At 40.8% G+C, this 72,089-nt stretch overlaps 1 protein-coding gene across 8 annotated transcripts; it reads left to right on the plus strand.

The window, feature by feature from the left end:
• Nucleotides 1–14,326: 14,326 nt before the first annotated feature.
• ets1 (v-ets avian erythroblastosis virus E26 oncogene homolog 1) lies at nt 14,327–53,602 on the plus strand. Of its 8 annotated transcripts, none has more exons than XM_079354410.1 (11): nt 14,414–14,497; nt 15,849–15,947; nt 21,544–21,691; nt 32,565–32,618; nt 42,067–42,186; nt 42,936–43,136; nt 43,424–43,501; nt 44,237–44,482; nt 45,754–46,014; nt 50,147–50,265; nt 50,455–53,602. In XM_079354410.1, exons 2-11 carry the CDS (start codon nt 15,879–15,881, stop codon nt 50,668–50,670), a joined length of 1,512 nt encoding a protein of 503 aa, XP_079210536.1. In that variant the 5' UTR covers nt 14,414–14,497; nt 15,849–15,878; the 3' UTR covers nt 50,671–53,602. The 8 variants fall into 8 exon arrangements, with proteins under 8 accessions (XP_079210539.1, XP_079210536.1, XP_079210535.1 ...); XM_079354409.1 differs by having other exon boundaries at nt 14,415–14,497; nt 15,846–15,947; XM_079354406.1 differs by lacking the exon at nt 14,414–14,497 and adding an exon at nt 14,683–14,756 and having other exon boundaries at nt 15,846–15,947.
• Nucleotides 53,603–72,089: the final 18,487 nt, after the last annotated feature.

Consider the following 72,089-nt stretch of genomic DNA (forward strand, 5'->3'; position numbering starts at 1 on the left):
TGAATTAATACAGTTTAATTAGCAAGTATCAACCTTCATGTGTTTAAAAAAATAACAGACATATCTGTTAAAAAGTGACGAATACACAAATTTAAACCTTTAGAATTGTAAAATTATATGAACTTTTCCTTTAAAAAAATCAACCTTAAAGCAGCATTGACGCTGTTTACTGTGCGTGTGTTTGTGTGTGCGTGTATTCATTTCATTCATGTTCCTGTGTCCTCATGGTGACAGTTCCCGGAGGAATACAGCCACAGCACGAGTTCCTCTGCAGCGGGTTTGTCTTTTCCTGCCCAGTTGACCCCACTCACTTCACTAACTTCATTTCCTTCACATTGCTGCCCTCATCTTCGACCGAGAGCCCCCCCAACCAAACCCAAAAGGATGTGGGGCAATTCACGGTGAGGAAAGTCGCCCAACCGTGGCATTTTATTGCACCATCAAGGTCGCTATTTCACGGAGAGCAACCAAAGTGAAAAAAGAGGCGAAACCTGCAACTTGTTGCTTTGGGGAGGCTTTAAGTGTGGTCAAAGGCAGGTAAATTTGGCTTGTTAAATGTGGACAAAGCACAAAGCATAGAGATGCTTGGTGCCATTAACTTGTTAATAATCCAGATCATGCAGCTACATCCCAGGGGAGTCGAGACCCAGATGTCGTTCATAAATTGTGAAGATTTGAGGACGCAATCAAATAAAAGACACTTAAAGTATACAAAAATAATCAGACAATTCGAGCCAATTAGACTAAATAATAATAATAATGATAATAAAAAGCCTCCAGTCCGCCGTCATGTTTTTTTTTTTTTTTACAGTGATGGGGTCATCTGGCAAAAAGGTCGTCTTTCATCACCGGCTAGACCTTCTGTTTGTTGCCCCGTTTCCTAATGCAATGATTAAAAACAACAACATTGATAATAGTGTTCCCAGCACGAAACAATGGACGGAAATCCCAACATCCGTTTTTCTGAAAAATGGCATTCATGCGCCTGCTGTGTTGCCTTCCTCAGGATACAGGAGAAGAAGTTTTCTAACACATTTGAACAGCAACTAATAATTCAAAAAGAGAGAAAGGAAAGAAAAAGCTATATACATAAAGCCCAGTGAACACATTCATTTTGTTATTATCTGCAATTACAAAGACCTTTAAATAAAGGAGCGTCTGGTGTCTTAATTGGACATCATGTAAAGAAGCTTTTGCTGTAAACCCTTAATGTCAAAAGTTACCTAGACTTTCATCCAGATTCACGTTTCAATAAGCTTTGAAAACCTTAATCATAATGTTACATCCCATACATTCAGTGGATCATTATAGAATATAACCATGAAGTGTCCCGGCTGTGGCTTGCATAATTTATTATAGCACTTGTGACAGCACCATCAGGTATCAGAGGTTGATGAAGTGATCTAATGTGGTTCTCTAAACTGTCTCCATGTGATTTCTTTATCATGCATTCTTTCTTGTGTTTTTTCAGAAGGAAAAAATAAATAAATAATGCAAAACAAGAACAAGCACTGACAAATGTTTCATTTCATGTCCTCTGCCTGTTTTTTCATCCATCCTTGCATCATCCAGGACTTCTCGTTTTTGTCATTGTACTTACAATAAATAGTGATAATGCCTTTTGTTTATGGCTCCTGACAGTCCTGTGTGTCTTTTCTGAAATATATTTTAGCAGATAAATATTACAATACAGTTGCTATAACAGAATCTCCTTCTTTACTTTTAAAAATCTGTCAAGCTTTTGCTGAAACAAAACGATCTGCCATTCACATGCAAGTCTTTCTTTTACTGGTATGTTAACATTTCAGAAGTTGTCCTCTTGGGATTCCTCTAAAAACACTTGTATTTGAGATGATGTGGGCAACCTACAGACATCTGCGATTACATCTCTTAGAGTAAATGAAGCTCCTTACTCTGAACTGTAATGACTTATTTATTTAGCTGAAGGGGCTACTGAGAGATGATCTGGAGATGGAGATCGGTTCCATTCCAGCCCCCTTTTCTTTCACTCCTCAGGGAGAGAGAAAATGGCAGTGTGGCACCAGGGAAGGCAGGGCAGAGTACCAAATCTTTTCACGCAAACCTACAGGCGGTCATGGGCCAGAGATTGAACAGTACTTGGCTCGTGTTTAAAAGAGTGCAGCTTTTCCGCATTAATACTTGTATCATACTAGAAATAGACCTTGGATGATTTATGAGAGGCCTTATTTACAGACATGAGGTGTATTTCCTGACACCCAACAGCACAATGCTAATATACAGCTGGTAGGAAGCCCTAACCATTATACTCTGTCGTCCATTACTGTACATGTCAAAATGACCCATCTTTACAAGACTAACACAGCATAACTCAGAGCTCTGAACAATACCATTTAGAAAACAAATTTTTATTCTGCTTGTTTGTCGAAACCAGCTCACACAGAGCACAGACAGCAGCCCGCTCCTGTGTGCAGTGATAATTAGCAAGGGGAAGTATTAAATTAAAGCAAGGCATTCTTTTTTATGAGGCAAGCATTTATGAAGGTAATAGCATCCCTATAAATTAACGACCTCCCTATGCCTCCTGATGTGTTGCCACTCACCAGGTCTGCAGCTATAACTGCTGATGCGTCCACTGTGTGACCTCATCTGTTCAGTCTTGGTATTCTTGCCCCAGGGGGAGGTTATGCTGAGACCAGAGCTTCGGAGAGTGGATGTTTGTGGAGCGACATATGGTGTCGAGACCAAACGCATGTTGTCATTACACACAATATGTTTTGGTATGCACTTAATCAAAAGGGAAGATAGTGGATATGGGGCTGGTGTCTAGTGTGTGTCCGCACTTTATACATCCACAATGTGTTTGCTTTAGCATCACTTTTCCATAGCACAAAATACTGGGGAGTTCTTCTTTTTCTGAGGGTAAATACATGGATTTCCCAGACCACTTATCTCATGTCAATTCAGCTGTTAGTGTGGACACACCCTGTCCTGAGTACAGGCTGGGCATGGGAAACTGGTTGCTCACTTTACATTTTAAATCAATCTTGGTTTCCAGGAGAGAGTCCTCTCTATATGAAAAACATTAGGCTGAAATAAAGACCCTGAAAATTAATGTTTCTGTGGAAAAAAATAGTACAAGCAAGAGCAGGGGGGAAGCAGTGCCATTTAGAAAGCCTAAATCATCCCCGGACTATAAATCCACTGACCGCTCATCATTCAGCAGCATTTTAAAAAGCCCTTAAAGAAAAACACTGAGTGAAATGAATATGCTGTCACCTCTCATTTGGGTCTGGCCTGCTGGCTCAATAAGAAAAGTGTTGTTCCCTGGAAGGCTGCTGGCCTGAGCTGAGCTCTCAGGTTTAGGGTTTACCCCTGTCCTGCATTCTCAAGGCTTTTACTTTGAGGCCCGCGCCTCTCTTTCCTCCCCCACGTCCCCCCAGACATGTCTGACAGGCTGAACTCGATGTGGGCTGCTCACCAGACTACAAAAATCATTCATCTGTGCCTTCAGACGGTCAAATCTGGATCTAATAAAGGGAGGTTGCCTATTGATCCTATTCATGGGGAAAGCTAGTGCTTTATGTTACCACTGGAGGGCTCTCTGGCTCAAACTACAAGTGCCTTATTGAGGACTCGGGTATCCTTTAGTTCAGCATTGAAGAGTCAATAAACAAGAACTCAATGTCTTTTCTTGTTGTTGATTAAGTGATTCATCATTTAAAAAAAGATGCTACAGATATATTTTTCCTTTGTATTTATTTGTATGTGCACATGCTGATCCATCTAAAGACAATATATACGCAAATATAACCTTAATAGGCAGAATCTGAAATCTAAGTGGTTTGTTTTTCAGGACCACTTGAGGTTTTAAAAATAGCCATACGCCAAAGCCATTCCCACCTGTGGCACAAACAGACAAGGGAAACATGAAACATACTCTCACAGACTTTGTTATTTTTTTCTTTACAAATCAAGTTAATCAAAATGAAACATCTTCATATGGGCTGACGAGGATAGGTATAGAGATGTAGGAATTTAAGAGTAGAAGGGTGCTTCAGCAGCAGAGTGAGTCACAGTCACTTTAAGGGTTGTGTTTATGTGTGGGTGAGGGCACTACCCCAAACGCCTTGGAAAACCACAGCATTCCACGTCGGTTCTTAAAGAGACATAGCAACGCTGTCATCATGCATATTTGGAGAGTAAAGTGTTAACATATGGCGAGGGCTATTTGAGACGGCTGGTGAGAAGCACAGAAGCCGGTAGGCGGCCATGCCAGCTCTCTGATTGCATTCTGATAGAAGGCCTCGTAAAGCTGCAATAGTGTTTACAAAAAAAAGGATTAAAATATTTCTATTTGAAGTGTCATAAAGTAATAAAAGGTAAAAAAAAAAACAACAACATTAAAGTTAGTATAATGCCATTCAAAGCCCAGCTGGCTTTGAGTTTTGTCATGCTACTCTAAAGATGACAGTTAAATAAGTTCTGCAACTGCATTACAAACATCTAGTGATAGAGGGCAGAGTTGAGCTGTGAAACAAGTGTGATGGCAGCAGAGTGTCATGTCAGGCAAGTGTTGGAAACTTTTCTCCTTGATGTTAGTTTCAAACACTTGACTGCGTAACTTCTGAAAAATGAACTTAAATCACAGCTTTTATGTTACTGAAGTTATTTTAAAGTTTTTTTTTTGTGTTTTTTTCCATGACTGGTACTTTTAAAAGTTACCCAATGTAGTGCATTCACTATGTGCAGGTCAGATGATTTTGACCTAAGTATCAAGACTTGTGCTCTATGTCTTTTATCAAAAGAGTAAAACTTGACAAGTAAAAAACAACATTTTCGTATCTTTCAGGAAGTCTTGACTTTTCTTTCACCGTTTGATTTCAATGTGTGTTTTCATAGTTTTTGGTCTGTGCGCCACAAAATCTACTCTACGAAAGATCTTGGAGATCAGCATTGTGTGGCTTAAAGCATCTTCCATCCAGGTAGACAGCAGATTGGATATGTAGTATGAATGATGACAAGCCAAGATTTCATGTAGTGTGGAATAAAAAAGCTGTGTGGTGTTAAAGAGATTAAAAACAAGGACAAGAAAGAATCAGAAGGTGTGAGGGGGTGTTGAGAGAATGTCAGATGAATTGTGTCAACAATTTTTGTGGTTAGAGAGTGACTGTTCCTGGTATTTCGAAGAAAGAGAAAGTGTATGGGTAAAGGGGTGTTTTGACGACCGGGCTCTGAGGAGGAAAGAGAGGATGCAGAGAAGGAAATGAAAAAGGAGTTAGGGGGCAAAAAAGAGAAGAAGCATGTTTCCTCCCTGAAAATCCATGGCACAATGTGAACTTAACATCCTTAAACCATCAAGCAAAGCTCTAAAAATAACCCCTGTTTCTGCTCAGTAAGAGGTGGGAGTGCAGTGTGTGTATGTGTGTGTGTGTATGTGTGTGTGTGTGTGTGTGTGGGGAGGGGGGGGTGGAAATGGGAATCAGAGCATTGGACTGAGGGTGAAAAGTTGGGGAGAAACAAAGAAAACACCAACCTGAGAGAGAGAGAGAGAGAGAGAGAGAGAGAGAGATAGAGAGAGAGAGAGAGAGAGAGAGAGAGAGAGAGAGAGAGAGAGAGAGAGAGAGAGAGAAAAGAGAGATGATAGTGTGAGTAATAAAGAGAGAGAGAAGCCCTTTCCAGACACATGAAACTCAGGAGATAGTTTTTGACATACAACTGCTAACTATGCAAAACAGCTGTATTTATTTAAAAAAATTTTTTGTTCATTTAGCCTATATTGCAGTTTATAGAACTTAATAGATGCTACAGAAGGCAATGTGTAAATAGTTAGTAGTAAATGGACTTGAGCTTGTAAATTTCTTTTCTAGTCTTCTGAATGTCACACCTACCCTACCCAAAGTTCAGCTCCTTCATTAGAGTCTTAAAATGACGCGTGATGAATTGGACTCACAACCAGATGGGAGCGACTCTTGAAGCTCAGATCTATTCTTGAAAAATGATACATGGCAAACGCCTTTGCAAGGTTTCTCAGTCGATGGACAGTGCCTGGACGTCTTCAGGAAATGTACCATTGGAATCAGACAAGAACAATTGGTATGTCACAAAGAACTTGTTATTGCCAGGGTTTACTATTGATTCATATCAGAGTGTGATTTTCTGTAATGATAAACAACCTTTGACAAATTACTTCAACTGTGAGACATGAACATTTCCCTCATTGCCAGGCGATGCCTGCTGTACTGTGTCTGTACTTGCACCCACAATGATTCCAAAGTGAAACCTTATTAATCAAAGCCTTTGTATCTGCAGCTGTACATTTTCTCCTGTGGATTTTCCAAACTGTGGTTACACATGCCCAACCCAAAACAGAATAGTATATTGGCACACTCTATCAGTAAAGTTCAAAATGATGCAACTTTTGCTCTTTGTCATACATCTCTCTCAGGTGAACACATCACCTGATGTTGTATAACCTAAAAACTGTCTACATCTACAAACAATGAGGAAACAAACTCGTCACCGCCACAAAGCGGAGGTTAAAGAAGGCCCATTTAAGAGCAAAAGGAATCGGAATGAGCAGCAGGACACACCAACACTACAGCAGCCTGATGTAATGGGATGATGTCCTGATTTATGTTCTGTCAACAAACAACTCCAGCGCGGGAAATTCCAGATTTCAGTCAAGTTCCTTCAAGTTCAATTTACGACAGCATTGTCTTGACAAGGAAAATGTGCCATAAAGTGATTCTTAAAGCTGCCTGACTCCGACTGCTATCATAAACATAATCAGGGCTCTTTTTTCAGTTGTCATAGTTTTTAATGTTAATATCAGACACATGGATAAGTCAGTTATCGTACTTCGTTGTTCCTGCTGCTCAGGAACGTGTAGAGAGTATGTTCAAAACATTTACATTTCCTGTGGATTTCAGAGAAACTTTGTGGCCGTGTTCCAGCTTAGCCAACAGGCTTCTAACTAGCTAACAGGCTAAATCCTATGATTTAGTTGGCAATATTGATTGTAATACACGTATAGAAATAACTTGTTTATCTAGCTTAAACACACTGTAAGTCTGAGTAATGCAAACCTGCTTAAATATGGTTCAACTTTATACAAAGGCTTTATCAGTTTAATATTGTACACAGTCCCATTCCTCAGCATTCACATGAAATACAGTTATCTTATGTTTTTTAAAAGGGACAAAAGGAGCCTCTCCCCCATGGCTTCAGGTAGCTTCTAGGTTTCCATTTTTCTGTAACGAGAGTACACCAGGGGAGACCGCCAGTGGCTCTCTACTGACAACAGTCTCGTACTTAAACAGAAACACGATGTTACTGGCATTGTTTCCAATAACATGCATATCTGTTGTTGTTCCTGTCTTTGCATCACACCTTTTTATTTTGTTGAAGACACACACTGATGATGTTTAAGTTCACTTATTCACTTGACGGAAAAACCTTAATAGAGACAAAAAACAATCCGTAGAAGATATACACCCCAGCCACAAAGATAATCAGTTCAGTGATATTTGATGTGATGCAACAACACTACGGTGCGCTTGTTTTGTGTGCCTTTAAAAGCTTTAAGCTTTTGTTGTTTTAGCTCTGTTTGTTTGAATCGTCCGTCTCTCTTCCTGCAAGCCAAATAGAATCAGAACAAGGTAAGAAAGCAAACAGTAGCAACTGTAATGGGCAGCTTGTGTGGTTTGCACATGCGCATTATATAATACAATCACAGAAAATGGCGTAACAGCACAAATCTGGTTCTGCACGAGGTTCCTCGGCCTGTTAAATGGAATATGTTCCTTGCTTGAACTTTTCCAAGTTCTTTTCTCATGTTGGATAGATGTTGTATTTGGTCACTTGGTGATTATTATTACAAAGATAGTTTAGATAGATAGACAGCAAACATAATGCAACATAATGAAGAAAGGATGAATAAACAAAACACAAAACATAACCTTACTAAAGGTTGCCCCTTGCCACTATGAACCTACCTACCTACCTACCTACCTACCTGTGTGTCGTACGCCTTGTCTTCCACATGCTGTAGACAAACATGGGTCACAATATTAATTTTTAAGGACAAGTGATCATGACAATGTTCTGCCCATGTTCAAATGGTTAAATGCTTGGATATTTCAATGTTTACATGGAATCATCTGCAACAATTACAATGGTTTCCTTATGGTAAGAGTTATCAGATGTAGGTTTTAAATTTAAGTTATGTAGTGTTTTTAATGGCATTTCGTAAAATGCAGAGACATGTTAACCTTGTACGTTAGCTAAAGAACCAGCTAGGAGAACCATCCATCCTGGAAAGAAATCTTTCCATGGTCATTTCAATCCTCTTTTGTGAGAAACTTCTCCAGACAAGTGGGAGAGGGTTAGCTGTTAATCTGTAATTGGACCAGACGTATCTACTAAAATATATATTCAGTTGGTTCAAACTTATTGAGACTCCTTTTGTAATAGTAGTGGTATAAGAAAAAAAAGTTCTGGAGTTAATTCAACCCAGGTTTGCTGGTAAGAGTAACAGACATGGGAGACAAGGCAGACCCTTGGAAAGAGTGAAGTCAATGACAGGCAGCTCCTTCTTCCCTTTCATCACCCTGATAAAGCCTATACAGCCTGTGCCCATCACCTCATCACAGGTAGGTTGATCTGAACAAAACAGACAGCCACTACAGATAGTGATGTAGTTATCTGTGGTAAGACAATTGGGATGAAGTGGAATCTAATGCTGACAAACAAGTAACAAACGAAGCACTGAAACACTACAAGCGCTAACATGGGATTAATTACGTGGGCTAAAGCCAGACACTTTTACGCCACACGTCTTGTTTAAAACAACTCATTCAACAACAATTGAATGAGTTAGCACTGAGGACAGAGAGCCACTCTAAGGTTGGAAAAATATTACCTGAAGAGCTACATTGAAATGAACGACAAAAATCATGTTGTTGAAAAGAAGTTCAAAAATCGTTATGTCCCATTTTAGGTAGTCAAGTCATCTTTATTATCATGGTTGGTAAATAGACTTACACTATAGCGTTTTCTCATCTTCTAACTATTTAAAGCGCTTTTATACAACATAGGACACATTTACCCGTTCACACACTGATGGCAGAAGCAGCTATGTAAAGTGTCCTTCTGTATTAAATCATATTTTTCATACACATTTAAATGAAGTCGACAAAGCTGCAGTGTCTGCAAGTGGACATGAACCCAACCTTCCAGTTGAGACACAATCGAGTCAACCACCGAGCTCCAGCCGCCCCAATGTAATTTTAAATTTATGTGTATATACACATTTAAGCCTGCCAAAAAATGAGTTACGGTTGACATAAATGCCAGCAGCTGTATTTAAACATGTTAATAAGAACACCGGCTGACTTCAGTAAGTAAAGGAGCAAGTACGTTTTGTCAGGAGTGAGACCAGGTCTACTTTGGGACAGTGTTATAGTTAAATATAACCCCCCTTAAGATATTACTTTCCATTTTTCTTACTGCAAGCAACATTTGTTTCTGGCCTGCTGTCCCTGTCGCCCAATATCTCCCTGTTTCCTAATCTGTCTCGCTGTTTGTGCTCCATGCCTGTGCCTCCCAGACCTGCCTCTCCACCTCTTGCACCAGCCTTCTCTCACTTCTCTAATGAGAGTGTGCTTTACGCAGGCATTCTGAAAACCTCCTCAGCTAATTACATGACAAGCATCTCGTTCTGGGACTCTAATGAGGAGGAATAGCGAGCGGCAGACGCCACACGGGTGCTGGTATACATGTGTGTGTTGGCAGTGGTTGGGGGGGGGGGGGGGGTCAAGCTAGCCACTGGGTGGGGTGTTTGTGTGTATGTTTTAGTGCATGTGTGTATTGTGGAGGAGATTTCTGGCGCCAGTCCAGCAGCTTATCAACCGGTGCATTTTGAACTCAGCATCTTGTTCACTCCCTACCTCCATGTCTTGCTTTTTTCCTTTCATCTTACTGCACTCATCTTTTTTTTATCTCATAGAAGGAAGGGAGTATGGGGGTTATTTAGCCAAGCAAGGTTAAGTTTACGCTTATTAAAGACGGTATAAGGTTTGGGAGGAGATAGTGTGACATAAAATCCATGGAAATCAATGATCTCTCACTGCACTCTGTGTTGTGTGATACACAGGCTTGTAAATTGAAAAATATACATTTGAATTATTTGGTTGTTCGGCATGCCATTAATTAAATATAACATTGACTGAGAAAAGCTTCAGCACGCACATAACCTTGAGATAAACTCACACACCAATAGCACAGAAAAGAAAAGGGAGAGAGAGCGACCTAGGCACAAATCCAACGACTCAGCATGAGGCTCGCAGGAACTCGTTCTGTCAAGAGGCGCACTCGGACAGAAGATCGCTGTCCAGTACCATCCCTTGTGAAACACTTGAGAAACACAAACCATCTGGAGGCTATAGTGCACACTCTCGACCCATCAAATATTGAGGATGTTTGTCTGATTTACAGGCCCTATTTAGGACTGTTTGGACAACTTGGCTGAGGGATTCATGCTTTAATTAAAGATAATATCAAGAGCTAATATTGCCCCCAGAACCTTTGCCCCCCCAGTCAATAGTGCAACAAAGTCACAGTTCTGTTGGTGAGGGTGAGATTTTTAACTACAAACACTTGTAAATGAATCAGGCTTGATACAAAGGCTTCTTCATGTCCTTTGTTTCACTCATGTTACTGCCCCATATTTCCCCACTTTCTCTTCTCCGTCTGCCAATAGCAATGAAGATATTTTAAGGCTCAAGCCCACCGCAGTGATGGCATATTGATACTGTCATAAAATATTACATCCTCACTTTATTCATTAGAATGGGCCTTTAATCTAAAAATATCATGGGCAGGGAATAAAACAGAGTTTTCAGCGAAAGAAAGATTAGGCCTGTGCTTCACTCGCTGAGCGCCACAGCTCGGAAACACTGAGGCCCAAAATAGATGTTCTTCTCATAAAGGGCTCCTTCTTTGTAGTCGGCATACAGCAACAACATCTGCAGGGCAGTTTCTATGGGGGGAACAGATTCGGGCAGGCTATCAAAGAGAGAGGCGATCTCCTGTGAGAAGCAGTGGGCGGAGGACTTCCAAATTCTCTTTTTCTGTTTCTTTTTTTCTTTTCCGCTGTCCTGCTCTTTACTTCTATCCCTCGCTTCCAAAATTCTGTAGCAATCAGGACGATGCTAATAAAAGACCATTAATATCACCTGTCAGCGCTATCTTTGGAAGATCCAAAATGAGAAAATGAGACAAAAGGATTCACAGTCTGGAGCTGCTCCAACAGACACAGAAAGTCAGCAGAGGACAGATTCCAGTCTGAGTTGCTGTGCCGGATTGAATAAATAATTTGCTGACAGATATGATCAATATTCCAAGCTAAAGCTGACAATACGGCCAAATCACTGTCCCCTCTTCTTGTTATCATAGTTTAACGTACAGAACATTTGTTTGTCTCAGTCCAAACATTACGTTTAACAAGTTCAGAGGTATTTAAAGAAGTAGTTGCGCAATTTGGACAGAATGAAAAAAAAAAAACAACCAAAAACTTTTAAACTAAGTGATTTCACTTCTGTATTTTCTTGATCTTCTTGTTAAATTCCCATGTGCAACATGGTAGGATGTCACTTCGAAACAGATGAAAGGTACCATAATGTGACCCCTCCATGACTCCAGATCCTGTATCTTTTTAGGAAGAGAATAAACTTGACACTGAAACCTTTCATTGCATATCACGATTGACTTAACTGAGGTAGAGATTTTAAATTCCTGATTTTAGGGTTTTAATTTGGAATTCAGCACAACCAGTCATGTGGTGTTTTCACACATGCACACATTTTGGTTAAACTGCATGTGGGAATGCATTAGTGTTGTTCAGACAGTTCATTTTCTGTATCTGTATCGCTACCTGTTCAAGCAAATAATTATGTGTTTCTGTATTCGAGCCGCTGTAGCTTTGAAGTGGAGTTGGTCGTCTCTCAACCAAAAGGTCGGGAGTTCGATTCTCAGCATACCACAAGTTAGATGTGACCCTGGACAAGACACATTACCCCAATATTCTCTTGCTGCTTTGTCAGCGGCATGTAAATGTGTATGCATGGGATAGGTAAATACTGATGAACAAGCCATCATTTTGTGAATGGGTAGGTGTGATCTGTGGTGTAAAAGCACTTTGATAATCAGAAGGTCAGTAAAGCACTATTCAATCTCAAATTAATTTGTATAGGTATGTAAGGCCAATGAACGAGCAGGGGCGCTGATAATGATTTTTACATCACACAATCGTGGCGCGACCATTGTGCATGAAATGAAGCTGCTTCAGACTTTCTTTCTGATTGCCAATTTCTTCTTTTCCACTCATGTTTTGATTCTGCAAACACATACAGTACATTAACATGTAGCATTCATGTAAAGGCAAAAAACCATATCAGTGTCTGACTCTGTTGATCCACCATCTTGGATTTCTGCAATGTATTTTTTATGACCCTCCTGTCTGACTGGGATACAAAAAAAGCACTATTACATGGGAATAGGTAACTCCGGAAATGTTTTGTTACCGGATGCGATTGCATGTGTTATAACAGCTATGGAAAATAATGCACTGCAAATTACGCCTTTTTTTTAGAATTATAATAGTAAAAATGGACCCATTTCACTGTATATCAACGCCGATATGTATGCACTGTAAGACTGTAGTGAGGAAGTGATGATGAAAGCCATAAAGCACTGCAGGTCTTTTGACTGATAGTTTTTATAGGTGATGGCAAGGCGTTCACTATCTGTTTAATGCAAAACATAAGCACAACCAGCCCAGAGATGGAGGCACTGATCGGAAAAAGGTGGCACCAAAATGGAGAGGTGTAAGGCGAGGGGGGGTGATGTGATGATAGCGGCTTCATGCGGAGCAGAGGTGTATCGAGGGCCTCGCCTTTGAACTGGCGAGCCGGCTAATTGAAACAGCATTGCCGGTGCATCAGCTGAAGATCTGGATCGCATTCATCCTTGCTCATATTCAATTTGGTTTCATCTGAGGGGCACGTCCCAGGCTTTTCTCTCCACATGGCAATAAGTCATACCCTCGCCTTTTGCCCTCGACGTGTTGCCCATCTGTGTCCCCTGAGGGCCCGGGTTGCTGAGGCCCACGAAAATGCAAAGGGCTTCAGAAGAGGTCTTGAGAAAATGCAGGCTCCCTGCCACTGAGCCCCTTATGGTACTTCTTCATGCCTCTCACCTTGGACTTGACCTCCCCCCCCACCCTCAGCTCTTCTCCTACATACACATGTGTACACACAGACACACACACACCTCTACGCCCCAAGACTTTTAAGATTTACTGTTAAGAGCAGCGGCTGTCAGAAGGTTTGAACCGTGCACTTTCTAATTTAAACAAATGCTGCAGCAGGGTCACGGAATTATCATGGAGTCACAAGGTGTTTCAGATGACTTGCAAGTGTTGAGTGTTAAGCTGATAGAGAGGGAGAGTTAGGCATAGAGAGAGAGACTACACTTTATGCTGTTCGGCAGTGGAAAGCTTGTGATCTCGAAGCATGGAAAAAAATAAACACATAAAGTTAATCGATAACGCTTCACACCCTTACCTGGTTATCAGGAACGCCAGTCAGGGCAGGAGGATTTACAGTAGATCTTGTAATGTACAGGGGGGAGACTTATCATTTCGCAGAAGAGCAGTCAACGTTTCGGTCATTGCTTTAATCAGTTCAACACATGCATCTGCTGTTGGCCGGGCTCAGGAGATGCCAGGTGAAGAATGATATGATAGTGATTTACTGTAAATAAATATTCAAGAAGAAAAAGCTTCTCAGGTTCAATGCTTCAAGATTGGGGAAAAGAAAAATTGATGACAGATATTTTCAGGATGTTAGATTTTGGAGGTTAATAATGCAGATACATTTAATATTTTGGTGCAAGTTTAAAACAGCAGGTTTGTTTGAAAATAAATCACTTTTTTTCATGAAAACATTATATTGATCATTGTCATCCTCACACCTTCTCTCCATGTGATGTTTCAAGACTTTACCTGCTATTTTCTACCTATAGTTTGCTGGGGGTGGGAATTAAAGGTTGGATTTTGCAATGAGTTCATGTTTACAATATTTTTTGAACTTCTCAAATTGATTTATTTTATGCTTAGAGTTAAGTGGAGTTAGATGGCTGTTAGACTGGGGAAATTAGGTCAACCAAGACCCACTATACTGACCATTTCAGACTCTCCACAGGCTAACACCTGCACTGAGTCTGCAAGTGGACCACCTCTCCATGTGAACTCCAAAGACTTAAGAGGGGAAAAACTGAATTTGGAGAGGATCACCGTATGATTGAGGGAGGGACTAAAAGTGTGCATATTATTCCTTCCTCTGTTGGGACTCGCTGCAGGCAGGTACAGCATCTCTGCAGTCCAGCACCGCTCAGCTGTCACAGTCAGCTGCCCAGCGCGTCTATACTTCACAGCAAACTTCCAACTCCACGGTCCGTAAGTGCAAAGTAATATTTATATCAGTTATAAATAACACGATAGAATGATAGATGTGTGATATTTGCGGTGCTATGAGTCTTTTAATGCACCAGAGAGAAAGTGTTGGCTCTAAAGTTGCATTTTTTCCCCGTTAGGAATTTTCATACAGCGTGCAGCTCGTTTTTTTTTTTTTTTAATTGAGATGCGCTGCTCAGACCTGCATTACGGCTTATTTTTAGCGACCATGCAGGAGCTTTTAAAACATCAACAAAGAACAGTAAAGTTCATTGAATATTTGTAATTCTTTTAGAAATTAACTTTGCTTCAGTATGTTTTATTTGGTTGTATGTGTTTTACTTTACTGGCTTGAAATTGCTTTTAAATTGAAATTATACTGTGTAATATATTTATTTAGAAGCGTAATTATAGGGCTTTAAGCTGTGCTCTTTTTCCCCACTTTCAACTATCTTATCGATGACATTTAGAGAAGTTGAAAGGTCGTGCATGTATTTGAAAGGCAGCACAGATTTGCTCGTTATTTACTTTGTGTGAGGGTATTTTTGCTGAAACAAGAGCTCCCGAATCTTTTTGAGGTGATGAACATCTGCACGCATTGATCGCAGGCGCGTCTCTCCTCGCTGTCAGCAGCTGCTACAAACCAGATATGCCAAATTGCTTATCACATGAATGTGAGGAGGATAGGATCTGTCACTGCCCATGCACAGCATTCCTCGTCTTATGTAACCCTTCAGTTAGTTCACAGTCTCTTTTTTTTTAACGCTGCCTAAAGTAAACAATGTTAAGTGATAAGCAAAGTGTGTAAGAGCGGAGGAAGGCTAGCAAGAGGAAGGATAAGTGGAAGAGGAGGAGGAGAAAGAGGAGGAGGAAGAGGAAAGGCAGATGAGAGGAGGAGGCTGTTCTGTATTAAAAAAAAAACGATAGTTGAGAGAGAAGTGATGGGAATGTTAGCTCGACATGCATGTGGATAGAGGGATTTCCTTCAGCTTCAGGTGAAATCTTCTTGTTCCGCATGAAAACCAGTTGTGTTAACATTCAATAAATACTCATGTAAGCTATTTAATGTAAACCAAACAAACACTACACATGATGACATGATATTGAGTGTTTTTTTAAAGAAGCCTCAAACCACAGTTTTCACTCTTCAAAACGGTGGTGCTGATTTTGCACATTATTGTAACCTTGCTCCCCCTCCCTCTCCTTCCCTCTCTCTCTTTTCTCAAACATCTAGATATAAACCTACACATATGCCCACACACATAGTGCATACCACACACTTGCACAGAAAGACTGTAAACAGCGAGTGATGGATACCCTGTCTCGTCTGTTTGTGTGTTGATCCCTTCAGCAGGCCCTGCTTCTCCTGTCCACAGCATCAGTGATGAGTTACTACATGGATCCAGTTTCTTCCTACCCGGCCCTTCACCCCTGTGACCGTCTGGGCGCAATGGTAAGACCTCCCTCATAAATTACTTCTATGCTAAGGCTGCCACAGCTACCTGCCAACACAGCCGTCCGAGAGTGTGAGGCAATGGAGGCTTGCGTGTTAGCCGCTCAGCCACATGGTGGTGCAGGAATGTACGAAGGAGCGTATATGAGCAGTGTGTTCACATGTGTGTTAGCAACCACTGGATCCCATCACCTCACAGGAAAAATGAAAAATGTTCCTGTTGAGTTGCATCCACCAAAGTTGAACTATCAGTGTAAGAATGTAACTGTACATGCTGTTCCTCATGGTTTCGTCAAAAGTTAAGAAACAGAGCTGTTGAACAAGATGATTTTTTTTCAAGGCTGTGAAATCGCCCTTTTGACCTCCCTGGTGTTGCAAAACCAACCAGCGCCAAGATGCACTTCTCTTTAGCCAGTAATGTAGTAAATATTGAGACCTGTAGGCCTCCAACCTCGCCACTAACCAATTAAATTGGAGTCAGATCATCCCTGCAGAATAACACTTTGTCAGCCAAGCCACTCACAGCACAGGGCTTTGCAGCAGGCTGTTTGCAAGAACACCATGGCTCTTAACGCTTTCCAAATGAGAGAACTGAATACAGAGTCAGAGACAGTACGAGCTGGGAACATTGGGATTCCTGTCAGATGAGCATTTGAAGGGTGAAGGCCAAGGAGCGGAAAAATAAATGCCTCCATTTGTATGCAGAGCGCCGGCACATTAGGATAAGAGACTGAGGTTATATGCAAATGGAAACCCCACCCCAGCCTGATAGAAAACATAGAAAGATACAGCTCCCTGGCTCCTAATTGAGTCAGGTGGTGGGGCTTGCCTTTGAAATTGAGACTACTGTATACCAGGGCAGACCTGGTCAAAAGGTGAATCTGGGTCACCTGGCTAGCTCAATTCTTTTGAATTTATGAATTATCAGCAAAAAGCAGGAGGGCCCTATCTATTCTGTTTGTATTTTGAGCTTCACTTTGGTGATTGTCACTGTTTCACGCTACACAAAGAACAGTAGAAATAAATGTTAGACTCAGTAGCAGTGAAAGAAAGAGTAACAACCAGAATCCCCCTCAGTGTAAAGATGTTTTTGTGTGGGCCCTCGATTGCAGTATATTAAACATAAACAAGTCATTTATTAGTTTTTTTGGCTTTTTTCTTGTGGCTTTTTATGCCTTTATTACAAAGATAGGACAGTTGATAGAGTCTGAATTCATGAGAGAGTGAAGAGTAACATGTAGCAAAGGAGCCATATGTTCGGATTCAAACCTGCTTTAAGGACTATACAGCCTCTGTACATGGGGCATGCAAACTGACCTCTAGGCTGCAAGAACCTCTTGGACAGGATTCTTCCTAATAAAGCTTGGTTTTATCAGCAGCTATGTTTTTATGCTTTTCTTCACTAAAAGGACAAATAATAAATAATCGAATGGAACTAAATGCCTCATGTCTTTGCAGTATTGCAGGGAGCAGCAGCTAATGTGAAGCTCTGTGTTGAAGAAGGCACTACTTTTTATGTGCATATGTATGGTGCATTGGCAATAGAGTGCTTTATCTGGTAGATCTGAAGTGATTTTTGACTCACTTTAGGACTTCTCTATTGCAGATATATGTGACCTCATCATTGCAAGAAAAGCACAGATAATTATTTAATAATGAATGTAAGCCAGTTTACACTCTCTGTAATATACCTTCTACTTTGAACCTCCAGGGGGACATCAAACTAGGTGATGAGATATACATTACTGAACACATTTTTATGGTTTGGTTTTTATAACCTTGAAATGTAAAGGGATTTTAATGACATTGTATGTATTAAGTAAATGTGCATACTGCAGATCTTTGGAAAAAAAACATGCATGTTTTCAATATAAAAGTTAATGCAATGTGGATTAAAAACACAATGGAAAATATGTTCAACCAGGGATGTTAACGTTTTGATCTGAGGCAACAGCAAAAACACAAACTGGATTAAATGTACTTTCTCATTGGGAAATCTACAGCAGTCCCTTACAGCATATTTCATTTAACCTACATATACATTTGAAATGACTGCATAATCAGACTTCTTTCATACACCGGAAAATTCATACTGAGTTCTTGGCCCTTGCAAATCAAGTCTCTATATACAATGTGCCATAGTTTAAGTGTAACTTAAAACAAAAAATTAAACCAACACAAAATATGACAGATCTATTAAAAGGTTGTCAGGAACATTTTTCATTGCAGATTGAAAACATAACATTCAAACTGGGCCCCTCCTCCAGGGCTCATCACCCATAGAAGTACATTGTCACTGCGGGACGTAGTGTGTACGTTTACTGCTTGTACCTATACTGCAAGCTAGTGCATGCTAGGACCAGATAACAGAAAGCAGTCAACACAAAGTTCACTTGCATTTTGGAAAGAGCAGGTGGCAAGACTTGGTGGCAGTCAAGGCAATCAATCAATCAATCAATCAATCAATCATATTTGCCGGTTTGAGTCACATCCTATTGCTCAGTTGTAAACCTCCCTGATTCACCTGCACACTGTCATTGGCTGAGGGAATCACACCAGTGCCCGATCCAGAAACTTCCTGTGTCAACCAAAACAAACCAACCCAACACTGCATTTATGATTCTTTATTTCATTTTTGAAGATTTTACTTTTTATATGAAAGTGTAGTATTATGATCAAAAAAGAAAGAGTGGCTCTAGTTTTTAAGTAAATTAGCTCTGTTTGATTACAATTTTCATTTTATTTACAGATAAAACAAATTAAACAATAACAATAAGAAGAAGAACATCACGGGAGAATGTGAGGGAGAATTACTTCAAAAAACCATCAGGTGTTTGTCAAGTTGAATTCCTAAATACAGAATAATTAAAGGAACAATTAGAGCAGTGAGTGCATCAGTTATACAAGGTATCAATACGTCTTCCAACACTATGACATATAAAATAAGGACAGTACAAACAAGAACAGTACAGGCAGCAAGGCATAAGTAAATAGTAAGAACTCTCTTTTAAGGCATGTGCCAAAAGAGTTGTGATTATAGTCTCAGAACATTCAGATGTATGGCTTTAAGCTTTTAAGCAATGTGTGGCAGAATGTAAAAGAGACTCATTTAAGTCTCTCACTGACAGTCTTTGTTCATTTCACAACTTGAAACTGACTTCTGAATTGAAAGTTATTCTACAGTTGAACTGATAAAAGCATATTCTGGTGTCGATGTTATCTCCACTTATCTATGTCAGTCTACCCGTCTATCCATAAATAATCCTCAGGGCTCTTCCATGCCTATCTAACTTTGCCCCCCCCCCTCTCAGACTGATAGGAGAAGTCAGCCTCCCATGCAACTTTCTTAAAAACCCTGGTAAATGGGCCTCTCTGATCCTCTGGTCATGTTTGCCATCCATAAAGCTGGCTGGCTACTGATAAATACGGCTTATCAGATGGCTCACTGTCAGCCTGTCCATCAGTTACATATATGACATTGAACATGTGACAGTCTATTATCAATCTTTTTGGCAGTTTGGTTGACAGACTTGATAAATGTCTCTTTTTAAGACATAATTGAATGTAAATACAGAAAATGAAATGTGTGGACCATATATTCTGAAAGCACATATCATGGTGTGAACTTAAATGACAACATTGCAAACGCTAAATATTTTTTTATATTCACAAAGTCAGAAAGAGGACATATGGAGTCAGACACTAGTGAGAAAATCCTCCATACCTTGTTCACATCACTTTCAAACATAATAGTCCAACCATATCTATTGAGGTTTTGTGTTTGTTGTCAAATTGATATGCTAAAAATGGCCAACCGCTATCTTCTTCCTTACTATATCGTATATCCACAAAGAATTCCCTATCTCTCTGTTCAACTGTCAAATGTTGACTGCAGACTTCCTCCGTTGCGCAACCTTTTACGAGTACATTTATGTGATAAGCAGGATAAAACAACATGCAAAAGATAAACTGAAAGAGTCAAATTTAGCAGCAAAGTTTATCTGTGAAGAAGACAATGAAAAATCGTTTTTCTTATCCAAGGTTACACTGAGCACATTCAAAGCCACTGGATCTTTTCAGTGGTTGTTTTTGGCTAAATTGTTTCCAGGCACAAAAACAGAAGTTTCCACAAGTTATATAAAACCGTGGGGTTAATGTATCCAATACATTCAAAAACATACTGATTTTTTTCTAGCCTGTCAGCATGGTCTTTTGCACTGCCACTTGGTATCTTAATATTCTCCAGCCATCCAGATTTTAGAAATTCCACCCAAAACTCAAATGTTGTATTCTGTAGTATTCTCGTTCATTTCGTGAGCTCCTAAATATAATTTTAAAAAATCTCTTTACTTTTTGTTCGAAGCTCTTATTCTGAAAAAAAACAAAATCCTAATTATTGTCTAAGTGTTATTATTTTTTCAACTTAATTTAGTTTGACATTAGTGATGGTGGGCCACATCGTGGCACAGTCATAAGCTCTATCGCCTCACAGTGAGGCATGAGGAGGTTCATGGTTTGAATCCCTCTCAGACATGAGCCTCTCTGTGTGGAGTTTGCATGCTCTGTGCATTTATGGGTTCTCTTTGGGTACTGCGGCTTTCAGCCACATCACCAAAGACATGCTCATGAGGTTAATTAGTGACTGAGTTGACTGGCGGACAGTCCAGGGTGAAACCCCTCCTCTTGCCCAACGACAGCTGAGAAGGAAAAAAAGTGTGACAGAAAATAGAAAGATGGATTAGTGATGGGATCAATGCCCCTTTGTCAGATCTTGTGGCTCAGTTTTGTTACAAAAAGCTGTTCAAATTGTAGATAGATCCTTGTTTGTTTTTTTTTACCAGGGCGGGTTTCACACCAAGACAATAATATGAAATGAATTCTGTTGGCCACTTTACTTTGTGTATAATACTTAAATGAGAGAAAACCATTTATGTCCAACACAGAAACAGCAACACAAGTTAACTAAAGTGCTTTCTATTCATGTATTTCTAATTCTTAGTTGAACAAAAAAATATATATATTTGCGCATAAATTATTTTTAATTTTAAACAAGACTGGTAAGAAAAATCATATTTGTAATATACCTGTTTTCTTTCAGGTTACACCATCAAATTATCCAATTTAAATTAAATGAAACAGAACACAATAGTTTAATTTCTCTGATTCACTTAGGTTATTTGTTATCGCTCTCTCTCTACATTCACTCTGGAGCTCACTCCACCACTGCACCCTTGAGTCCTCTCTCACTCTCTCTCTCTCTGTATCTAGATTGTCAGGAGGGAGGTAGGCTACAAAAAGTCTCTTTTCTATCCTTAACCTCGAAAACTGAGCTGCACAGAGGATTGACTGATTGTCTCTGCTCATGGGAAGGGGAGGGAATGGAATCGTTCATCCTAAAGAGCTGAATCGGATCGGTCAGGACAACACAAGGCAACACAATTCGAGATTATTTCCACATTTGTGTCATGTCTAAACTAGATTTTGAAAAGGGTCCTAAGACAAACACGATAAAGCATACAGAAGAAAAGCAACTTTACAGGCAGCTTTTAAATGCTTAGAGTGCTTTGTGATTAACTGTCTCTGATTTTGTGTTCAGAGACAGAGTGGAGGGGTGGCAGCAGGTCCTCACACCCAGTTTCCTGCTGTGGTTCACCCTCAGCAGCAGTATTACCCATCACAGCCCCTTTACATCCAGGACATACCCCTGCAGGAGGTCCCCAACGGACATGACCTGTGCCCTTCAGGTAAGAAATGAACAGCCCTTAATATTAGAGTTGTAGTTAAGATCACACTAACCAAGACCGAGACAAACCCGAGACCAGAGAGCTCCGAGACAAGACCAAGACATTTAGGGATTGAGGCCGAGTTGAGACGAGGACCAAGGCAGGACGAGACCAAGACGTTAAATATAACATTAATATATAATCATCATCTTGAGTGCAATTGACGAGTCATTAAGTTCGACCATAACACCGGGAAGGTTGCAAACGTAAACATGCAAACGGCACGGACCAAGTCCGGAAACTGGTCTGGTAGCTGGAGAGGTGCCAGTCCATTTTCCTGAGCACTGCCGAGGTGCCCCTGAGCAAGGCACCGAACCCCAATACTGCTCTGGAGCGCTCGCTGTGGGCAGCCCCCTCACTCTGAGACCTCTCCATTAATGCATGTCACTAGAACCCTGTTTGTGCATGAGTGTGTATCTCGGCCTATGTGTGTGTTAGACAGAGTGTAAACCGAATTTCCCCTCGTGGGATTAATAAAGTGTAAATTATTATTATGTAACCTGGGGATAAAAATCCTGTTTTGAATTGATGTAATTTGTTCTTTTATAACAGGGTGTTTTCATTATAACCACAGTAATGACGTAGAAAAAATAGCCTGTAAGTGGTGTTGACCAGACTCTCAAACAAGACTGAGTAAAACCAGCAAGACTGGTATAAAAAACACATTAGCAGACATTTATATAGACTAATGCAGTCAGTTATTGTACAATCACACAATGTATAATGCTTTGATACTTCGAAACATCAATGAGATTTGTCGTTGATATCAACCCTCTGGTTTTGTTTCATGGATTTTGAGTGACTGTCTTCTTCTGTTGGATAAATAATAGCTTTCATTACCTGTCAACAAACAACTTTGAGGAAGACAAGACCTTGTGTAAAGTGGAATGGTAAATGAGCAATCAGTCACACTCCAGCGTACATGTCTGCAATCTTGACACGCTCACATTAAACTCCGTCCGAGACAAACAGAGTCTCGACTTGACCTGTCGTTCAGCGTCTGCTGCTCGAGGGATGATGGCGATGTCGACCCTGAGGGCAATGCCTTTACCAGATACCCTTCTTTATTTATTTTTTCCTCCATGCCTTTTCCCATTTTTGTTCTCCAGACAAACACAGGCCCCAACATTTTTTGCCCTTCAATCCTATCTACATTCGTTGCTTTTCCTTTTGTTCAAATGACTATAACTTAAATGCGACATTCCTTGCAGTGCATTTGCCTGTGCTTGACACTTGCCTCTTCTCGTTCTTTAAAAAACTGATTAATGCTCGTGGACTGGGACGCACGCCACGGGAGTAGCGTAGGGGTGCTGGGGGGCACCGGCTTTCTTCCGTCACCTCCCTGAGCTGGATGCAGGGGGCAAGGCAGGGGGGCCAAAGGGCGGCTATCTTTTTCCCAAGCCCGCGGTACGGTCTCTGGAGAGTAAGAGGGGGTTTGTGTTGCGTTTGTGTGTGTGTGTGTATGTATGAGAGGGAGTCAGGATTTGATGGGATTTGCTGATGTTTGTTGCCAGAGACGCACTCCTTTGGAGGACTGACTTCATTGCTCCCAGCACTAAACCGTTGACATAAACATTGCCAAGTGGAAAAAAATGACCGAGTCTTGACCTTGTTTTTTTCTCATCCTTCTCCTAAATCCTACACTATGCACAGCACAGGGTTCAAGAGCATACGAGTCACCTGGAGTTGCTGTTACAGTCATTAAGCTTGAGTTAGTGGCGTCAGATAGACCTGCTAGAGGTCCTGTACTATACTAGCATAATGCTAACCTCAAGAGTATCTCACTGACCTCTGACACGGTCTCTGAACCCTGCAGCCGTTGCATTGACTCATTACTCTCAAACTGTAAACAGTTTCTACTTGAATATTTTCACTTGCAATTTGGCACAAGTGATTTTAAACTTGCTTCCTGCTCTATGAGCTAATGCTCTTTGGAAATGTGTACTCTGCGGCGACAGTATATGAAGTCCTTTTTTAACTATTGCATTTGTGGTAGTTTGTTTATGCTTTCTTCTTTTATTCAAAAAATACAAACACATCTCGTCCACCTGGGACACAAAACAAGTCCATCGTAAAAGGAAACAAATCATTGGCATACAAAGACTGTTTGTGGCCATAGTCGAGTGGTTAGAGTTCTCGTTTAAAAAAAAAAAAAAAAAAAAAGACTGTTTGCTTGGTCCTGCTAACTTGTTGCTTATTTAAAATCAAATCAAAAGTTAAAGAGAAACATAAGCCTTCATTCGGACTGTGTTTCAGGATTCCTCACAAATATTCACTCAGCTCGTTTTTTGGCATCTTCCAGCTCCTGAGGGAAATATTTGGTTCTTTAGCCACTGAATCCTCCACTATGCTCACTTGCTAAGTATTAACATTATGTTTGCCCTTTAGCCTTTTGAGTGTGCAGTTGTTTTTTAAAGCCTAATTTAGCTTAGTTTCACTTACTTCTGGAGTCTTACTTGAACCCCTGAAAGTTGTCAAAAATATCACATGATGTATGTGGGTCTCAGGAGGCAGGACATGCCGTACAAATACAGAGCAGGAATTGAGGAAGAAACAATGGAGTGTGATTGGACGTATTCAAGGTTTAACAAACAAGTTTAACAAAAGAGTTGCAAGCAGTAAAACATATAAAGCAGCTTAACGATGTGCATAACAGATACAGGCGTGAAGCTAAAGAGTAAAGTTGTGAGTCTGACAGCTAAACTTTATAGCAAACTACTTATTTTAAAACAGAAAATAAATGTAGCCATGACTGTAAGTGAGCTTGTTTACAAATGAATTGCCTTCTTCATTTGTAAAAATAAGAGGAAAAAGAAGACATTTCTTTGTTTTCAGGAAAATAAGTGCATGATGAAAATCTGCCTTTTTTAATGAAAAATATAATGAGGCAAAATAATTTCCAAGTCACTTGTTGATGTGAAACAAACACTCCTTAGTGGATTCCTTAACATTTACTTAGTGCCATGCTGAAATCTTTGTTGATCTATTCTATTTAACTTTCAGAGTGTTTGAATTCTGATGATTTTTGCAGTACTGCTCCGAGAATAGATTGGATGCTGTTAAATGACATATGCTAGTGTGAGAAGGAAAGAGTCCAGAGCAGATGTGAGAGGCGAGGATGTGCAATGTTAAAGGCCCATCGCATGTTTGGCCTTGAGCCCATGTCACACACACTGCTTCCTGACAACAGCCATGCCATGGTGATGTTTACACTAACCCAGCTCTACGAGTCACTATCCAGCACTCACCACAGAGCCTGTGAACTCCTATTGTGGAAATAGTGTGTGTGTGTGTGTGTGTGTGTCTGTGTGTGGGTGATACAGAGTGACTGTGTATTTCTGTTGGATCGCAATCATATCCAGGCACAGCTATCACACACACTCCACCAACATCCTGCAGTGATGCTCACTTCACATATTCATTCATTAAATTCACACCAAGCTCTCTGCTGTGTATTGTGTTACTGCATCCTCCCATTCAGTGAAGCCCACATGCACACACATGCACAAACACATCCACTCCTCTGCACTCATGAGTTCACTGTACAGTTAAACATGCCCTCCCATTTAGTACACACAGGCACAGCTGTGATCTGGCACTCAGGGACCATTGGCCTGTTTTATTTGATGTGATTTGACAGCTGGACAGTTGGACAAGGAGGGGAACAGGGTGGAAAGCAGAGGAGAGTGGGCGGGATACAGTTCGAGAAAAGAAGAAGGAAAAGGATAAGAAGAGGGAGAAGTCACAGGACTAGGACTGGTGGGAGGAGAGGAGGCAAGGGAAGGAGGATCTAAATGTTGAGCCTTGAGGGGGGGGTGATGGGGGGGGGGGGGGGGGTTCGCCTCTGATGAGGGGCACGTCCTCACGGGCGCAGGCCCATTTTTTATTTCTAAAAGTAAACAGGCGGCCTGCGGGGGTCTGGGGGTTATGGGAAAGGAGGAAACAGTGATGCTAATCAGACTGTTGCACACTTCCCCCTCCAACAATAAAACAAAACAAGAGTGGAAACACGGAAAAGCGACAGACAACTGAGGAGGAATGGGCTACACAACAACCACGGACCTAGATTTGAACTGTGTGTTGTAATTATCTTTCTGAAGCAAGAGGTGTTAGTCAATAAACAGAGGAAAGAAGCAACCTGTCTCCCTGTACCGCATATTTGTAGTTTGTGAAGTGTTTTTAGAAATCTGAGTTATTTTAGTTTCCACATTAGGCTTCTGAGAAGTGGTTGCATTGTCTCTTGAAATTGGACATTTACAAGCAGAGTCACTCTGGAAATTCCATCTGAGAACTCCAAGTACTTCTTTGCTGAACTAATCGGTGTCAAATGATGATTTGGGGTGAATATCTTCTTTTGACAAGCCATTTTTTGTATGTTTTTTGTAAATGAATAGTTTTCCTTTAAAAAAACAAAAAAAATCAAACTGCAGGTCACAGAAGACAAACCCCTGACTTGCTCTGATGCTCTGCTCTCAAGCGTTAGCCAAGTTTTATTTCTAGGAAGTGTAAGTGCTGTAAGTTCCTCTTGATAGCGCAGTGACTAATTACAAACCACTTCAGTTCGAGAACATGCAGTTCTGAAACACATGCAATCACTGACGGGTGATGATGCAACAGATGCCAGCTCATCAGGAAAGGTGGCGCTTTAATGAATCCTCAGAGGGACCTCCTATTGTTTTAATGTCTGTATCATGAGCTTAGCAATATCCACAGACTGTTAACTACAATGAGTGTTCACTGTAATGGGAATAGTTGATTTTTCTGACTGTGTCTCATAACATGTGTTCAGAGTTGAATAGAAACTGTAGGAAATAAAAGATTTCCCCCAAATCACAAAATATTAACAGTTAAAATCACAATAAACAAAATATAACAATAGCTATAAATCCAGATTATCTATCTCAACATCTACAATGCTGTTAAGGGTTTATTTTTACAGTTAAAAAACTTTATTTATGTTTTGAGAACTAAATTAAATTTTTTTCTCCTTCAGCTGAGGGTACAAGTGGAGCTTTATCTGAGAACATGGTGCTAACAGAGGAGGGAGGGCACGACGAGAGGAGGGAGGTCTGGGAGGCAAAGAGACTCAGAGGGGGGTGGGGATAATTGAATTATCTGCACAATGGAGTGATGGGGGGCACGTGGTGCTGCTAATGGAGGAAGAGATGTCCTTTTTAGCGAAGCTAATTGTCGAGAAAAGAGCTGAGCCTTTGTTCAGGGAGGCCCTGCTACTTTCCCAGTGCACTTACATGCACAGAACTGGGTAGTGCACGCACACTCACACACACACACTCACACACACACACACACACACACAGACAAACACATGCATTTAGGACAGCCTTTGGAATGTGAGAAAAAAGAGAAAGACTTACATGTACACAGAGTAAGCCTATCCCCCCCCCCCCCCCCCCCCCACACACACACACACACACACACACACACACACACACACTAGCACCACTACACACATACACACACGCACAGATACAATGCTCCTGTCCTAGCTAACTCTCTGATCTCAGCAGGAGTGCATCCAGCCTGTGGCACCGTCAGACAGCATCCGCCACAGATAGAGCTGAGACTGAGCTGCCAGACAGAGACCACAAGGTCCCTGTTGTTTTACTGTTTTACTGTCTGCTCTGTGTGTGTGTGTGTGTGTGTGTGTGTGTGTGTGTGTGTGGGTGTGCGCATGTGTGTGTGTGTATGTGTGACGGTCTCTCGGTGTCCATCTTCCATCTGCGTGTGTGCTTGAGTGTCCTATTGATTACTCGCTAAACGCTGTCTGTTCACACGACATAAAGCTGCCCAGCCATTACTTTTGTCTAAAACGTCTCCTACTTTGATTTCATCAGTGACTCATAATTTAGCATTTTACACTCGCAAACGTGAAAGAACGTGTAAGCATTGGATTCCAAATGCTTAAAGCAACCAAGACGTTTTTGTGACTCGCTGCAAGGGAAGAAAAATGAACATGAAAACATCACTTGACAGCTGTATGCGCTGCTCTAAATCGTATAACCTTTCAGTTAACTCTTTGAAAAGTAGCAGGTGCAATGGTTACATCGAAGGATTATAGACATGCACACAACACAGATGTGCCAGCGAGAGACAGACAGAAATCAGGAGAAGAGGAGGAAGGAGAGCGAAAGCTGCTTCAACATTGGTTTATACACTGGAAAGCAATTAAGTGAAAGTAGCTATCAAAACCATGGCAACAGCATATGAAGAAAAAAGATTTCAATCCAAAATGTGTCTGATGTTGGACATGTGTCCTCAAGTGTATACAGGTACAGCATGCACACCGGCTGTTTCATAAGACAATTAACAAACCCTCTCTCTTAATAGGAAATGACACAATAGCATTTGTTTAAACTTGTATTGTGCAAAACTCAAAAACATTTCCTACAGTTTGATATCGAGAGCTGTGTGGAGATATGGGAAATGTTGTTTATTTAGCTGATGATTTTTTTTTTAATGGACATTAAATTCCTTATGCTTTTGTATTAGTATATCTGTTTGTGTTCAAGGTCATTGAATACCAGGCTGTTTCAGGGGAAGAGAAATGTTCACTGCTTTGATATCAGTAACACAATGTTCTATGATCCAGGAACAGAAATGTTTTCACATGTTTCCTGGCAACAGCATTTTGACAGAACAAGACTCTTTGTAATGACTTTGTTTGCCAAATGTTTACTTTGTGCTTTTTGTTTCCAGTTTTACTTGACCAATTCTATATTTTGATTTAGCAATGTTAATATGATTTCTGAAAATATTTGAAAAAATATTTCAAATGTGTTTTTTTTTAAACAAATAGATGTATAGAAGGGGAGGCCGGCAGAAAAAAACAAAAAAACAAATTGAAATAGACTACAGTGACGCCAGCCCAGATATTAGTCAGCAACACCATTAAACCCCTAATGACTGCCCTCAGGCACAGAAGGACCCGGGCTGTCCTTTTAAGAACAGATCCGAGGGAGTTCATTAAGAGAAAACAATGAGGGGCAGTCAGAGAGAGAGAGAGAGAGAGAGAGAGAGAGAGAGAGAGAGAGAGAGAGAGAGAGACTGACTGACTGACTGAGATGAAGTGAGAGGTACAGTACCCCCTTCCATTCTTGTCGCCCATCACCCCACCCCCCACTTACTTTGCCCCTGGTGAGGCAGCTTTTCTCACCGCAGAACCCACCAGCACTCTTCCCAGACGAGGCTTCTATCAGGGCCAATGAAACCTGATCCAAGCCTGCTAATGGAGCCGGTGAAGTACCACCGGTTTAAAAATCCATATGTGATCAATACCCCAGGCTCCCCAGCCTCCATACACACACGCATACAGTACATGCAGAAGTATCATATTGACTTGCATCATGACTCTAACAAGGTTGCTTATGATGAGGTTAAATAAACGGAAAAAGAGAGAAGATCCCGCCGTACTTCTGTTGCAGCTCAGTGTTTTTCTCTTCTTTTAAAAACAGTAGTGTCCTGTGCAATATATGTTAGAATGGCTATTACAATCTGTTAGTACTCTTTTTGTTGCCATGGGAGGAGGTTTGCTCAGAGTGGAGCTTCTCTAGCCAAAGAAGGCCAATGGCCCATGAGTCAATCAGAAATGCAATCTAAGAATGTGAACATGCAGTTTGCCCTGTTTCCATGAAAGCTTATGATTGTTTTTGTTTTTTTTTAAATCCATGATACAAATGAGTGAAACTACACGTTTAGATGCAAAGACAACTCTCATGACAACAAATAAGTGATGCAGTTCCAGAAAGAAAAAGAAAATGACCTGGTTGTTTTTTATTGAACAGTACAAGGTGAACAGGAAATACTCTGAGGTGTTTATGAGGGTGAGTTACAAGTTATGAGGAGGCCTGGACCTGCCGAAAATTGGACATAGACATGTTGAGCTCTCCCTTTAGCTAATGGTCAACTCACAGATTAAACCATCTGTAAAGCTTTATCTTTTAACATTTAATTCCATCATCCACTTTAATTTGTTCTTTCACTTTTGTAATGTGTTTCTAATGTGTGCCATTTAAGACTCACAATATGTCAAATATACCAGATTGTAGCATGCTGTTTTTAATCCCTCCCCATGAGCCTGTATCATCTCAGAACAATTCTTTTTGGAAATTGTTTAGAATATTCGTTATTTTAGTCATGAATATTGGCGTCACGGAGATGATGAATTAACAGTTTGTTGTCATATTTGAATGGGTAACGTGGTTTATATCAATTGTTTCTCAGGCTACTCGGCAGTCTTTACATCTCCAGAGAATTTCCCAACCTCACCCCTGTTAAACGCGAGTAATTTGCGGGAACATGTGGAGTCCTAACTGCGTCTGATGACGCGCAGGGGTCTTGATACAAGAAGGTTCTCACAGAGACACGGGGGAGGTCGTGGTAGCATCTATGTTTGTGTGTGAGAGTGAGTGAGTGAGTGTGTGCGTGCGTGCGTGCGTGTGTTGGATCTGTGGGGCATTGTAATTGAATTGTGAATCAACTGGCAAGTCTGCCCCTAACACCGCCCCCTTCAGCTGTCGTCGCACTGAATGCAACGCCCATAGCCAGAGAATGAGGGGAAGGAGTGAGTGAGTGTGTGAAGGAGTAAGAAAGAACGAGGAAAAGAGGGAGTGTGTGTGTACATGTACTGGAGGACAAGACAGTGTTAAGTTAGGAATAACAGACACGGAATTGTTTTTTTTCTTTAGTGTGAGAGGAAAGAGAGAGAGAGAGAAAACAACCCAAAACATCAGCGAGTGTAAAAGACCGGCGCGCGCACGGGAGTGAAGATTTTCGCTTATTTGGTGTTTTTGGAGCTGTTAGAATAAAAAGAGGGACGCGGGTTGTTAAGTGACGCTGATCTGATGATCATGACGGCAGCTGTCGATATGAAACCGACGTTAACAATCATAAAGGCTGAAAAAATGGACGGTGAGTAGGCTAATACAACTCTTCTGTGACAGTTTACACGCGACTAACGTTACTCCTGATTTTTTCCTAATAACATAACCAGCTGATGGCAGATTACGTTGTTTATAACCTCAGGGATAGCCTGTTTCTCATGAATTAGACGCGTCGAGAGGGACGGGACGTCTCAGACGTGTTAGGACGGTGTTGGTTGCTCAATGTTGGACACCACGCAATTCTTGAGAAAAATGCAATTATGCCAGAGGCTTTATATAACCACTGTCATTTCATTTGGGTCACTCTGTCGGCTCCGATTTATATTCCGTAAATAACACGAAGTGTGAAAAGTGATTTCATATTTTTTTTTAATATTAACTAGACTTAGATGTGATGCAGAGGAAAGTGTGTAAGTGTCACCCAATGTAGGCTATTAATAAGAAATTATTTAATTTAACAGTGTTTTGATATTGTTAAATGTAACTGCAATTCTTTTAATTTGCATGTATATCATAATTATCTGTCTTTCAGCCTTTTCAGGGTTGCTTTCATTTATTAACAGCCATGCAATTTAAGTGTGTCATATAGGTAGTGAAGGTCTGTTGCTCTAATAGGCCTCGATATGTTCTTTGCAGATTTGATGTGCAAGTAATCTGCATCTGTTTCTCCCTGCTTTGATCTCAGTAGGACCTATCTTTATCTCCTCTTTCTCGCTCTCATGTCTGACCCCTCTACCCAGTGCAATACTTTGAGAGCCAGGGCACTTTCTGCCCAGCCAGCTTGAGAGACAGGCCATAGTGCCTAATCACTCCCCTCCCTACCAACCCCACTGTCTCTTCTGCCTCCCTCCCTTCTTCTCTACCTCCCTTCCAGTGGTCCTGGAATCTGAGTTTTCAGAGTGAGGGAGAGGCAGGCTGAGGTGATGAATCTGCATTGCTGAGGCTTGCCTCTCTGACCCTGCTGCCTGGAACACTTGGCACGCTGCAGGGATAGTCCAGGGCACATAGAGGGAAGCCCACAACTGTGAGCTGTGATTGTGTTTGACTTTGAACCTCTGCCTGGTTTCATTTCTCTTTTATTTTTTTTTTTGTACACAGAGTGGTCATACACATGGTGGCTTATTTAAATGATTTGTATTCAACAGCTTTACATGAACTAATCCCCTGTGCTTTTGTAGCTCAGGTGGCATTGAGCCTGTTTGTAGAGCAGCAAGCAGCATTGATGCATCATGGAAATTTGATACTAATTTTGAGTGTTGACCCACTAAGTGGCTGTGACTCACAACGTTAACCACCGTCTCCACACTCTCAATACCTGCAGAGCATAGATTCACACATATACATCTCACAAACTTGCAAACAAACTGCTGACAGCTGCAGTTAAGTTGCCAAAGCGTAGTGCTATCTTGCAAAACCATTTCGCAATGCTCGCTCCTGCTTTCGCTTACTTGGGTGCATTCGGGTCAAGTTAATGCTGCCATGGAGCAGTTCACAACATCACACAAACACATCATTTCTCTGTACGTCTTTCATACAAAGACAAATGCTCTTCTGTTCAATTTTTGGTACGTATCCGTGATAATTCCCCTATAAATGTCCAAGGATGTTCCTAAAAAGCCACTACAGTGAGTGCCTGTTTTGAATGTTATGAACAATTATAGGCTCTATGCCTTTAACGTAGAGAGAGTGATACATGCTTGTACAAAATCAGAATACTCTGATTTGTTGCATCTTAAAAGTTGCTGCTCTAATAGGAAAACTTTTTTTTTTTTTTTCCAAACCGGGCAACATTTTGGGAACTGTAGATGATGTCCTCTTTCTCTTTCTCAATTCACCTCCACACATCAACTGTACATATACTGTACTCATCGTCCTAACATGCTTAAATGGCTTCAAGTCTACCTTACTATACTATTTGTTTTCCTTTGTGACAGAAGTGCAGCCAGTGTCATCTTATCCAAGGCCTGCCTTCTTTCTCTCCAGCGGAGGTAATTCCTGTTAAAGCACTCACACACTGCTAGGGTCAGAGGTGCACCCAAACACGGCATCTAACTTTCCACAAAGCTGTTATACCTTTGTTTAGTTTTAGTAGACAATTCCTGACCCATCACACTTACTTGACAGTAACCTAGATAATGGTAGCTTGTTATTGTAAGCATATCTTGCAACCAAAACTAAACTGTCAGCTCTGCAGTGACACATGTCGAAGACAGAACGGAGTAATGTGTTGAGTAGTGAAATTACAGGAGTGCCTTACATTTGTATGACTTGTTTATATTTAAAGTGATGCTTTTTTTATGTTAGACTACAGGTATGCTTAAAATGTGGTTCAGTAAAACCTGAAGGAACATGTCAATCATTTACAGGACATGAAGTTGTCAGTTTTAGACTTGACTGTGTTGTCTCTTTTACTATGCTCCTTTTCTTTTCATCAGGCCTCAGGGTCAGGGTTCAGCAACTGACAGGAATGTTTTTTGAGCATGCCCTGTTGGGTGGCATGCATGGCGGCATAGAGGGAGCATGAGTGGGAGGCTGACTTTTATCTGATCAAACCACCGCTGTTTGTTATAACTGGCGGACTTGATGCTTCTTCTGAGAGCCCTTATAAGGCCTCACGTTCCACGCCCGTAACATACAGAATGCACACAAGCACACGCAGGCTATAGCCATACAAATGGCTCTTAGAAAAGTTTCGCTGACTTTCTTTTCCAAGGTTCCTCCCATGTTGGGCTGGTGTGGAGATGCTTGTGTTAGAACAGGGGGGTGTTACATAAGCCTCAGGCTTTTGCTTTGGTGTGTTTGTGTCAGCACTCCTTCAGTAGCGCACTGTAATATATGCCAATGTTTGAGTGTGCGTGGCTGCCTGGCAGCTGTGCAAACACTGTTTGGGTGATCCAGGCTTCTCTTGATGTGGTCTGTCAATGAATCGGGCCAAACAGAGCAAAGAGGGCTATTTTTTTTCATCTGATGTGTGCCATGTCGAACTAATGGGGGCGTGGTGTGCCAGATCAAACTTGATTAGTCAGTCCAGTTTTAAGTGCATAGCCCATATGCACTATGGGAGTGTTGACCAGGTCATGTCTGTGCCCAGAGGGCAAGAGATAGTAGCTTCCTAAATGGGCCTTGCTGTCCTGGTCATGATTTTGAACAGACTGGGTAGAAAGTCATTAAGTGCCAGTGTCTTGAGTTTTCACAAAAACCTGTCTGTCTTTCCCAAGCAGCTCATTGATACCACTGTATGAAATGATATGGGTCACCCCCCCCCCCCTCTTCTATGAGGTCATCATTGATTGAGCCTTCATTTATTAAGCCTGTCAACTGCTGGGTTGGCCATATAAACATAAAACCATAATACTGCGTGGGTCCTATCTTAGTGCTTCCCTGGTGACTACACACCTTAATCTTTGCTTATAAAGCTTAGTCATAAAGTAAGGCGTGTAAGCAGCAGATACAGCAGTCTGTTGAATGGCTTACACATGGTGGAAAAGAGAGACGGGGGTTAGGGAAATGGAAACAATGATCTTCTAGGTTGTGAAAAGTCTTTGCTATGCCATGATATGATGTAAATGTACTCAAAATGGTAAGTGTACTTCTCATTGTCAGTCATCTTAACGTTTCACCAAAAACTTAAAGCCAAAACAATGGAAAACTTCTTCTTTGCTTTGCGAATAAAGCATCAACAAGCTTTTTAGTAACAGAAAACTCTTTCAATCTTCCGCCCACTCACTCTATTCCTCCTCCAGTGTCCTCTCCCTTCTTTCCCTTTCTTCCTCTGTTTTCAATGTCTTTCTGTCGGCCACATGGGTTTCTCTCATGACGCCTTGATGTGGTGTATAGTGAGTTCCTGGTGAGTGCACTTTGTCCTATCCCCAGTCATTCCCTGCTTGTAATCCCTGAGTCATGGCAGTAGACGCCTGCTGCACCACATGCCACTGGCTGTCAGACTGTGCGTCTGCTTGGCTTGCATACTGGTTTCTGCAAACACAGACCTCTTCCCTCTGGACAATACCAGTCTGCATGTGAACCCTTACTGGCCCAAAGCGGCCCCAAAATGGCTCCAAAACAGCCCACGCACCTCAACATCGTGCCGAGTGTTAAAACAACTTTTTTCATCCACTTGCTCAGTTGCTGTTTCTTTTTTATGGTTCCACATTTAGGAGCTGTGTTTCCCATAATGGAATGGAAACTGTGCTTGTTTAGAAACAGGCCTGCTTTAAGTAACATTGAACTGTGCTGAAAGCCAGCATGTTTGTGTTGTAGCTGTCCTCAACAAGACTAAGCTAAGCTAATCATTCTTCACTGTTTGTTCCAGAACTTGTTTTTCTGTCTTTTTATTAACTAATGTGTCATTGCAAACTACCTATTTCTGCACTCCTCATCCATTTCCTGCTGCTTTTGAAGCCAGGTACACACATGTAACACAGCCAGCCACAGATCTGACGTGTGTCGAACCTACAGCATCAGAGTTCATTAATTAGTCTGTGAATTAAGAGTATGATATAGAATGGAGGATCACAGTTCAGGTTTCTTTCTCCAGGTTTTTTTGGTTCAATTCTGAGGCCGTTATGATGAGTTGGGCCTCAGTGAGGAAGACAGATGTGAGGCACAAGTGTTCTCGCAGACACTGAGGAGGTCATGGAGGCTATGCGTGCGTTCTTCGACTTCTTCTAGAGTTCAGCTGTAAGCGTAGAAGCTTCTCATGAAGGCTCATTAGAGTCACCGGGTGCCGTCTTTAAACATGCGTTTGTCTTATGCGTAACAAGAAGATTGCAGTGAGAAATTTTGAGTCATTGAGCTGGAATTTTACAAGATATGGTCAATGCTTTCATCATGACCAGTCACAAAGTCATATAAACTAGCATGGTATTCTCCAATGTCCAGTCATTCTTTGACAGGATGAGTCACACCCTGTGTGTGTGTGTGTGTGTGTGTGTGTGTGTGTGTGTGTGTGTGTGTGTGTGTGTGTGTGTGTGTGTGTGTGTGTGTGTGTGTGTGTGTGTGTGTGTGTGTGTGTGTGTGTGTGTGTGTGTGTGTCATAAGAGGGAGAACAACAAAAAGAAAGCATGTGATAGAAAAAAGAGAAGGTGAGCACGACTTTACGGAACGACAATGATATGCGTAAGTTAAATATCAAAATCTTTCATCTCCTATATTGCAAAAGCATGAGTTGTAACTTTCCAGTTATTGAACTTTAAAAGATACACATACTTATCTCCTAAATAGGAAGTTAAATTAAATAAGATAGACATTGACGTATTGTGCTCATTTTAGCTGTTAACACTACTATGAGCTTAAAATAGAAATAGAATCTTCATCATGTTGAACTGAAACCATTTTGCCACTTTGACCACAAGTCGTATTTGGTCACATTAGAGGAAAACAAAAAAAGCTGTGAGAAGAACATTAGTGATTGTAAAACAGAGGTGGAATGTGAGGCACGCAACATGAAAACACTGCGGTCTGGAGGGAATTTATTTATCAAGTATCCATCTGTCGCCCATGCCCATAGCTTGCCTTCAAACGAGCAACAAGCTCTTATATACAGTACGTGTGATGTATAATTAGTCCCAGCCACTGCAACACTTAAATTGCATGTATTGTACAAAAGAACAGTAGAGCAGAAAACAATTCCAACGATGTTTGTTAATACAGGGCCGTCAAGTCTCCCACAAAATGTACTCTTTTATCAGGAAACTGGTTGTGGAATGTATCAGTTTGGACAGAAAAAAAATGGGGCAGGTTCATGCTTTGTGGAAAAAATGCAACACAGAGAGTAAACTGTTTGTCAGATATGTCGTGTGTTTGGTTTAACGGCTAAACAGTTCCTCCAGAGCATCCCCTGTCTGTTTACAGCTTGGAGCCTGGGAAGGCAGCTAGCCTGGGCACAGCTAACACCACCTGCAGTCTAGTCAGTTTCCATTTCTCGCCCATTTATACATACAATCAGATGGTTAAAAACTAACATGGAATCAATTTCATATGATAGTTCACACATTGGTGGCCAAAGAAAATCCATGGAGTTTTGAAATAGTTGCCATATTCAAGCTTTTCTTGTAGTTTGCCATTGAACACTTAGATTATTTGCAATGTAATAGAGGCAGTAAAAGATAACTTAAGAGGTTGTGCAACTGTTGATACATTACTGTTTCTCAATCTTTTGCACTTGAGGTGCGCCTAAAAAGCAAGCCTTTTTCACACTGTTAAAGATCGCAGAACAATAAAGCTTGTGGGTATTTAATGAAGCAACATGGAGCCAAACCGTGCTGAAAAAAGCTTCTGCATATCTGCCTCCATCAAGTCTTTTTTTCGAAAAAACAAAACAAAAAACAAAACCCAAAACATGTTAAGCATCTGTTCGTGGCGGTGGCGCGTATCATTTTAAACTCGGAGGTAATGTCATACCAGGCGCTGAGACTTTGGCACAAACAGAAGACTTAATGCACTCTCACATCATAAGCTAATATGATTTCAGAGATGGAGGGAGTGGAAGAAAGAAAGACGGCAAGGCAGCTACGGGGCATTAGTCTCACTTATTGTCTGCTTCAGTAGCCGGTATGTCTGTGGTGGTGATGATCCTGGATCACTCTTGTTTCATGTGAAAAGACAGATGTCAGCAGCAGTGGCCTCGTCCCGTTTTACTGCTTTACACCACCACAGGCTTGTACATAAGAGAGGGCAGCCAGAAGCCAGTGGTGGAGACCTAAGAATAAAAGCAGTGTTTCAGCACTGTAGCTTGTGATAGTGGGATACTCCTGGCTGTGTGTTGTATCTCTTTTGGTTAACACTTTCCTTTGCTGGGGGTGTTATTTGGTGTTGCCTTCCTTCTTCGCCTAAGCCAGGCCTACAAATCTCGTCCTGCTCCTTGGCATTACGATGTAAATCTAAATAGCAGACGGCTGAACAAGTGACCCTCTCAAAACCAGACTGCCACCCCGTCCTCCTCCCTCTTGCTCCACTGCAGCCCTCAGCCACCACTTTATCATTCCGTGGCACTGAATGGGCCCCCTTCATAATGTCGGGGTTTATGACCCTGTGTTCTCAGATCAGGGGTCCAGATACAGATCTCCATCAAAGGCTCTCTCTGATACTACTGTCACCTCTGGTCTGCTGTGGGCAGACTGGTACGCCTTAAAGAGCCGATTATAACCCTTTGGCAAGCAGCCAAGACCTCCTCTCCTTTTTTTCCCTTCACTGTGTTGTGACCCTGCAGATGTGTACCTGTTTGCACATAGGGATATTCAGGAAGACTGTGAGGTCTTAGTGACACTTCTGAAATGTCTGACCCTCACCTGAACCCACAACTCAACTCACTTTATTCAGGAAGTGGCCACTTAGCCACAGGAAATTGACTGTTTAGGGGATGAAAAATAAAAAGCTGGCTTTGCATTCAGCAATTTAAGGGCATAAAGAAAGGGAGCATACATTCACACTTGCATTGGCTTTGATGAAAATCACTGTTGCATACCCTGACCCTTGCATATTTTCCTATTCGGAAACCCAGCTTTGAAAAACCATTTAGATTCCATCCATTTTTCACACAGGCTCTTTTCTTGACACCAACACACACCCACTCATTGGATAAACTCTATAGGCTATTTATAGCTCAATCACATGATAGAAAGCATATTGTCCCTCATTTGTTGGGTCTGGTTGCCTGCTCTGCCTCTATCATTGCATCATTCAGAGTGGAGTTAGCAGTCCAGGCTTTATGAATGAACTGAGTCTCCGCCAGAGGCTGGGAGATGGCACTGATCCCACTCTGATGTCACTCCTGAGACGAGAAGAAGAGAGGGAGCTTTATGAGACCTCCCATTCACTCTTCTGCCTCTCCCTTTCTCCCCCCCCCCAGTTCTCTTGTCCAGTGATGGGCTCATATTACAAGCTGGTGACTCATCCCTTTACCCCTCACCCACGTGAGATGCTCCCTCTGCTATCTCAGCCCTACCCTGCCATTCCTAGCATTGCCTGTTCCAGCCCCTTAGACTTTGGACCTAGTCGCAAAAATCCCAATTTCACGCCCACGCTCTGTCGCACAGGCCAAGGAGTCTGCTCATTTACTTCATGTGTGGGTGTGTGTGCAAGTCTTTTTTTTTTTTAAATGTGTGTCAGTTGAAAAACCTAAAAGGTGCCAAACACTCTGTGTGAGGTTGAGTTGGGGCTTGGTCACAACAGCAGGGGCAGTAAAGGTACACAGTCTGTCACTAAGAATCCCCGGGGGGAAATGTCTAATGCTCACACTCATCCATTACTCATACCATGCTGAAAGGGAGTGGCTAATCAATACATTTTACTGTACATCCAATACCATCTAATCAGTGCGTCTCAGAATAGATGGACTTATTATGTCTTCAGAATCATCAGAAGAAATTGGTTTCACTTCATACTTTTCACTCCAGACACTTTTTTTTTTTTCTTGTCAGTGAAACTCGAATGCCATAATGTTGCCTGTGATTTACACCCACTCCCACATTTCGTGAGCTAAGTGGCTGGGACTCATTTTGCGGACAGACCCACATCGTCTAATGTGGAAAGTGATGACTTGTGGATGCTTTAACTCTCAGTACATACTGACCATTCTCTATCTAATGGGACTCGCAGGCATTGAAATCCTATCAGGACTTCATCATTTACTAGAGCTTGTCTAGATCCAGGCTCGCCTCTCTCACTAATGGATGCACACTGTACATTAGCTCTGCCACAGATAACTTTTATATGGATCATTCACTATGGAGACTGATCTCTTATCATTGCACTTTTAGGTCTTGTGTTGTTTTTTCCAGCCTTGTGTCCTCTGCTCGTTGTTTTCATGAATAAAGTCTGTAGTAAAAAGTGCATTTTTCTCATCGTAGAGGCTGCATTTCTGTCATCTCGCAGTTCAAACATATAATACATTTTTTGTATCTTGAATTGATTGAAGACATGAAACAAAGTTCCCACTTCAAGCCAATTTTGATCAGGGGAAACAAGTAATCTAAAGACAAAACAAAAGACACAACACAAATTGCAGTTCCGATTTTCTCTGTAATCATGGAACACATATTTCGCGGCTTAGAGCTGCCGACTGTTGTTCTCATGCACGATAGTGTAGAGTGTTTTTGGTGAAGGATTTAGTGTTAAAGTGGGTTACAGTCTGTGTGGGCTAGTCCAGGCTCAAGCCGGGTGGATAAAAGCGATGGAGAGGGAGGGGGTGTAAACGGTTCGAAAGTGCAGACAAACCCAACACCATCCAGCTTAAATAAACTGCCACTTTTGGCTCTTGTCTTCACTTCAAAGTGCAGACTGTCTGAGCCCCAGTCACATCTCAGTTTGCAGCAGTTTGCAATGTAAACGCTTTCACACTGACTCAGTGCTTAAAAGAAAAAAAAAAAAAAGTAAAGTATCGGCATAGACAACCCAACTGTCAGGGGCAACTTGTAGGTATTGAAAGTCTTATTTTGATCGTGAAAGTGCATGCTTTATTTTGATGTTTGAGCTCCGACTGACACATCTTCAACTCAGCTCTTATTTGTGACCCTAAAAACAGAGTTTATTCTCAGCTCCTGGCTCTTTATTTTAATCCTGACTTGAGTGAATAACTTTCTGTTAGTTTGCCAGTGTAGCAGAGAGCAATATATTATTAAAGGCCTAATTGAATCACATGAAGAAGCAAAGAGCTCGTGTCTGTCCTCTGTCTGTGGCCTGTTGCAAAGTTTCTTTCTACAGCAGGGGGAAAATAAAATAGAGGGAAGAAAATAGCTGAAGACAGAAGAAAGAAACTGGGAGGCCTTATTTTAAAAACAGACCGACAGACATTGGTTACATGGGCGAAGGAGGGACAGCTGCTGTGCATTCCGGGCGAGGTCGAGACGTCAGCGAGTGGTGAAAAGAAGCATGATCTGTATGTTGCCCTAGTGTACTGCTGGCAGACAAAACCACCAGCCAGTAGAGATGCCAGAACATCTGGCTTGGACTGTAAGAGGAGTGACACAACTTTGCTTAATCTCCAATTTGCCTTCAAGCTAAGCCTCTTGTGTCTGTTTTTAACCACTTAAAGTGACATAAGGGAGACAGTGCAGAGGACCATGCTGCAAACATAATGGTCTGATTGAACCCTTGATTTCATATGGACCTCCATCTGCTGAAGCCCCCCGGATTCCTTGGTTAATTTTGTTCCTCATGCAAGTTTTCCTCCCAGACTACATAATTCTAACATGTCAGAACGCCGACTCTAAGGGATCATGATATACGATTGTCTTTGTTGTGTAAATGAGTGTGGGTGTTTTGCAGATTTAATGATAATGGCACGACACTGAATCAGAACTCTATGGTGCCTATTTACAAGCCATTATTTAAGTTGGATAATTAGTTTTTAGCACTTTTTTTTTTAGTTTTAGTGGCCTAAGGGTCTTTCCCCTCTCCCCTTATCTCGCCTGCTTTACCCCTTCATCCAATACTTCAGCAGCCTGGTCAATCTAATTAGATGAGTGCAAGTCATCAGGCACTGTTTAAAGGCATCAAAGGGAGCTCTGTTGTGCATTGGGTGCCCACTGGCTGTGAACAGAGAACAGTAGGCCTAGTGTGGGCCTGAAACCCTCGAGACAGCCCACCCCAAACTCTCTTAGCCACCCGCCAGCATCCACGGTGACATCATCACCCCATCCCTCGACCCTTTAACCTCCCAGAATGTTTGACCCCATGCTAAGTCTGGTGACAGTGGGCCCACTGTGAAGGGGCAACACGGTAGGAGGGCTAGCAGGGGTCAGGGTGTCGCTGATGGGCACCAGGCAATGCTCTCCCACCCGGGATGTGTGTGGAGGAGAGATATTCGTAATTAAATGATTTTGTTGTAGTGGCCAGATGAGTTTGATTTGCTTTAAGACCCTGTGTCTAAAAATTAAAAAAAATAAAATAGCTGGTCCAAAGCCACAGTGGGAAATTTTCTAAAGTTTTGAACTCACCATGCACGTTCTGTTTTAAAACTGTAATTATTGTATCTGGTATACATCAAACTGAGACATTCAAACTTATTGATGTGCACAAATGGTGCAGATGCAGTGCTGCGGTAGCTTTAAAGCAGCTCAGATCTCACAGTGTGACAGCTATTGTTTAAACAGATTGGCTCTGATACAGAGACAGTGTCTGTCTAGACGGGATGTAATTGTTGAGCCATGATGTTGATCACGGTCAGATACAACTGTGTTGACTTGTTTGTGTGTTGAGGGTGTGTATGTGTGTGTCTGACAGTATGAAGTCTTTCCTCCCTGATGTCTCACTGTCTCAATTCAGTCTTCATTCAGTATGCTTCATCAGCATGGAATTCAGCAAAGGATGCATTTTTTTGTAACTAGTGGTCGAACACATGTAAAGCAGTTTTATAATATAACAATGATAGTATTTTATACTCTTATGAGATAGGAGTTGAATTAAATGATGTTCTTTTTCATTTGTGATTGGCAGATCCGGAGTGTGGCGATGTCCCCCTCCTGACTCCAGGAAGCAAAGAGATGATGTCCCAGGCTTTGAAGGCCACCTTCAGTGGCTTCACAAAGGAACAGCAGCGGCTGGGTATTCCCAAAGGTAAGACTATCAGCTACTTGTATTCTTATTAAGTAAAGTTCAGATCAGTAAAGCACAAGTGCTAAAACCCGCCTCACCATATCACACGTCATCAGATTTCCACAGATCCTTGCCTGCTTTAGATCTGTCAGTGTGCTCGTATCTTTGAGGCATTCACTGAATACCAGGAGACACCCGTTTATTTCAGAGATGGCTCTTGTACGTTTATTTCAGTCAGAGCACTCTGACTGACTGCAGCATCCAAACTATGTCGACACAGAGACAGACAGTAATAACTTTGCTTTTCAAAAGGAGGCCGACCACAGAGTCTCGTCATGCTGTTAACAAACTGCAGGACTTTCTTTTTCTGTGTGATCTTATACATCTGCAAACTATGCTTCTGACTTGTCATTACCAATCTTTCTTACATCCACTGCTGTTTTCCTTTTGTCCCTGTTGATTGACTTGTTATGGGTTGTTGTATTTACCGCAGTGGTGCTGTGACAGTATACCCAACAATTTGATTCTACTCACAGCGAAAATAGAGCATAATTTAGACTGAGCTGCAGTTCATAGAGCTATATTTCAGACACGAGGAAATGTATTCTGTCTTGTCACTGCAGTTACAGATTGAAATGAACTTTGAGAAAACATGTGCAAAATGTTGTATATTGTAAAACTGTGCATACAATACATAGTGTTTTCACATTACTGAGAAATAATGTAAGCAGACATTGAATATAACAGTTTTCAACTCTGATCCTCTTCAGATCCCAGACAGTGGACAGAAAACAATGTGGCAGAGTGGCTAACTTGGACAGTTAATGAGTTCAGTCTGAAGAATGTTGACTTTGATAAATTCTGCATGAATGGCGCAAACCTTTGTGCGATGGGGAAGGAACGCTTCCTGGACTTAGCACCTGACTTTGTGGGTGACATCCTTTGGGAACATTTAGAAATGCTTCAGAAAGGTAAAGCCATAAACTATTAGTTAGAAGACAAATGCACACACTTCAGTAACTGATTTTATCTGCAATATATACAATGGTTTTAAACATGCACTTGAGGTTTCTGTACATTTTCATAGTAGATAAACCCTCCAAATAAAAATAGGTTCTTGTTGACATTTACTAGTAACATGAGGAAGACACAATTTAGCTCTGGTCATTAATTTTTGATTATGCTGGATGCTGTTACGTGATACATGAAATCAATGACGGGGTCACTGACGCTTGTTCTCTATCCATTTTTCATGAAGAGGATACAAAGCATTACTCCATCAATGGACTGACCTCCAACTTCCAGGAATCCCGTTATACCTCAGACTACTTTGTCAGTAAGTACTCATCGCTCTCATAGACAATCACTCAGTGTAATAGCATAAGGCACGTGCATAAAGTATGAATGGAAAATGATGCAGGAGAAGTGATTTACTCTTGTAAATAATAATGGTTCGGGATTTACTCTTTGGTAAATAGAAAATGTTTCCATTGAGATTCTAGGGGAAAAAAAGCCCTCAGTTTTCCTGGGCATGGTACATCCAAGTAATGCAACATGATTACCTTAAAGGTCCAATACTATGCCTTCTCTTGATTTATTTGCTCCTTCGTGTGTTTTCCAGGTGTCTGTTTGTAAAAATTAAAAGTCTGGGGAAACGCGGCGTCTCCTACCTCCTTCTGTTTGCATGTAGCAATAGCCACATGAAACGCTCGGTCCCTAGCCCCTCGTGTTGAAAATACAGGCAGATGAGAGAAGCTGCATGGAGCGTCAGTACATGAAAATAGACACATTTTTTTCAAACATTAGCCATTAACATTTAGACCCATAAAGGGCATAATATGGGACCTTTAAAACCAGCAAGTCTTAAAATCCGGCATCAAATATTACTTCATTTAATGCACTCAGTGTTATCTTGTAGGTGTGAGCTCCTCACAGTTACAGGTAATATTCTGACAGCAGTTCAGCAAAGGAGGGACAAAGACTCCACTCTCCTAAAATTGATCTTCTTCTACTCTGCCTCCTACTTTCCTCTGCTCTCTATCTGCACTTGTTTCAACCTTTGTGTCTCCAGGCTATGGTGTTGAGCATGCTCAATGTGTCCCTCCTTCTGAATACTCAGAGCCCGGCTTCATCACAGAATCCTACCAGACACTTCATCCCATCAGCTCCGAGGAATTGCTGACGCTCAAGTATGAGAGTGAATACCCCGCTGTCATCCTACGAGACACGCCCCTCAACCCGCTGCAGGGGGACTACTTTTCCGTCAAGCAGGAGGTGGTATCCCCCGACAACATGTGTGTGGGACGCCTCAGCAGAGGTGAGGAATACAGAAAAATTCATCAAATGTAGTTTGCATTTAAGCAAATGATCGGTTTGATTTGGTGGAGCTTTATCAGCAAAAAAGTGTTCTGCATATCTGTTGTGGGAACAGGTTGTTTGGTTAGAGGGTTTGAGAAATGTGTCTTAATGTGCATGCTTGTGTCAGTGCATGTAGATGGTGTTATTCTAAGTGTCTCCGTGAGTGTGGTTGCGCTGAATCTACCAGAATCTTGTCATGCCACGAGAGTGTTTATATATTAGAAGAGAAGAAAAGCAGGCCCTCCTTCGGTCTGTGGTTTGCACAAACCTGTCTCATACACTCCTGATTAGAGGGGGGGGAAAAAGCAAACCTTATTGTTTTTGTCAGAGTGAAACGCGAACTAAAGCCACAAAGTGTTCTTTTGCCGCTTGTCCTTTATGTAAAACATTTAAAGTGGTGTAACCTTTCTTCTTTCCTCGACTCAACCTTCTGGGTAAGGAGATAGAGGTGTCATCCTCAGTTAGCGAGCGTGGGGGGTTTTCTCATGAAGCTGTTTGCTTTTCTGAAAACAAAGGCTTGTTTCCTCTCCCAGAGATTGTTTATAGAGGCATTAGCTGCATGGTTTACATTAATAGCCATAAAGCTAGGATTTTGTTCTTGCAAATCCCCAGCTGTATAAATGAATAGCATGTACCATGTTGACGATACAAGCCTCCTGCAAGTGTCCGCTTGGTATGAGGGTCCAGTCCTCATGCATCACACATACCAAGCTTGTGGGCGATTGCATTGTGCTCTCCCAACGTGGGAAAGTATTTTGTAGCACAACTGCTATCCACATGTGGCTTCAATTTCAGCAGTTTGAAATTCGACATCAATCGCCGGGCCGCACAAGCTGTCATTTGATAATGACTCACCATTGGGGGACTCGTTTTATCTTTCCCAAGGTCAAAAATAGCTATGGAATTTGTGTGATTGTCTTCCATTTAAAACATCAAATCCAAATGGTGGTTGTAAAAGGGAAATGGGGCGGGAAATGCAGAGATGCGGCATCGTGCAAAACAATACAGCTTAGTGAGAAGCACACGTCATTTTCTGTCATGGAGTTATTTTCCTTTCAGAATTGTTGCTATCCTTTGTGTTAAAAGGCTGCAAGGAAATTTTAATCAACAATTATCATTCATGTATGATTTAAGTGTGATTTGTGATGCATTTTACTGTCATAGTTTGCTTGAATGTAACATCATTTCTCTCTCCCTCTCTTGTCTTCTCTACTCATTCTTCCTTTGTAGGTAAGCTAGGTGGTCAGGATTCATTCGAGAGCATCGAGAGCTTTGAGAGCTGCGACCGATTAACCCAGTCATGGAGCAGCCAGTCTTCATTCAGCAGCCTGCAGCGGGTACCGTCATACGACAGCTTCGACTCAGAAGACTACCCCACGCCCTTGCATGGCCACAAGCCCAAGGGAACTTTCAAAGACTATGTGAGGGAGCGCTCAGACCTCAGCAAGGATAAACCTGTCATCCCAGCAGCAGCGCTGGCAGGATATACAGGTGAGACATCTAGAGGTCAGAGTTGATACGAAGCAGGTTTGCGTCTTGCAGTCACAGGAGGGGAAACAAATATTCATAGTAGCTCTGTTTTATAAAGGAGTGCCAGTAAGTTAATAACAATGCAAAGTAGTACATCTCATGTAGAGTACATCTAAGTCGAAAATACTTTGACACAATGTATTATGTAATGTTTAGGCACACAAAACCTAGACTATTATTTGCGTCATAACTGTTTTTTAGGCCGCCCATTTGGAATAGATTTCGTTCAAGGTGCAGAATTAACATACTTTTCACAGTCATATAAATTGGTGATATTGTTCATTGCAGTAGTAACAGTTTCTGAAAATGCCCACATGGTGAAATCAAAAAAACACCTTTTACCCTAGCAGCCCAAGTCATGCACATTAAAGGAAACCGTATAGGTTTTCTCATCTTTTTTCTTCTTTATTTTTCTCTCTGTCTTTCTGTCTTTCTCTATTTTTCACTATCGCTTACCCTGTCTCACTTTCTATCTACCTCCATGTTATCTGCAGCCCGCATCTCAACCTAGTTCTTCCAGGTCGTCCTGGCAACGCTGGCATAAAAGCTAGAAATGAAACATGCACATAACACTGGTGATAAAGTATCTCTTTATCTCATGAGACATCTTCATACTTGTTGGTGCTCAAGGAGCTGGCTTATGTATGTTCTCCATTTTAAAAAAAAAAAAAAAAAAAAAAAAGAATGTGGGGGGAATCTGCAACCTCTTTTGAGAAGATGCACTACTTTTGCATCTGTTGTGTTTTTTTCCCCCCCAAAAAAAAGCATACCAACTAGATGTTAAAACTCAAAAAGGTTGCACGTTTATTTGTGTTTAAATATAGTAATTGATGCTGCTTCTCTAATTGTATGAGAGCAGGAACAAAGGAAACTTAAATAAATAAAAACTAAACAACTGATAAAAAAAAAAAAAAAGTTTGTGTAAGCTGTGTGCAAACTGTAGTGCTGTATTTGCTACTGAAAAGGTACTTTCCAAATCACGTGCTTCCTAAGAATAAGTGTAATAAACATTAGTAGTCATGAGATGGATTAGTTCAAGCTCAGCCTTTAATGCACATATTGTACAGTTAGTGTCAGCATGGCCTTTAATGCGTACATTGTTTTAAGGTATTGGATTGTCAGCGAAGTTGAGCAGTTGAGTGTACAAGCCTCTGAATCACGTCTTATCGCTACAGTGTTCGGGACTTTTTCAGCTGCGTTTAAATTACAATCACAAGGCTGCAAGATTGTCAGCAATGGAAAAGGGGGAAATCCAAGTGATTCTTTCCACGTCATTAACAATGCATGGACCAGATATCAACAGACTATCCCCAACTTGGAATGCATGCGTTAAGTTGTCATCTGTGTGGTAATTAGTTCAAAAGCCCTTCATAGAACAATGGCTCATTCATCCCTAATGATGTTAGAAAGATGTTCTAATTTACTTTTAATCAAATTATGTCAAGTACATCAGTCTGAAAGCCCCTTTAGTGACCATTAGAGGCTATGTTGCTCCCTGCAACCTTTTTTTGTAGATAGTTAAGCATGAAACACTTATGATGCACTAATTCATAAAGTAAAGTAAAAATAAAGTAAATATGACAACTGACTAATCAGAAACACAACCTGGATGAACTAGTTGGTGGGGTTTTTTTTGTTTGTTTTTTTAATCAATTCTCACAAGAGTTTTCCTGTCTGGAGTATGAATGACATCCTCCCTATTTGAATTTGCCTTAAAAAAAGATTCTAAACTGAATCACGCTGAAATATCCCCACAAGTGTGGTTGGCAAATGTTTCCTGCCTTAAACACCGATGTGTATTTTCACTGAGGAGAATGCTTTTCCTCTGAGCTCTAACACAATGGGAAAAGGAAATGACGGAGAGAGAAAAAGATGCTAAAATAGCCCAATTTTGCGAAAAGAGAATGATTTTCGAGGAGCTCTGGTCCAAGCTGTCGTCAGGAGCAGCAGGAAGCAGAGTGTCGTGCTGTAAAGATGGAGGGTGTGTGTGATGCACTGTGGCTTGTATGTGGGGGAATGAGGAAAAAAACAAAAACAAAAAACAAATAGAGACAAGCTCGTGTAAAATTCCAATTTGATGTTTATGACAGCTTCACAACTTGCTCGGCTCGACTTCCTGTCCCAGTCTTGGGGTGACAGGTGGCACTTGTAGCAAAAGACTGGAAGCCCGATAAGAGTGCAGCGTGATAAGTAAAGCTCAAGTTATCATCCCTGTGGTTTCCTGTGACAATTTGCTATTTAGGCTTTTGTCTACACTACCATCAGGCAGTCATATAACTTGGTAAACGCACTATGTATCATGATACTCTGCAATCTCCACCTTCTGTCTTCTTAAATTAGTCCAAAGCCTGTCTGACTTCGAGGCACGTTATTTGCAACACCACCCTTTGTAAAGAAAATGTAAAATGATTTAGACAATTCATTGTTTCCATCAACTTGTAACACTGCATACTTTGCATGTTTAGAAGCATGATTGAAGTTCAGATTTTTAACCTTCTACAAAAACAAAAAAAATGAACCTGCCACAAATCTGCAGCCAGCTTTCTTGCAATAGCTTCATTTGCTCAAAAGTCATTTCGCCTGCCGTGGGTCAAAAGCTCAACACTGCTGTGAATGCAAATCCCCAGCAAACCCACCATTTTAACACACTGTATGCTTTTTTTTTTTTTTTTTTTTTTTCCAATGAGGCCCATCGTGCATGAAGACTTGAAACATATTTTTGGAAACTTTTTTTTTTTTTTGTCAAAGGGTCGCCTACATTCTGGCGTGAGAGCACATGGGGGCTGGTAAACCGGCACTGTATCACCCTTATGTGGGCTCGCTGTTACAGAAGCAGACTTTTGGAATGCGAGTCGGAGCTTTCTTTGTGAAAGAGACCCAGTGTTGCACAGGCACTTATTTTCCAAAGTCGGGGTGGCTGCTGTCATGCGCCTTCTCCAACCTTAGCAGGAGTATAGAGGACTCAAAAGCACCATTTCAAGTGTTCAGCCCACACGTCTGTTTCCCTGAAAGCTTTTGTTTGCGTTCTGTAAGGGTACGCTTGGTTTTCTAAAGGCACTCGAAAGAGGTGACTTTTGCTTCAGTTTTGCTGAGGCGGCGTGCTGCATAAGGCAGGTGTGATTTCAACATGCAAGCCTCACAAAGTAGGTGGGTTGGCGTATATGCTGATAAAAACCACAAGATCAAAGTGTGCTGCAGCGAAGAATCTAGTTCAGAGACAAGACCAGCCCTTTTTTCTGCTTCTCTTTCTTCTACTTTTCCTCTCTTTTCCACAAGATGTACTAAGATGTTGTAGTTCAGTTTTTGCAGATAAATATATCCCTGTTATATAGGAAAATGAAATCCATTAAAACATTAGGGGTAACTTAGCTACTGCTGTCATTCTCACACATTCTGTATTTCAAGTCCACTTTTGTGCTTCTGAAGCCTCAAGGCAGCTCGCTTTTTATTTCAAGCTGGTGATTTCATCAGAATGGCACTAAGGCAGACACAGACTCTGGATTCACATACTGCACGGGGCAACTGGCAGACAAGGGAATACATGATGAATGGCTCTGTTGTATTTAGGAGGACATTTGGTTCCACTTCTTAACTTCAGTCTGACCCAGATTAGAAGGTTTACTTTGTCCCTCTTCAAACAGAAAAAGTAAAAAAAAAAGAAAAAAAAAAGGCATGAATCATTAACACGTTTTTTTTCATAGCAGAAGTTTGAGCAGTGTGATGCATTCTAGTTCTCATTTTTACCCTGATTGTACTTATTTTATTTTTAAATGTTTTAAATATCTTGTTCTTGTAGTTTTTTTTAAAAAGTTTTTTTATTGACAGTGCTCGATTTTGCATAGTTCATGCAAAGTTCCGCACATCCACCCATACACTTCCTCTTTCTTAACTCCAGGGTTAAATTTAGCACCTCATACAGGCAGTGTGTTATTTCATGTCCTATGATATTTTGAAGCACACAAAAAACGATAACGAAGGGTTTTTGATGTACATCTGCTCTTCCTCTTATCTCCTCAAATCTCTCACAAACCAGCGTTGAGGCCAAATTCAAATCAAATACTCACCTTCCCGCCCTCTGCCATCTGTTCTACAGGCAGTGGTCCCATTCAGCTGTGGCAGTTTCTTCTGGAGCTGCTGACCGACAAGTCTTGCCAGTCCTTCATCAGCTGGACAGGCGACGGCTGGGAGTTCAAGCTCTCTGACCCAGATGAGGTGAGAGGCCACGACCCTGCTGGTTACTGGTTACACGTGATGGGGGGTCCTAAGTGTTTAGCCAGATGAACAAGATGTCTTCTGACTTTGTCACAGTCTTTTTATGGCTTGTTTTGGCTTCATCAATCTTTAGAAATGGTATCCTTTTTTTTTGTTAAACGTGACCCCTTCTTGCGTGCATTTCTTTAGGTTGCCCGAAGGTGGGGAAAGAGGAAAAACAAACCCAAGATGAACTATGAAAAGCTGAGCCGCGGCCTACGCTACTACTATGACAAGAATATCATCCACAAGACATCAGGGAAACGCTACGTCTACCGCTTTGTCTGTGACTTAAAAAGCCTGCTGGGCTACACTCCTGAGGAGCTCCATGCAATGTTGGACGTAAAGCCAGATACAGACGAGTGATGCAGAGAAGAGGTGAAGACAGGAATTAAAGACGCCACATTGACTGTGGCTCATAAAGTGGTCTTAACTGTTTGATAGAGTCAGTACACCGTTTTCTTTTGGGGACCAAAATGTTTTGAATGAATAATTGGGGTCTTTATCAACTTCAAGCTCCTGTGTCTCGGACACTCGCGTTTTAAGAAAGAAGGCTCCATGCCAAAGGCCTGTAATCATACCCTGTTGCATTTGAGATGTGTGCGCGCGCATGTATATGTGTGTGAGTGTGAGTATGTGTGATTATGTGCTAGTATAATTTCGCAGCTCAAGGCAGATAGAGTACTGTTGGGTGGAACTCAGGTTCTGTTCCTTCTGAAGAACAACACAACAGGGAGAGAAAGTGACCCAGAAGGAGAGTCTAAGGAAAACGTAAGACAAAGGGCAAAACACAATTGTTCATTATATTGCTGAGGTAAATAGCAGGTAGGTAGATCTTGCAAACAAAAATGGTTGCCAAAATGTAAAATTGAAATAAACGAAAGTGGCAACCCCCCTTTTCTCTTTAGCAAAGTGAGATTTTTCAGCTTGGACCAAAAAAAAAGTGTTAGGTGTTTTTTTTTTTGTTTTTTTTTATAGGAGCATATGATTGTGCCAGTATTATATTATCAACATTGAGAACACACAATGTTAACAGGCAAATATTGACAGGAGTATTTTTCTTATTTTGTTAATGAAAGTATTACAGTTGAACCAAAACATAAGTTGCCAAGGTCAACCATTCTCGAGGAGCCTTTAACTGAAATGTGCTGATTGGTTATCAGACAACACTAGAGACACTGGGCCCTGTTCTCTGTGAGGTGTGAGGACCTGGTGTGATGACTCATAGCCAGACTGTCTGATAGGCACACAACTGAAAGTAACCGTTGCTTTTTGAAACTGACGCTTTTACCTGTACATGTTTTTTCCACCTTGTTAGAGACACATATTGTGACTGAAACGTATGCATTTTTGCATATACAACCAGTATTAGCAAACTGTAGACAATCTATGTGGGGAGGGGAGGGGGGGGATTCAGGAGTCTTTAGGGAGTATTTGTTTAATGTGCAGATTATATGCATCACTTGTCAGTTCACTGTCCATGTTTGTATTGCTTTAAAAGTGTTTGAATAGTCTTATGTCTTTCTGGATAGCTATTTCATAAACTCAAAGGAGTCAAAGGAGTAATTTTACTAAGTCCTAAGAATGTCAACTTTTACTTTTTTTTTTTTTCATGCCATGCATTTTGATCACAAGAGAGCAGCTGCAGTGTAATATGGCGGTGTAGAGTAGGGAAATGGGACAGACAGTGGAAAGATGTTGACTCGAGAGATTTGGAAGATGTTTACTCAAGATAGATAAGACCGTAGAGGTCTTGTTGATTCTGCAGGTGAGGTTCACTGACGCGAGGTGTAAAACGGAATGACTGAAGGAAACAATGCAAGTTGGCGCTGCTTGAAGGGTTTGCATGAAATGGGTTCTGATGCAAATGTAATTACGGTTAACTCGAAACATCAAGAACTAGGGGCAGACATTGGTCTGACATGTTAAGGTGTATTCAATTATTGTTTGTAACTTGTGTAACTTGTGCAGTTTGCTCAGTAGACATGCACACAGATGCACTGGTTACATTTCAAGCATATACTCGGCTGCAGTTTCTTCCCAACAGTGGGAACAGTGGCAGGGCTTTTGGAAAATGCCAAAGTGGAACATCAACGTGGAATACAATGTTATTGTTTACAGTGGCTGAATGTTACCCATATGGATGAAAATAGCTTTTGAGATGTCTATTTGTACAGATTGTATTTCATAATGCTTTATTGAGAACCAGATTACACAAATAAGCAAGAGACAAAGCAGGAATAATAACCAAAACCCATGTGAGGTCTTTGGTCACAGTGCTGTGTCGGTATCGTCCGCAGCATCAGAAGACAGGGACCAGGAATCTCTCACTTTTTTTTTTTTTTTTGTGTTGACTTTTCTTTTATCTTTTTGTTCACATGTTAAAAGCACACGGCATTAAGGACACAAGGAACAATGCCTTAGCTGATCTGGGTGACCCTTTTTCAAGCAATGACTCAAAAACTCCCTCATCATTATTGTCATCTGACAAAATAAGAGAAATCCATTCATGAGTTAGTTATAAGCTGCACTGTACTTTTCTTTCAGCTTATTTTGTTGACTTGTTTTCTTTTCTTCAGGTTCTTCTACTCCGTCATGCTTGAGAGAGCTTAACAGGTTTTTTTCTAACATGATACTAAATGTTGTCAGTATACAAGGTCATACTATTTTTATGTTCGGCTTCATACAGTAAATGTGCTTTTAAACAGATCTGTTACCGAAAATGTTAATATTTTAAAGATTATTTTGTCAGGAAAATGTACTATTGTTAAAAGTCACAGATTACAATCTACTGCAGGTCTGAGGTATTGCTGAACCTTAGTCTGGCAAATGTATACAAACTGGTATGTTTGTGGCATATACATATCTCAGAATGGATTCAGAAGGAAAACGTTTTTTTGTTTCAGATGTTGTTGTTCTTTTGTATATTTTATAGTGTCTTTGTATTTTTGTTATGAGATCATTTTTATTGTATTTAGTTCACGAACATTTTGAATATTTTTCAATAATTTATATTTTATAAAAGACAAGAGTCGCAGACAGCTGGTGCTTACATGGGAAATTAAAAAGGTAGCGCAGGACCAAATAATGTAGCGAAATTTTAGTTTTTTTGTTTTGTTTCTGTTTTATTTTTTATTATTTTTGATACAGAAAATAGACCTGTCTGCTCAAGAGAGAAACAAAGGCTGATGCTGGCCCATCAATGATTTCTGCTGGAAAGGTTTTATAAACTGTAGCTTCTATTTCTAAAATGTACTTAATGTACTTCAAAATGTTATAAAATATATGTGAACAAAGATTTCATAACTGTGTGTTGTTATTTTTGTTATCGTGCATCTTGTTTATGCTGAAAGCCACTGACACATCTCTACTGGAAATAGTGTGTGTGCTATTATTTTTCAGGGCTGCATGGTAACATAGTGATACCAGTTTTGCCGGAAATCTTGTGGTCTACGATGTTATGTTACCTCATCAAAGGTTGTGTCCTAAAAGGATCAACTGTTTTTTATTGTTCAGCATAGAGAACAACACTCATTTACAAGTTATAAGTTGTTTTAAAAACTATCAGAAACTACTCTGTGGATTAAAAAAAAAAGATTTTTTAAAATATTGCATCCCTTACTGTAAATGGCACAAATTCGTCAAACATATCAGCCAGTTGTTCAAATGACCACAGTCTACTGTAGTAGTCCTTCAATGGAAACCCAGGGTCCCCTTTGAAATCAAATGCAGGCCATAATGTGTCCCAGTTTTAACGCGTTTGTCCCGAGAACACTGATTACGTGACGTCAACACAGAACCGGCACACTGGGGCCCATTCATGTGCTTGCAACCTCGGGCTCATATAAATTCCTGTGTCGATAGAAAACATACAAGACCATGGCCTGTTGCCCTGACAGCACAGCTGTTTGGCCCCGCTGCACAACACTAGTAATAAAGCCAAAATTGAGAAGGCTTGTAGGCGTTTTTTTTCCATTTCAGAAAAAAGAATCTGAATAAAGTAACAAAACATGAGACATGAGAACTAACCATATAAACCTGTGCACAATGTAAGCAACGTGTATTCAGTTTTAGACATTAAGAAGCAATGTGTTCAACGTCAATAAAATAAAGCACCCAGAACACATAAATAGTATGAAACAGAATTGACATGACAGACTTTAAACATTTCAGATATTAACCTAAAGCATACACAATAGAACTATCTTTTGTCACAGTCATCTGCATGTTCTCATGTAGGGCTTGTGGCTGGTGTTCTTGGCAGAAGAGCAGGCTGAGGTTACCCAGGTGGTTCTTCTCCTGTTCCACCTCCCTCGCTCTGACTTGGCTGATGATCCAGACCAGACGTGATTGCGACGAGGCAGGTTTTTAAATACTTCTACCTTCTCAGTGCAACTTCCAAAAGACCTGAATCAAAATGCAAACTACTATGACAACATCTATACCTGCTTCTCCGACATGAAGCTTGGAAAGACACAATGTGTAAGGCACTTTGCCTCATTCAGAAAAAGAAACAAACACTTCCACTGATTTAAAGCAGTGTTTGAAAGTGAAATACAGAAAATAGAGCAATAGGAAGTCTGTTCACAAAGTCAAAACCATAACACTTGGTAGCCACAGAAGGATGTCAGATGATGTCTGCCTGACGAGAAGTATCACCTCTTGTCGTTGCATGCTTGCGGCTCTCTTGACACTGGAATGTGGACCATTTTTCAGATTTTAAACCTAAATATTTATATAAAGGGTCTTAACAAGTTAAATCTCTCTCCTGCATGCATGTCTTAACACAACTGAGAAAGACAAGGCGGGAGACCATATACTGATGTGAGCAAGCTTTGGAAAAACTGGCTATGTCAAAGACACATCTGTGATAAAAAAAACAAACAAACAAAAAACATTGAATGATAATCATTTTCCACAAGTGATGATTGACAGCTACAACAAAGCAGCTGAAGGATGGTGGAAGAACAAATAGTGAGGATATTTAAACTCACTTACGAGCCCTTTTACCACGCCATTCAAATATTTGGGTCGCAGCCTTTTTTCAGACGTGCACACATGTGCATTGCCTTGGAATAAGCCTTAATTAGCCACAGAGCATTTACACAAAATAATACACAACAGTGTGACCGAGTCAAATTGCAGATTCAGTCTTAGCAATTACAGAATAGTAAATTGGAAACATGTGGCTACATTTGCAGCACAGAGTAATAAAGCGGCCCTGACAGTAATTTGTAATAGATTTTAGAAATCTGACCTTGCCTCTCTTAAACCAGCCAGACCCATCAAGTATTACAAATGGTATTATCTTTTGTGGTGTATGTGCCTCATAAATCTCCAAAGAAACGTACATAAATCTTCATATGCGGATATTTCAGTACATGTATGTCATCTTACAGAATTGTAAAGATCAGTGCAGCAGAACGGCTTTTTTAATGACAAACATTTAAAGCCTGGTCACTGTATGACTCCGGAGGAAATCTTCTATCGCAGATTTGATTCAAAAGTGTGCATAAATGTAATGTAGGAATGCAAAATATTAGCCTAGATGTCATCACTGCAACAACATCATCAATTCAGACACAGTCAACATTGTTTAACTGAAGATTTTATTGACCTTCTGCGAAACAAGGGATGAAGCAGAACTTTGTCTATCCTCACTGCTCTAAATTAGCATCCTCTTTAAAGATAGAGAATCCCTGTGACGCACAAGAGACCAACTCAGTGGTTCCATTACGCAGAGAAGTTGTGAGATATGACTAGTGTGTCCCTAAGGGCCCTAATGGCCCGACTTAAGACACAGATGCCTGGGGAGGATATATTCATGTCTTATTGTCCTTCATGGTTGGGTTGACTTGAGCCAGTTTGGACTCCAGTGGTGTCCAGGGAACGAACATGAAGGGGGTTACAGCTGCCGTCTATTCTCAAATATGACCCTTCTCATGGATTTCAGTGAGAGGAACGAAAAAAAAACAAAAAAAAAACGTCTGTTTCAAGCTGAAAGAGATAAATATGTCCAGGCTAAGCATTTGACTTTCCTTTGTCCCCTTTGTCTGGCTTATTTACTGCTCTTTATTAGCTGTGACTTGACATCTACATGAAGTAGAAATTGTTTCTTTAGGCCACTTCCTGTATGTTTAAAAATGTAAACTCACGGAAAGCGTTTTTTGAGTGATTATTCAACATTTGGCATGTTCATACAAGAGCAAATGTCATAAACATATATTGGAACAGAAAATGTTGCTTAATGGAGCAACTAAAGTTTACCAGGAGACCACCTTTTCTTTCCACATCACTGCTAAGCCAGATAACGGCATATAAATACATTTTCAAAAAAACTTGGGAGTTCGGTAAAACTGACTTTAGTTATGTAACAAAAGTATTGACTTTGACTCAGCTGTTTAAACACCAGTGACCAAGAAACACCAGATGTGCTATAAACTTAGAATTCAGGCACAAAGGTCTGTATTGGATTCAGATTATGTGTTCAACTCTGAGGCATGGTAAAAGATGCGTGTCGTCTTTGTCTTCAGGAGCATATATTGTCTTCACTGTTTAACAAAACAATTAATCGGGTTTAATAGAGGCTATAGGTTGCTGATCCTTAAAGAACATCCTTTGCCAGAGCATCAAAGGCTTGGGCACCTTATCATATAGTCCTCACACATCTCCTGTCTCCTTCTTCCTCATTCATTGTATTGTTGTGTCTGAGATGTGTTGAACCACATGTCTTGGCAGGTGTACTGACTGTATTATCCAGGCTTATGAAGGGCAGATCCAGGCCATCCTCTGCTTTGGCTGGTAATTTGCATTTTTATTGCCATTGTCGCATCCTCAGTTAATACCACATTGACTCCTAGAGCCACCCCTGGACCTAGCGGCATCACCTTGCTATCCCACCTGAAATGAGAGTGCCTGCTGGCCCCTGGATCTGCATCGGCTGAAGCTCAGGTACAGCCGACCTGGCATTCTGGGACGGAAATGGAGTGTCCTCTCATGTTAATGTGGACTTTCCATTAGGAAAGATGATTGATTTGTGGTGTGCTATTGCAGTGAATAGGCAATTGACTGGCACAATGCAAGAGTAAGATGGGGCTTTGTGTGCAGGTGAAGGCGTGTGTGAACTAGAGTGTGACGGAATCAGGGTGCCGGTGATGGGGGGAGGCGAGAGTTGAGAGGGGAGGAGAGGGGGTTTGAGGAAGGAGATGAGGAGAGATGAGAAAGAGAATGGACGGTTTAATGCAGAAGGTTGAAGGTTAGAAGGTGAAAAGGAGGGGAGGAGGGTTTAGAGGTGGAGAAGGATGGTAAGATGACTGGTGGGAGATGGTAAAAGTAGGCAATCAACGTTGTCTCAGAATTAGATGAAGAATGAAAGTAAAACAGAAAGGTAGTGAAGTCAGCTTTCTTTCTCCCTAAAAGATTGTTCTTAAGTTTTCTTTTATGAGGCAACTGAAGAACACAGCATTTGAAAGCCATTTCGTTTGAAATATATAAGCCTTTATGAATAGCAAAGGCCTACAGAAACACTGTTGAACATGCAGTATTAGACAAAAGAGAGGGAGTGAGGGTTCAGCTGGATTAAAACAGATTTTGTTCACTATCGAGTCAAGCAAGCAAATGTTTTTGCTTTTCTTTTGCTGTCAGTCGACTGGGATTCAGCAACTTTCCCAGGACATCTGCTCCCAACGCCCACGTTTGAATCTCTATCCAATGGGAGTGCTTTGTACACCCCTAATACCAGCGGGTGCTGTGCATTGATTGGTTCCCCGAGCCAGGGCCCAGAAAGCAAAGGCTGAGCCCTGAGAATTTTCCGAAACATTTTCTCCCCTGTCTTGGCTTTCTCCGACATCTGCTTCCAATCAACGTTAGTGAAAAGACAGCTTCTCTTTCTCCCTGCTGTCTGGGTTACACACATACACATACACAAACACACCTACACACACACACGCACACAGCTTTTTTGTTGTAGGAAGTGGTAAGAAACAGTTCAGATGCACTATGTACATTTTCCTAAAGATGCAGTCAAACACAGCTGCTTTTGTAAACTGTGTATTTATTGTTCATCATTTATTATCCAACTTAAAATACATTGAGTTATATACATTTTCCTGTAAGAAATGCTACATCCTAATCAATGAATTAAAGAACCAGGTCTGCCTTTGCTGACATGGGGCAAATGGAGAAGGATTTAGTCAAAAGAGCAAATATTTTTCCAGGAACACCAACAAAAACAACCATTAAACATACTTTTGCCAACATGCTGCCAACATCACATATCCCACCCTTTTTATGAGAAATAAGTAAGGGTCAACATCCTTGACCACAAGAGTCTGTTTCTGAAAGTCTTTTTCATCCTTACCCACTTTCTCTCTTTCCTTCACAGCTCAGCCCTCCTGTGTGGCCATTACTGTTGCTCCATTTGCGTGACTTTTGACTACAACAAGTCAACAAACAAAAGAAAACCAATGCTTATTATAGCAGGTACTTTCCACAGTTATTCAGAAATAAGCATGGTGATTCAGTGTAGCCAAAGAGAAACACACTATGTAAGCAGCATATACTCCAGTTCTTAGCAATAGCAGGCTATTGTCAGGAAAGCTGACTGTGTTGTTTCTGCCAGCAAACTGCTTAATGGGCTTTGGCCCTGACAGTTTAACAACCATGGGAGAAATAACTTGGAGGTGAGGAGATTGGTCGAGTGAAATTTGGGACTTATTACTCCCAAAGGCTGCTCAGCAAACTTACAAAATTCTCACAAACAGAAAGTGATATGACAGAAATTAAAAAAAAAGTTGAGTGTATGATTCAGCACACAGTTTCCATGGCATTTTAAATTACATAATACTGGTTCCAGGATGCACTAAGTGCAGTGGTTAGCGCTGTTGCCTCGCAGCCAGGAGGTTCCTTGTTCAAATCGCCATCAGTCAGAAGCCTTTATGTGTGGAGTTTGCATGTTCTATGTCTATGCTTGGGTTCTCTGGCTTCCTAACACAGTCCTCCAAAACTCTAAAATGTGAGTAGGTGATTTTCTATCTCTTTATGTCAGCCCTGTGATTGACTAGCAAACAGTCCAGGGTGTACCCCGCCTCTTGCCCAATGACAGCTAGGATTGACTCCAGCCCCCTGCAAACCCAAACTGAAAAAGCGGTATAGATAATGGATTGATAATCCTGGTTCATGCTTTGGAAATTTCTCCTATAAATATTAATCAGTAGGGTGAAAATAAGATTGTGAACCTGTTGGCCTTTAAACTAGATGTCAGATTATCAGAAGATGCCGGTGGCTGCTTGAATTTGAGCTTCCTTCCCATTTACCTCTGACCTCACACCACTTGTTTTGTGGTTCTGCTCCTGCTGGGCAAGGCCTGATTTACAGAGCAGTGGTGCTGACTGGTCTGCAAGAGTTATCCTGGGTCAGGGCAGGCTAATAAATCACAAGTGTGTCACTCCTGAAAAGGGTGAGACTAACCTTTAGTCTGCTCCAGTCAGGATTTGGGAAAATAGTATTTGTGTTTCTTTCTATCCACCAATACCTGCGAATCATGCAGGTATGTCTGTTGTCTTAATATTTATTGAACATCAATTGTATACAACTTCTGGTATGAAGTAGAGTGACCCTTAGACCTTCCTTCTTTACTAAGGCCCCTTTGATGAAGATATTGTCGCTCCCTGATTGTGAAACATGTTTACATTTTTTTGGTACAGTTATATGATATAGCAATACACTCACATTCTGTAGTCACACTGTCACAATCTTGATTTTGAGTCATGTCTTCCTGCTCAGTTTAGATTATTTTAGATTTAGTTTTCATTGGTCAGTTTTATTTCCTGTTTAATTTTGTCTTTTTCTGACTTAGTGTGTTGCTGCTTGTTCCCCTCTGTGTAATTTGGATTGCTTTATTTCTAAGTTTAGCCTTTATGTTTCCTGTTTTATTTTGTAATTTCTTATCATGTGTTTCTCTTTGTCCTGTGTTTATTTTTACAATTACATTCTTGAGTTCTCTATGTGTCTTTAGTGTTTCCTGTTTCATTTTGTAGTTCTTGGCCCTTTCCAAATTGCCACAGTTCATTATGCAGTGCTGACTTTTCAGGAGGGGTTTCAGTAGACTGAACTGAACTTTGTTGGGTCCACCTCAGTAGACTGAACATTTCAGTATGGATACTAACTTCCAGGTTTTATGCAGTGCGGATCGGATGCATCCTTTCAGGAAATGAATCGTATTTTACCACCCACAATGCTGTGTGAAATAAACCATAAAACGTCACTTCATGTGCGCCTCCAAATCAAAACAAATGATTCAAGTCAGCATTATTATAAAACCTTTCTCCCTTTATTTAAAACATGATTTCCAGATTTTTGTATGCGTCTTTTTTTGAAAAATCTATTTTACATTACATACTGTGGATTACTTTTTTTTAAAACTTATTTCATTTATTTATTGTGATTTTGTTTTTGTTTACCTCTGTAAATAATGTGCATTACTCTTCTTGAATAAAGCTAAAAAAAAAAAGAAGAACATTTGTTGTAAAGTTAGACTCTAGCAGCTAATGGGTAACTTTAACCTCAACACGTTTTTTACCTTTAATTTTTAATCAAATGTAACTTTGATTTCTACCCACAATAAAAATGGACTGTAAGCCCCACTGTAAATTCACATAGAATTGCTTGATGTGGATATATTGAACATATATTGTGGGGACAGTTGCACCATGGCACCATTCTCTGTTCACTATCCTTGAATGGTATTATGGTAAACCAAACATTGACCATAATAATGTCTATATTTGTCTTTGCATTTCCCTTGCTTGGGACATGTGTTCATCTGGAAACGAAGTTTAAACAAAAAGCAATCCGTACATTAGATTTGATTTTGCGACATGTACATTTTCCTCCACTTTCTAGACCAAGTTGCTTTCAGCAGGGGTTACAAAGGAACCACGTTATACCTTCCAGCTCTTTTCAGAGAGATCCTGGGGTGTTCTCTGGCCAGATGTAGACACCTGGATAGTTTTGTGAATGCCTCCAAAACAATATCCAAATTGGACTTGCATTTTTAATGTCACATCTTTCGAGTTACAACATTGACATACAGGATTCATGCTTCTATATCTACCCTGTTGGACTACAATAATGCACTTTGGTGGGACTTATTCAGGCATCCCATACATGATTACAGTTAGTCCAGAAGGCTTCTGTTCGTCTTTACTGGGTTCTCATAAGCATGAACATATTACCCCCATCCAGGCCTCCCTCCACTGGTTCCATTGTTCACTAAAAATGGTTTTGTTTGTTTTTAAATCTTTAGGGTCTGAGGTTTTTCTGATAAACTTCATGTTGTCCTGAAGGCCAGGCTAAAATTGAAGCAAAGGAGTAAAGGCTTTATTATGTATCTGTGATCTATTTCTTACGGTTAGCACCCAGACCACACATTTTTATGCTCTCGGTCCCAAATGCTCAGACTGAAATTAGGAAAAGGGCTTTTGGGTATTCTGCACCTTTGGCCTGGAATCTGTTGCAGAACGACGTAAAGCTCAAGGATCTGGTGTCCTTAAATGTTTTTAAAACTAAAATTAAAGACTTGGAAGCGGCCTCTATAAGTTGTCAGTGTTTTAGCTCGGCTGTCTAAACACCTGAAAACTTTTATGATTCGTAGATGGCTGTATTTTAATCCACGGTGCTGTGCTTTTGAGAACTGTACTTTTGTATGTCTTTGTGTCTCCGTCTGTAACTGTGTTGTTGCTGCTGCCCATCTTGGCCAGTTCTCCCTTGGAAAACAGGTTTTTAATCTCCATGGGACTAACCTGTTTAAATAAAGGTTTAATAAAATAAATAGCTTATGACCATGGGTGAGGGTTGGAACAAAGATTGATTGGTAAATCAAAAGCTTCAGAGCTCTTTGGTCTGATTTAGAAACTAATATATTCCACTTACTTAAAAATGCCCATACCAGATTTTTTTGTCAGGAAAAACAAAGGTGTTGATGGATAGATAGAGAAGTCCATATATGCTAGTAAACCTTATCCAATATCCAAGACTCAGTCTTTTCCATGAGTTCACTTACATGTTAAACTGGGGGAAGTTGCTCAAAGCCAACTCTTAGCACCTGCTACCCCACTGTATGCAGTGAGTCATGAGAACTGGCTGATGATGAGCATCATGATATGTTGCTTTCTCTGATTTGGCTTACCTTGCTAAGAATGAGGCTGAGTAAATGATTCATTCAGATGAGCTGAGATCATTCTTGTTACAAAACGAGCTTTTAATGGTTTCATGAAATGTTGGAAACAAGGGAATAGTAGTTTGAGGAATAATTACAAAACGTAGGTTTCTTGGGTGCTTTGAAGAAGCTCCAATACACTGAGAAGAAGAAGGAAGAAAAGCGACTGACTAGATATCTTCCCCCTTGAGGAATTTAAGCACGGCCACATCTGCGGAAAAAAAACAGTGAGCAAAGTAAGCGATTTGGACCTTTGGCACTTCAGAGGTTAAAGTTTGGTGGGAAAGGACAGAAACACCCTGGGTCTGTGTGAAAGCATATGTAAACAGCATGAATGAACTATTTCTGTTGCAATAACACAGTAAGTACATGAGCAATGACTTACAATAGCAGAGAGCAGAGAAAGGGAGTGAGACGTGAGAAGGCCAAGTCCCCTGACGCTCAGGGAGAAGGCTACCAAGACTGGGGGAGTCACCAGAGATGTGGGCATATAGTAGCCTACTTTGAGGATATAATAACCAAAAATAAAGGTATAAAACCAAACATTAAAATATTTTTAACTCAAGACCTAAAGGCATCTCAACATTTTTTAGCATTATATATACATACGCTGCTGGTCAGTCTACTGAGGTTTTTTTGTTTTTTTTACCAAGACTGTACCTGTGTTTAGACGCATATAAGAATGCTAATGCTAATATTTTGACAATATATATAGAAAATGCTTAGCAAACTGGTGTTAGCATTCACCTCAAAGCACCACTTTGCCAAATTCTTTGTTAAAAATAATGAGCGAAGCCTGTGTGACGTCACCCATCTGTTACTGGGGGGTTTTGCGCTTCCACATTGACTTTGTTGTTCAACACTCGAGGTTGCTGATTGGCTTGATTTTTTTATTTTTTTATTAAAGGATTATTTTTGGCCTTTTTGCCTTTATTGATAGGACAGATAGAGTCGGAAAGGGGGAGAGAGTGGGGAGAGACATGCGGGAAGGTGGCCACAGGCCGGACGCGAACCCGGGCCGCCCGCGCGAGGAGCAAGGCCTCGCAACATGGTACGCGCGCAGTCGCTGCCGCTGAGCTATCGGCGCCCCCGGATTGGCTTGATTTGATAAAGAAAAGAAACATTATAGAGAAATTGTTTTTGGATGTCTTTGATGCCCTCTGAAAGTCTATGAGTGCAACTACACTTTTGAAAAACAGTCAGTGTATTGACGGCATCGGACTAGCAGCTTATTCAGCATTCCATTTACCTCGAAACTGGGAAGTCGGAGCTGGGAATGATGTCACACCTGAGTTGAGTGTGTTCCAGTTGCAAGTCTATAAAGCAACATGGACACCTCCAGGAGTACCTTAAGTTTTTTTTTTTGCTAATGCCAGTGGATTACAACACAGTATGTGATAGTTTGTGCACAAAAATAAAATGACAGCCTTTCCACAGATAGAACTGTCACGATACTATTGATGTGATTGATCTAATCAAACAAAAAGAGGGGCAAGCGGCTAATAAACACTGTGGTACCGTTAATGCACGTAGCAGCCATGTTGGATTCTTACTCAGGCAACTAAGTTTTCTCTGTCTTTCAAACTATGTAAATACGACTTGTTGGACTGTTCCAGTTAACACTTGCGACTGGGAACTTGAGATTTCCCACTTCCCATTTCAATTGGAACGTAGCATAACTCTAACAACACATTACTAACAAACACGTATAAGCCTGTCTGATAGTTTTTTTCCCCCCTCTGGCTTATTGCCAACTTGATTTCTCTTTTTCTCCTCTTAGCTTCATATGTCACATTCTCTTTTGTCTTTCGCCTTGACCATTGTATCAAACTGGCTTCCATTTAGCTGAAGGCAGGTGAACTGGTGCCTTGAAGTTGTACGCACTACTCAGGAGAACCATGGCCAACTGCCAAAGTTACATTGGGTGGAAAAGTTACATATTGTTGCCTCCAGAGGAGTTTTAGACAGAAGAAGCTTTTGCATGCTGATCATGTCAGTGATTGTGCCATATCAAACACACTGATCCTGTTCCAGTGGTTGATTTGAAACTCTTACAAAACTTCTAAAAGTTCACCCAAATTTACAATTTAACAAATTAAGTTTAGTGTTTTTTGACCATGGAACAAACTTACACTAAACACTACATTTCATTATTAGTTTGTGTCAAGTGTGTCACAGGAATGTTCTACCTCTGTACCTTATAATTACTAGTTTATCAAATGTCTCCATAGATCATAACCACAGGACAGCAGCATAGCTTTATTTTTAAATAATCCCCATCTCACCTATAATTACATAAACAGGTTTGAAATTCAAATGTGGTTGCAACATAATCATGTGTGTACTGTGACTGTGCAACGCAGATATTTTTCGACAATAAAACAGTCTATGGGATCACACTTCCTCTTTTTTTCACCATGTGAGAAAGGATAAAGTCATGTGATGATGTGCCAAGAAGCCCTTGCTCATGGAACCACAACCATTCCCCTATGCCGCACCCTCCACACACACAAACACAAACACAAACACACGCTGTTGGCAAACTGACATTTGCTGCTTCCCCTCCCAACCATTACTCTGCATGTATCTCACAGGTTCTAAGATCTAACTTTGGAGGGGGAATAAAAAGGACATGTTCTCTCCTGGCTGCTTTTCTCAGAGTCACTGTCTCAGGAAGTGTATAAACAGGGTCCTCTGGTGTTTCAGTGCTAACACAAAGCAGGCAGAGGTTTGATCTGGTGCCAACTGATCATTGCTCCACATATAATGATGATAAAGGGAAAAAAGAAGTCATGCTATGTTGACATAAAGTGTTGAAAATGATGATGCAGGGGAAAGGAGTGAGGACTGTGGCTATCGACACACTGTAAAGTGCTCCTTAGGTCACTGATTTTCCCATAAAGCTCTGCTCCATCGCATATGGATGCTGAATCTGTGAAACAGAGACGTACAACATTCTCAGCTGCAAGGCGTGTGCATGTGAAAATACAGCAGTCTTGATTTATGTTCCTTTTTGTATGTTATTAAAAAAAAAGGGATTTAATGAAATTGGTTCTTTGGAGCAGTTTTGCACTGCTTGGAGATAACGCTTAAGATAAATAAGGCGAACTTCTTCTGGTGACATACAAAAAAAAGATACTTTTTTTTAGCTATAAGATGAAGGTGAGTGACCTGTCTTTATTGCTTTTCGCCCTCATTATTTTGGCACCCTTACGTTCTGTAGTGATGTAAAGTTGTCTTATCAGTGTATGTGTGTGCATGCGTGCACGTTTGGCGTGTTACAGGACTTGACATTGGACAGATCCTGCTGCTCTTTATCAGTTTAACACACGTGGACTAGCCAATGATTACTCACCAAGCCACCATGCAATCCCTCTCGCTCTTAATGGAGGTTTTGTAATTCTCACGTTTTAGCCAAGCAGCTGGATGAGAGCGATTACACCTAAAGCAGTGGTTATTGCAGTAATGGTTTTAACAGTTGTAAATATGTTAAAAACCTTAAAAAGGCTGGACAACTTTCAAGGCTCTGTCAATCAATAGCCCTCTCGTGACTGTTTCAGGAGAGTGAAACAGATGTTTAAACAGAGCTTTTAAAGTGGTTACAAGAAGTCAAGACTCAGTGGTGCAATTCTACCTCACTGACTCCCACTGCAACTTGTGTGGCACTTATTGTTTTGTCTGAGGCAAGGTGAAACAACATGGCAAAAAAGAAAAGAAAACACTCACGAAGGGAGTTATATTTAACAAGCTTTGTCAGAGCGCAGTATAGTGACAAGTTTGTAGCCTGGGATGACTGCCCGAGCGTGCTCAGTGGGACACCCTCCCAGGCTTTTCCCACATCACTGGGGGCCAAAGGGGGGGCCAGGGTCTGAGGCAAGGGGTGGACTCCTCGCTCCAAGCAATCTTCTGGGCTGTGGCTGGGAAAAGCAACAGCCCACTGTTCTCATCATCTCCCCCTGTAAGTCTCTTACCCCACGGAGAGAGAGACAGAGAAAGAGAGAGGGACGGAGAGAGGAAGAGATACCCAAGGCAAATGTGTGGTGAGGGAATTAGGCCATTGTAACTGAGTCAGAGGACAGCTGATGTGCCGGACAGAGCGCTGTCAGGTGATAACATGAAACAACGCAGGGCAGAATGACACCGATTTTTTGGAGCAACATGATCTTTATTTTAGTCTGAGAGAGAGAACATCCAAATTAGATGAACATCAAAGTTTTCGTGTTGAAGAAGTTGTGTTTATGAGTGTTCCCGTATCCAAAGCTAAACTGTTGTCATCCTTTTCAAATGACTCATCGGACAAGTGCACACAATTAACTCTGTGCCTACGCAACATGTGGAACGCAGCTTTCATTCCTGCATGAATTCAGTTACAATTAATGATTATGAGAAGTTAACAATGTTTGTTTAGATGTGCTGGACATACAGAACAATCAAACAAAAAAAAACTGTGCAAACAAATATATACAAAATATATATAGGATAAAAACAAAAATACAGATATTAAATAAGAGTACTTACCACTATGTGCATATCCTATAACTGATTTCTATCCTGCTAAAAATGCTCTTTTCTTTTATTATATTACTTTTTTATTAGATTTTTAATAGATTGTATTCTTCTGGGATAAAGGTATGATTTTACATTTAACATGAAAACATCAATATATTTTAATATACACACCACCAGTTGGAAGCTAAACTGCACCTTTGTTTTTCTTACATTGTCAACAAAATCTAACTTTGTCCTTTCACGCATGTAATTTACAATATTTCTATAAAGTTTGTTGGATGAGCTTTTACTTGTGTACTTGTATTGATAAAAACACAACTCAAAAACACTATCATGTAACACCTTTTTTTAAATACCAAAGCCATCTTTCTACGTGTCTATGTAAGTTTATTGTTTTATTGCGAACTTCTGGTATCAGTAGCACTGTCTCCTCATTATCAACTGACATTATCTTTTGTCATGTTGTGAAAAACAAAGAACAAAGAGAAGATAGATGTACATACAATTAAAAAATGTACCTTTTCCATGTTTAATTGCATGAAAAATGCTATAAGTTGGGGTTTGTACCTACTCAGATCAGTCCTGGTTGTGAACCAGAAAGTTGACGGTTCAAGTCCTGGCACAAAAGTATGGAAATTAGACTGGTTACTGCTGGTTCACTTCTTATGTGTTACTGATGTACTTCGGAGCAAGTCACTGTTATCCCCAACAGCTCAGTGGCGCCCTCTGTGGCGGTCCTCTGACATCATTAGTGCGTTTCCATAAGTTGTGTTGGTGAATCTGTGTATTTCGAGCCGATGAGTGGAATGTCTTTTAATGATCGAGTGTAAAGAATTTCCCCTCAATGATTAATAAAGTATATGTAGTAAATGTATTTTTCAGCAACCAAACAACAGAGGCGACGTCAAAACAAAACCTCTGTTTGACAACCAGCTATTTTCACATGTTTGATCCCCAGCTCCTGCAGCTACATGTGTGTTCTTGGTCATGACACTTATCCCCAAGTTGCTCCTGCTGCTTCGTCGGCAGCCTATGAATGTGAATCATTACTGCTGATGGTCACTTTACATACACTATACCATCACTGTGTGAATGGGTCGCTGTGACCTGCAGTGTCACAAAAAAAAGTCCATTTACCATTCACATTAACAACCTTTTTGCAGTTTATACCATTTCAAAATATAAGGTTTGGCACAACAATGACTGATTGGATTAGTTTGTCATTGTTCCTTATGAATATCAGTATGACAGCAGACATGGTTATTCCATGTTCTATAATATAGGCTACAAATAAAATGCAATAGCCTTTGCTGATCCTAAAACCAATAGTTAATCTTAATGATTAAAAGTAACTCAATGCAAGAAAAATATAGACTTCCACTTGAAATTCTTAAAGCAGAAATAAATATGTGTGGGTAAAAAGGAAAGACGCTCGTAGCTACATCACTTTCAGTTTCTGCACACTCAGCCCCCCTGAGAAGCTGCATGTGGGGAGAAGTACAGATAAGGCCTGGTGAGCAGGAGGAGGATTGGTTGGAGGGTCAGTTTATTTTAGGGTCATTGACCGTGCATGAATTAGCAACTTGCTTTAAAGTCAGTAAACATAGTGCATTCGAAGTGCAGTGGTGACACATTCAGATCAGCATACACATACTTATACCATTAACATGTATAAACACTCACACGCACACACACACACACACACACAGTTCATCAGGGGATGCACTGCTGATTTGACAATCCTTTCCTGTTTTTTTTTTTTTTTTCATTTAGCTGGAGCTGCTCTTCTTAACAGTGCTCTTGCTCTTTTTGAAACACACACAAACACACACTCACACACACACACACACGCTCCCCCGCTAAAAGAAGCAAATACAGGAAACCACCTTTATCAGAAACTCCTCCCTACAAGTATTTTTTGCTGCATCTGCAAAGCTGAATGCCTACTTGCTTCATCTGAACTATCAACACTGTGACTCCACTACACCACAACCCTCAACTACACTTCTGCAGAATCGAAGAAAAAAAGTAGGAACAAAAACAACATCATTCAATGTCTCAATGCCAATGAATTTAACTTTTAGTAGAAGGATCACTTTAAAACATAACTCCTTGTGAGTTTTCATGGTTTACTTTGATTGATTGAGTTTTACAGCATTGTTTATGTCTGTAATTAAGAAAACATCAGAGCACAATGTGCTAGATATTTAAATAAGGAAAAGGATATGTAAGGATAAATGTAGCCTTGGCAAAAAGAAGCATATTCAAAAAGCGATAAAAATGGCAAAAAAAAAAGACAGTGTGGAGCATGTTATGAGACAAATATTCCAATTACAACACATCATATATGCATTAAATACACTATCTTCATTCAACAAAGGCTGTGCATTGGCTGAAATGCCAAAAACTGCAATCCCACCAAAGGCCACTTTGGGTTGGATACAAACATGAGTCAATCTGTAGAGGATCAAACTGATGTGGGTCCTTTTAAGAGAACTTTATGGAAATATTGGAGAAAATTAACTTAAACTTGACTTTAACTTAATGATCAATGTGTACAAATATGCTCCAATTATGTAATTGATAGAAATGCATGTAATCCAAATTAAGAAAATAAAAGCTTGCATCTGATGAACTGTTCAAAATGGGTGTATTAACTTAGCTTTTTAACTGTTTAATAGACCACCTAACTGGATAACATGAGCGATAACTGTATACTTGGTAACTTTGTGTATGTTTAACTCTGTGGTTGATAAGGTATTGTAAGGTATGCAATGAAGTCATGAGTAGTTGTCCAGCTTCTTATCAAAAACTTACATTTTAAAATACTCTTTATAGCATGTCAGCAATTCACGTGTCCAGACATTTGACAAGGAGACAATCTGAAGGAATTTCAGCTCAACACCTTCATCAGTGTGTAAGAAAAAGGTTGATGCTCAGCATATACTGGGAATATAAAACACACATAAAAACTTGCTTGAAAAGACATAACGTCTTTTTCAGATTACATAATTTACATATTAAGCAATACTACCGTTCTGTTGGGCAGTGGGCCCATCAGAGGATAAACCTTCATAGAGGCAAATAAGGTGGTGAACAAACACATCTGGAATGACCACAACAATGGACATCATGTTCCTCACACCTAAACACATCCATTAGGTATATCTGGATTTCCTCATTAACTGACATGACAATGATGTTGTGTTGTAAGTTATACCTTTTCAAATTTATAAGAACAATACTTAAAAGACTGTGTGGTACCCACAAACAATCACCCTCCTCATCCTTGGATGTCCTACTCCAACCCCACCTTAGTGGCAAGAAAGTGTCAACAACAGGAACATGAGGAATAGAAATCCTGCCTGCGTATATGCTCTTTTGTGAAGCGTCTCGACATAACACTTGTCAGGAATTGGTGTACTAATAATGATTGATTGACAAGAAGAAGTCTGCAATGAAGCATTCATTACAGCTGCAAGTTATGTTTACTGAAGATCAGTGAATACATAACCACTGTGTGTATAGCTGTAAAGGGCCTTTGTAGTTGAAGACACAGCATACCTGGCTCTGTGTGCATGTTAATATATCAAACAGGTTCTTTTTAATCCTGATTGGATCTTTTCATACGGACTTAGTGGAATACATATGCCATCATAATATTGTTATTGCTGACGACAGACCGTTACTTAGGGGAGGATGTCAATAATAGAAAAGCTGCCTCATGTAATGAATCTCATGTGTCTTTTGTTCTTATGGCTTATTTCGATCAACTTCACAATTGTGTTGGAATTAGATGATATTTCTGATGTATGGGTAGGCTATACAGTATAAACCCTTTTGGAACAACGAGACACATATGCCTGCAAGTGCAGCCGAGATACAAGTCATCCCCTTGGGTCTGCATGTAGAAGCAGTTTATAAATTACAACATTGAGGCCAGGAGGACGCTAATGCAGAGCATCTGTGTGTGTGTCAGAGGGGAGATCTATGTATTTCTGAGCATGACCATGTTTTTTTATTTACCTGTGAATGAATAAAGCAATGATTTATCCATTCACCTCTGTGTTCCCCCCAATCTCCACCAACCCCCCTCCAGCTCTGTCTCTGGGGAATTAATCAGCTGTCTGACACATGCACCTAGGCAGACAGGGAGGCAGACAGAGGGAGGAAGATAGGGAGAAATATGATGGGGGGGGGTTCTGAGAGGGAGAAGGGTGGCACAAGTCAAATTGGAAACATATCCTTTCAACATGTCCTATCTGAGCATTTTATCTGGGAAAAGAAAGCACAGGGGGATGACCCTCATGGTTCAAAGGCCTAATTTAATTTAGTGACAAAACCGAGGAAAACTTCTCACCAGCCTGTCTGAAACAGCTGTTGAGAAACGGAAGTGTATAACAAGGCCACTCCCCCAAAACCTGCAAACCTATCCAGGGTGTAACTCTGCATTATGCTGTTTATCTTAAACCTTAGCATTCATGGACAACCCAATCAAATGTATATGCTATTCAGTATCAAGGATAAACATGGAGCTATACAATGCTCATCCCCCTAACACCTCTGAAGAAAAAGGACTGTTGCTCCGATGGCCCATCACCCAGCCTCTATTTTTATCTGGGCCCAGCTGGAATTAGATCCAGATGGAGCACCTGATCACCCCTCTCCCTTTCTCTCACTGGTCTGCGCTGGAGTTTCCTGCTCTCAGGTCTAACGCTTTAAATGCCAGCCACACTCCATCCCCTAGAGACTATGTGAAGAGCTGGGAATTGAATCAAATAGGAAATAGGGTCTGCATGTGTGCATCTGAACGGGTGTGATTCCTGAAATGAGATGGAAATTAAATTACCGTTTGATAAATTTGATTTCTTGATCATTCTTTACCGTGCAACCAACTCATTGGCTATGCCATGGCCAGCTTGGAATAAGATGCTCCCAATCACCTCACATATCAACGCATCTGTATATCTGCTAAAAAGAGTGATGATAAAACTCTACCAATGGCTCTAAAAGGGATATGATTTGTTGGCTTAATGCTCTCCACAAAGGACAGCAGTGA

This window comes from Symphodus melops (assembly GCF_947650265.1).
Source record: "Symphodus melops genome assembly, chromosome: 10".
NCBI lineage: Eukaryota > Metazoa > Chordata > Actinopteri > Labriformes > Labridae > Symphodus > Symphodus melops.

Bases quoted from the DNA above. Each gene is read 5' to 3' on its own strand.
- ets1 (XM_079354413.1), top strand. From the start codon at position 14,339: ATGATTGAGGGAGGGACTAAAAGTGTGCATATTATTCCTTCCTCTGTT. The intron at 14,498-15,845 runs GTAAGTGCAAAG...TGATCCCTTCAG, and splicing joins AACTTCCAACTCCACGGTCC to CAGGCCCTGCTTCTCCTGTC. The intron at 43,502-44,236 runs GTAAGTACTCAT...TTGTGTCTCCAG, and splicing joins TACCTCAGACTACTTTGTCA to GCTATGGTGTTGAGCATGCT.